This window comes from Engystomops pustulosus, chromosome 5 (genome assembly GCF_040894005.1).
Source record: "Engystomops pustulosus chromosome 5, aEngPut4.maternal, whole genome shotgun sequence".
NCBI lineage: Eukaryota > Metazoa > Chordata > Amphibia > Anura > Leptodactylidae > Engystomops > Engystomops pustulosus.
Window position 1 is genome coordinate 16,772,353 of NC_092415.1, and position 72,089 is coordinate 16,844,441.

The following is a 72,089-nucleotide window of genomic DNA, read 5'->3' on the forward strand; positions in this document are numbered from 1 at the left end:
TTGACAGGCTGTATTTTGTAAAGGTGCCATTTGACTATTTATTTAAAAGTATCACGCAAAAACTAATAGTTATTACTAACGATAACAAAAAAAGGGCTTTTTTTAATAACTTTACAACTTACTAAAAACTTATAATCAATACAATAAACAGCTGTAACAGTTATCACAGGCGTCTGTAATGAAGCTTTATTGATAATCCTGGATCTCATGACAACCCAACATTTTTAAAATCCAATTGTCACAGAGACCAAAAAAGTTCTGGCTGGGATTACAATGATAAAATATACAGTTCCGACTTACATATAAATTCAACTTAAGAACAAACCTACAGACCCTATCTTGTATGTAACTCGGGGACTGCCTGTATTAGATTTTTAAGAGGTCAATCTGTCTTTCCTACAGATCGCAGGATGTTGTTCAGGTCTGTAGTGTCCACTCCAACAGGATAACAGGACAGAAGTTTAGTAATAGCCCCAACATGGATCATTACCTATACAGACAGAAATTGGTTAAATGTGAGATACAATTGAAGGTGCAGATGTGTATGTTACTGGTTCCAGTTGTTGTTTGCTTATTTAGCCCTGGTGTAATATTTTTGTCATTATTTTTTGGGGGGATTACTTTGCTGTTTTTAGCAGGAAATTGTTGCAAATTAGCTGCAGACCTTGTATTATTTTTATATCGAATGCTTCACGATGAAATTAGGTGCAGCCTCTGAATAAATACCAGCCCATTCCCTGGAAAATGTATCACACGGCTGATCCATAACATTGTTTCCCAAAGAAACATCTTTTTGGTTGCATTTAATTAAAATTTTTATGTTATCTCAATTTGAATGCTACAAAAACAAACTTTTTTTTGGAATTTTTAGTTCTTTATTGATATCAATAAAGTTCATTTCAGCGAATAATTCAGTTAAATGTTCCACTTCATGTGACTGCATGGATAATACTCATATTATTACTAGAATAATACTATAAGTAGTAATAATAACAATGACGGTGGACCTCGAGATCACATATAAAGGCGGTCCCCTACTTAAGAACACCTGACTTACAGACGACCCCTAGTTACAAACGGACCTCTGGATATTGGTAAGTTACTGTACTTTAGCCCTAAGCTACAATGATCAGCTGTAACAGGTATCACAGGTGTCTGTAATGAAGCTTTAGTGATAATCCTGGTTCTTATGACAATCCAACATTTTTAAAATCCAATTGTCACAGAGAACAAAAAAAAATTTGGTTGGGGTTACAATTATAAAATATACAGTTCCGACTTACATACAAATTCAACTTAAGAACAAAGCTACAGACCCTATCTTGTACGTAAACCTGGTACTCAGAGAATGGACCAAAAAGAAGAAAGCGCCATTCTCTGTGTAGTGGCTAAACCCAGTTACTACAGCTTAGCTTACAGTCAAAATTTTACCCATTGATAGAGGCAGAATTGGAAGAGGCTGTCAAGAGGAAGGTAAGTTTATCCTTTTTTTTAAATTTTAATTAAAAATGTATAATTTATTTTTTTAAATTTAAATTTACATTTAAATTTACATTTTTTTATTTAAATTGTCATTTAAATTTGGTAAATTTTAATTTACATTTGGTAAATTTTAATAATTTTTATTTTTTAATTTCCACCAGCTATGCTTAGAGTATAATAACCTGGAAATTCATTGAAGGAAATCATGGGCTATCACCATGCAATTGAGTGAGAGTTGGCCTTGTACAAAGTAGTCTGAACAAGCAGAGCTGCAGTATACAATAAAGAGGAAAGGAAAAATTAAAAGATGGAAGTGCAGTTAAAATTGTTCTTATAGCATTATAGTTAACATGTAGGTAATATAGAGATAACATTCAGTATAGCATTTGCATTACATGTAGATGTTATTGATTAAAACCCCTTTAAAACCTCATAGTCCAAAGCGTTCTGGTTGACAGTAGGATGAGTTATGCATCTTCTTCATGAGCTCCCCCTAGTGGTGTATGAAACAACTACACTTTGTTCACTTTGCATCCAAGCAAGAAGAACAAAAAAATGGTAAAAAGTTATAAAAGATATAGTAATACAATACTGAGCACAAATGTTCGGCTCTATGGAAAGTGCAGACATTCCCTTTAAGAAAAAATGGTAAAAAGTTATAAAAGATATAGTAATACAATACCGAGCACAAATGTTTGACTCTATGGAAAGTGCAGACATTCCCTTTAAGTAGTGAAGTCAGTGCAGGTGTGTAGGCCATCTGCTCTTCATCTTCCATGAGATTGCCTTGCGACACATTAGGGGGTTAGCTTTTACATCACGGAGCGGGGTGCAGGCTATTAACCCCAACCTGCAGATTCAATGTTTCATCTCACGGTGTCCCTATAGGTTATAGCGGAGCGGCAAGGTAGGAACTTATGGGAATGTTTCCATTGATATTTGATAACTCAATTTCTGGACGTTTGACTCATAAGATTTTTATTATGTTCTGTAAAGTTCACCCCCTGATGTGAGAATGAACAGGCTGACGGGGGAATCGGATGTATCAGGGATCTTATCTGTCATATACATCATACATGGATATAGGTAGAGCTACATCATATCACATTTCATATCTGGCCAACAGGTGTCTTACTTTGGCAATCCTCATGCTTCATGCACAAGGATGTGTTGGGTTTGGTTTTTTGGCCGGGTGAAGAAGGGGGGGGGGGGGTTGGTCGCTCCTTCTCCAATCACCTTCCAGATGGAGAATATGGATTCTCAAATAAGCTCTTTGTGATCAGTACTTCTATGCCTGCTATAAAATTATGTGTTATAACTTACCTTGCACCCTGACAAAATCGTGGTTTAGTACCAGGGGTTGGGCTTTGGTTTGGATACATTTAAAAAAAAAAAACAACAACACATGGCTGTGTGCTACAGACTGCTCAGCTCTCAGCCCCCACCTCTGTGCTCCTGTACAGCTCCTCCCTCTCCCACTGATGTCAGCTCACCAGGCTGTGAGCTCTGTGAAGAAGCAGGAGTGAGGAACTTGTACAGGAGCACAAAGGTGGGGGCTGAGAGCCGAGGAGTCTGCAGCACACAGCCATGTGGTGTTTTTTGAAATGCATCCATTCCAAAGTCCAACCCCTGGGACCACACATAGGATTCTGTCAAGGTGCAAGGTAAGTTATAACACACAATCATATTGTAATGCAAATGCTTAGAGAAGGCAGAAAGGCAGATGTGTGATGCAGGTGTGAAGGGCTTCTACAACCTGTCCTTAGTGAAAATGATGTCCCTGGCGAAAGGTTCCCTTTAAAGGGGTTTAAGAACATGGCTACTTCTTCCATATACAGCTCCACATCTGACCATGGTTTGTATGTCAGCTGTGTAGAGATGAGAGGAGCTGATGGTCGATGGTCAGGAGAGGAGCTGCCAGGAAGAAAAGAGCCATGTAATTCAACTTCCGGACAACCCCTTTAACTCTTGAATCATAAACCAGTGTTCACAAAGTATAGAATCAGAGATGTAGTTAGGGTGTTTTATATGGAGTAAGCCAGGTCCGGGCATGAGCAGGGTAGATCAGTGCAGCCTGCAGTCTCGAAGAAGGTAGAAATAAACCATGGGAAGTAGAAAAAGTCTGGGGAAGACATTTCTAATGAGCAGGACACTGGAACAATACTCAAGTCATGTCTGTTTTTAATACATGTGGGCCAGAGCGTGCGACATGGGCCGACTGTGCACCAGAACTCCCCTCTCCGTGCAGGATTCTGTGTTGCGTCGGGTACAGTGCAACGCGGAAACTTTATAAATACAGGTGCAAGCAGTTTCACTGAAAAGAACGTGCAAAGTCAGACAGAAAACTGGTGCAGGGGCTTTGATAAATGTGCCCCAATGCCTTTTGATGTCTGCGATGCATTGCCCCACATTTATCAAAATCAGTGCAGTGTGTACTAGGTGCAGTTTGCCTGTGTAGTTTATAGAGGGCGCCAAATTCATGAACTGTGGCGCAAATTCCTCATGAATCCTGAGCCCCCTGCACTGCTCCGACAGAGTGCACCAACTTTTTTTTTTGGTTGCACCTTTATATTAATTAAAGCCAGTTCTCCACACAACCATATGTCCTGCAGTGTAGGGTGCAGGTTCTCTACCACACAACTATATGTTCTCTAATGTAAGGCGCAGGTTTTCCAGTGTAGAGTGCAGGCCCTCCAGTTAGAGCCCTGGGTACAGGTCCTTCAGCACAGTGACAGGTCCACCAGTTCAGTGTTAAGGTCCTCCAGTGGAAGATGCAGGTCCTCCAGCATAGGCTTAATCTCCCTCCTCCACAGTATGGACCCCATTAACCCATCATGACTCCTTAAGCCCATCAGGATTTCCCCCAGCACAGTCAATTACCTATTTTCTTGGGTTTGTCAGGAACTTTGACAAGTAATGGACCTTGGTGTTATCACATGACTGAAGACTGAAATCTACTTCTGCAAAGAGCTTGGATAATCTCAGATATGGAACGGAACCAATACTGTTTGTGAAGTTCCTCGCTTTGCATAGGGCCGTTTTATTGAGTAAATTTAATAGTTTCCCCATTTTTATTTGATTTTATGAACTTCCTGGCTTATGTTGTTTATGGTAGGATATAACGTCCTAGGATGATGGCAGATAATTCCATCAATTCAGATATTCTCCATAACCCTTGTATTAAAACCTCCATAAATAATATCATAATAGACAATGTACATGTGATATATGGAGGCCAGAACTGTATCACTGGATTGATAGTTGAGGAGATCCATGTGTCTCTTCCATAAATATTCCAGCATGGCTTTTTATATGAATTACTATGGCGGAAAAGTCTATGAATGTATTTCTCCATAATATAAACCATATCACAATGTATGAATATGGAAATATGCTGAGCCTAAAAGTCCTACTTCTTAATCAATTTTAAGAACGTGTGATTATCTTTTCGCCACTATAAACCCTAGATAGATAGGTAGATAGACACTGGTAGAGAGAGATATGAGATAGGCATGAAATAGATGGACAGATGCACAGATAGATATGATATGGGCAAGGATAGATTAAGATTGACATGGTCCCTGGGCTGACACAAGCTGGACACAAAATTTACCAGAACCAAAACTATTTCATAGATAAAAACAGATAAAGGGGGGGGGGGGGTTCCAGTTCTGTTCTCTAGTTTAAGGATCTTTAGGAGCTGCTGTATACTTGGGCAGGGCTGAAACCACTACTCCTATGTTATCTACTGACGCCAAGAGGCTTGGACCCTGGGTGGTCACCAAAACCGCCCATATTATAATCTGCTACTGGTACCAGGAGTCGAGTGCCAGTCCTCCTGGACCTGGCTGTTAACAGAACAGAAGCATGCTAGCAGGCACATGGGTAATATTTATATCTCAGGACATCTCATACCAAGACGAAAGGTAAGGACGAAAAACACATCTATCGATCATCAAAAAAATTCTAGTTCAGACTGTGGACCATGCTGAGGCTTCAGGGATCATGCAAAAAAAGCCCACCATAATTATCCACTTCCGAACCAATTTCTCTCCATCTCGGGGACTAGTGGTTATGCGCCAAAATATCTCTCAAATTACGTAAGTAATAGATGGACACCCTACAAGGCTCTGAACTAGATCCCTATCGGTCAATAGACTTGGCCAATGTTTGAATGTTTGTTCACTACTTCTGTTATCCACATCCACCGGGAATTGAAATTTGTAATATAACTCACTTGTCTGTGTGTTTCATTCTTGGTTTACTTACCAGTAGAGAACTGCGATTTTCATTCTTTGCTCGTTCGTAGTCACACATGATAGTTTATACCCTCTTTCATGAAACCTATTAGTAATGTCCCGCGCCTAATTTTGGAATACAAGGCCGCTAGAGCAGATGTGTATCACTCTCAAAAAGTGTTCAGCAGGAACTCCCTTTCATAATGGCGGATAGCGAGAGGATAAGGTGTGAAGTGTTTAGCTTCTGTTGTCTCCTTTCCATAAACATCAGTAGTAATACAAACCTTAAACATTGAGCCACATTTACTTACCAGTCCGGAGGAGTTTACCGAAAGTGCATTGTCCAGCGATAATGCACCCTGCCGCGATTCACTAAGATTGTGCGCCCGATATCCTGCATGTGTCGCTTCCCTGCTCAGGTCACCTTCTTCTTCCTGGTGCATGTAAGTGCATTGTCTTGCGACACAATTTGAAAGTTAAATCCCACGCTCAGTCCGAATCAGTCGGATCGTCCGACGGCCACGCCCCCTGATTTCTGTCGCATGAAAGCCGCACAGCTGCGCCAAAATCCGACCGCGTGCGACACAATCCCCAGTTAAATACCTGTCACAGTGGCGCAAATCCTGAAAATTTCGAAAATCCGACGAAAGTGCGATCTGCGGACCCTTAGTAAATAAGCTCCACTGTCCAGAAATTCTAGTCCGATTTTAGTCTGACTGTACTTCCAGATAAGAGACAATCTTTGTAACTGCACTACACAAGATGAGGACCTTGAATGGAGTATTTCCTCTCTATTTAAGGGTTGTTCCAAGTTTTCAATTTATCCCCTATCCAACTACTGGGACCTCCACGATCAGGAGAACAAAAATCTATGTGAACTGGACAACAATGGTCGAGTTCACACTAAAGGGTGGAGCAACAAGAGCCTACAAATTGATGAGCACTTGTGTATCTCCAATGCTCTATTCATACTATTGAATGGATCAGTAGGACACAAGCTCTTCCTGCCGCTCCACCCATTGGTGAGAACAGGAGCACTGCCGCTCCACCCATTGGTGAGAACAGGACCACTGCCGCTTCACCCATTGGTGAGAACAGGACCACTGCCGCTCCACCCATTGGTGAGAACAGGAGCACTATTCTTCGGATAACTAGAGGTCCTGTTCTCATGATTGGTGGGGGTCCCAGGAGTCAGACCTTCACCTATCACCTTCTTATCACCAATTCTGTTGATAACAAGAAATCCTGGGACAACCTTAATTGGGGGTCTAAACTGAAGAACCCATTAATGTCTGTCCCAGACATTCAGACTCTACCTCCAGTATTTTCGATATAAGTTTATGTGAAGATGAGAAGTTTTTCAGGATATTTCTTCCCTTTGAGGTGGATGGAAACTGGAGAAGATCCTGTAAATGAGACGTGGCGTGGTGGTGGTAAGGTGGAGGTGAGGTTTCTCCTCACAGGTCAAGGTGTGGATATCCGTCACCCGCGTCCTCTCTGCGCTCCGTCCGGGTTTTATAGTGTAAGGTTATAATTGGAAACACCAGCGGATTAAGCACATTCAGATTTATCACAGAATTTCTTCTCTCTTACTTTAGTCACAGCGTCCTGGACATGTTTCACATTAGAAAATCCACCAGAGACACAAATGTGAGGCTGCATTGTCATATTTCATAATGTGTAATCATCCCACTTTACATGAATCCGCTATGATTATGGTTTTTATAGAGTAGGGAAAGTTTTTGGTCATATTTTTTACCAAACATATGTCAAAAACATCAATGTCAAGGAACTGATGGAGTCCAGCTAATGGATGATATGGACATCTACAAGTCTTCTTACTTACAACCCACCAAACAGTAAGAGGTTACCACGGTGGTCCGAATGACACTGAAAATCTCTATCTGGTACCTCCAGTTTTTTTTATATCAGTACTTACCCAGATACCAGATAACATTTTATAATAGATAGATAGATATGAGATAGATAGATATTGACATGTGACATAAATCTGGGGGACGTGGCCGTCGGACAACCCAACTGATTCACACATACACACACATACACACACATACACACACATACACACACATACATACACATACATACACACATACATACACATACATACACATACATACACACATACATACACATACACACACATACATACACATATACACACATACATACGTACCATCAGCTTCATATATTAGATATATACATACAGATATATAAAATTACAACTTTTGAAGCATCATTCATAAACATTTGCGGCCCATGAAATTTATGAATAAATACAAAACCGGGTGTTCCTTTGTCAATAAACAGGAATGTTTTGTAACCTCCATATTGTTTGTTTTTCCTTTTGTTGTTTTTGATTGTGGGCATGTTATTCATACAGCTGTTTTGTATTCTGTGAGCCAATCAAAAGTATCTTGTTCTGGCTCCTCCCTTTACTAATTAACACACTGCAGCTGCATCTCCCCCATCTCCCCTCCTTACTGTCTTAAAGTGATATACAAGAGAAAAAAAAAAAATAAATAAAAAAAAAAAAAAATAAAAAAAAAAAAAATATATATATATATATATATATATATATATATATATTTAGTACTTCTATATACTCACATGTGCTATTGACTTATGCAAAAAGTGATGATAATAATAGGTATATTTTAAAGGGGTAGTAAGGCGACCCTTATCCACATGGATTTTTGGCAGTCCAATAAGGATAGAATTAAGCAGCTGGGATACAAGGTACCCTTATTCTTGTGACCAGTGAGACCCCGCCTATCAGCAAGTTGGACCCCCACATGGGAGGGGATACAGAACTTATATGTGAATATAATATCCCTTCAAGAGGAGAACTGACTTTTCCCTGATTTATGGCACTCACAAAAAAACAGGGGGCGCCAAGTATTCCCCCCATAGCCACCGCTCCACTGGCTATAATGGGACAAATACGTCACTATTCCAAAAGTTAGTGAAGTTAGTGTAGAGGTCCTCACACATGTGGCACGTAGGGCCTCCATTTTTCTGTGTCTTCTGGGAAGATCCCTTTAACTTACCCTTTAACAGCTACTAAATCTTCATTCTCATGAAAGAGAAGTTGTGCTGACAGCCCAGCGCCCGCAACCTCTTCATATTTACGTGTGTATTGCTGAAACGGCACCAAATATTCTGCAACTGAGACCAATTAACACAAAATCAAACTTTTTTTTTTTTGCAAAGTAAAATCTTGGCTTATGTGATTGAAGAAACGTACAAATGACTCAAAACCAGGAAACAATTTGTAGAAACAGATGTTTGTGCATTGGGCGCAGATGTTTCACGATAACAACTCTGAACGTGGTAACAGGACGTGCAAAGTACTGATCTATACACTGACATTACATGTAGTGACTGCCGATCCAGCACCGGACCACATCATACGCCATATACAGTCCTGACAATTGCTCTAGGATGGACATGTGTTATATTGGGGCACATGGTTATCACATGTATACATGCCTTTGCATATTTTGGGGCTCATTTACTAAGGGTCTGAATCGCTCACTTTCGTCGGGTTTCCCGACGATTTCCGATTTGCGGCGAATTGCCCCTGGATTTTGCTGCACGCGATTGGATTGTGGCACATCGGCACTAGCTTTCACGCGACAGAAATCAGGGGGGGAGGGCGTGGCCGTTGGACAACCGGACAGATTCGGAAAAAACGCGGAATTTAAAAAAGAGTTTGTGTCGCAAGATCAAGCACTCACATGCACCGGAAGAAGAAGGTGAACTCTGGCGGACCTCAGCGCAGCACCGACACCTGCTGGATATCGGGTGCATGGACCTTAGTGAATCCCAGCAGACCCAAATCCTTGCCCTACAACGCACCGCTGGATCGCGACTGGACCGGGTAAGTAAATGTGCCCCTTTTGTGCCGCCATATGGTTGAATGAGCACATAACATGCTAAGGCACCTACTTTTTTTAGACTACAGAGCAGTGGTCTCCTAACCAGGGACTGACTGCACACAAAAAATTTCAGTTTCCTTTTGAGCCTCACCCCTTACCCTGAAACCTATCCTACCCCTTGTGTGCCCAAAAAGTATAATACTCTCCCCTCCCCTTGCACACTGTATAGTGCTCCTTTTATTATGCCCCCCCTTTTCTGTACTGTATTGTGCCTCCCTTTTTCTGTGGCAAATTGTGTCGCATCCAATGCACTCACATGCCCCGGGAAGAAGAAGGTGAACTCCGACAGACCTGAGCCGGGAAGCGACACATGCAGGATATCGGGCGCATGATCTTAGTGAATCGCGGCACAAGGCATTGTTGTTCATAATTAGATTTAATTAGTCTAAGAGGGGACATGACTAATTTATATAACTATATAAATGGTCCATGCAAAAATGAAGGTGAAAAGTTGTTCCAGGTTAAATTAAATCAAAAGACTTTGGGGGCGCTGTCTGCGTCAGGAGAAAAACAAGGTTTTAACACCAAAGTAGACATGGCTACTGAGCTGTAAGAACTGTACATCTGTGGAATAGCCGAGCTCAGGCACAGAGCACAGCAGGGACAGCAGAGAGCTTCAAAAAAGGTCTAGATGCTTCCTGTTTTGTAGATGCTTCCATACAATACCCTGTTTTCTTTATCTCACCAACTCACAATGCCCCCTTTGTGTAGCATCTCATTAATAATCTCCCCTTTTCTGTATACCCCCTACCTAGTCTTACTTCTTGTCCCGTTTACCTGCAGAAGTCGTCTTTTCTACCACGGCTGTGCACAGAGGACTCCTATGGGGGAACAGGTAAAGGTGAAGATCTGATTATTAGAATTTTCTTTTGCAAAGTTCTGCGGTTATGCCACAAAGTGTCCACGGCCCAATCTATGGCCCTGGCCGACTGTTGCGCACCACTGCTGTTCTATAACAATCACTGTAAGATCTGTGATAGGTCTCTAGGGTTCAGGGAGTTTTCAGTTGTAACCAAATCTATAAATCTAGAGGCCCAGGAGCTCTTTTCACAGCACTTTGATCTCTGGCAGTTCAAATATCTTAAATCCCCCTTGCTCTGTGCCTTGTGATTTACAATACACCACCTCCAGACATGTCCTACCTGTTAAGAGTTCATTAACCTTAAATTTCCAGTAGGTTAGTAAATAGTCCAACACGGGAGGCTGTGGAGAAAACTGCAGGGGTTATATGGATGTAGGAGGCTTTGATGTAGTGGGTTTTACTCTATTCCCACCACTTAAATCAGAGAAGATGAGGCTTGAGCAGAGTCACCTATCACAGCGTACAACTGGTATCTTATCTATATTATATGATCAGACACCAAATAGCATCTGTCACAAAAAAAGCTGAAAATCCAGAGGAAGACCCCCCCCCCCCTCAACCATCTATAGTTTTTCCCATAAACCTCTTTGATTTCTATTTGGAAGCCCGAAACCTCCTCCAATACTGATGTGGATCTGATTGCCTCTGTATTATGTAAGGTGATACCCCGCTGCTACAGATCTGCGCTCTCTCTAATACTACAAATTATTCTCATTAGTGCAATGATTCGGAAAGTCTAATTATGAATCGATATTTAAAGTGTTTTGCTTGACTTCATATTTCATATGTTCCCACATGGTCCGTAGGGAGTACGAGGCCATAACATCACTGCACTCATCATATACAATATCCTAAAAGGACTATTGATGATTAGCAGCAGGATTGGAATGAGTTACCCAAGGACCTCAAAGTGGAGATCGGAACTGGGCCTCAGTCCATTACAAGCAGAAGAACATTCAGAACATGGATTGGAGTGTTTACAGGGGGGCATTTGCCCATTAAATAACCCAAGCCTTTGTTTAGGGAGTTTAGGGAGATCAGGGAACCCCAACACAGTGGTAACCCAGGGAGAAGTAGTGCGAAGCTCCATTTTCCCAATGTTCTTTGAATTGTATAAGTACCCACAGGACGTTGATACGGTCTATAGCTATGGCAGAGAATGAAGCAATAAACTCCCTGACCTGCCATTCAGATTGGAGCTGTACATTAGAACGATAGTATATATATATATACAGGCAGTCCCCGGGTTACATACAAGATGGGTTCTGCAGGTTTGTTCCCAAGTTGAATTTGTATGTAAGTCGGAACTGTATACTTTACAATTGTAAAGTTTTTTTGGTCTCCGTTGGATTTTAAAAATGTTGGGATGTCATAAGAACCAGGAGTAACAATAAAGCTTCATTACAGACGCCTGTGATAACTGTTACAGCTGATTATTGTAGCCTAGGACTAAAGTACAGGAAATTACCAACATCCAGTGGTCGTTTTGTAACTAAGGGTCGTCTGTAAGTCGGGTGTTCTTAACTAGAGGACCACCTGTAGCCTTAGAAATGCCAAATCTGACCCTGAATGTCTATGCATCAATGTTATCTAGAACTACATTCAAATGGGAAACATGGGGCCCTCTTCTTTTCTATGTGGATGTCCCAAAAGTTGGACCCAATCAGTCATTTCTGCTTCCATCAGATGTCAGTCGATTTACATAATACAGGTCCAAAGAAAAAAAACAAATAATGCATCAAGCTCCTTCTAGTGGTAACATCAAAATGAAAAATTCATTGGATTTAAAATTTGCTCAAAAATTTTATTTAGAAACATTTCTAGAAAATCCCTAACTTTGTGCAAAGTTTATCTACAGTTCATATCCAAAAAGTTGGGGTGCGGTGGAAGGACAAAGGGGTGTCTGCCTCTTTTTGTTATTCTGCTGGGGATTAGGTGCTGAGCTCCGGGTGCTGCTGCCTGGACACACCAAAATCTACGACCTCTCATAGAGTCACATACATTTCTTTCAGGATGAATTACTAAATATCTTTTTGTTTTCCCCTTTCCAAACTTTTACATTCTGCTTCAAAGCTCAAAAAACCTGTGAAGACCCCCAAAACCAAAATCTTTAACAGATTATCATGCTTGTCATTGACTTAGCAGATGCCGGGGTAAGCTGGAGGCTTGCCAGTGGTCTTAATAGCTCTCAGGTGAAGAGGCCTGGCACGGAGCCCAGTAGGGTCAATGCCATGTGTGACTGCGCTGGTCCTCCTAGAGGGAAGCCAATGTTCAGCTTCACATTACAGAGAAGACCCGAAGCATCACATTCATGTTTTGTGGCAAGAATGGATGAATTCCTGACACTTTTGCATCCACAACAGACAGATATCTCTGGAATAATTTTTTTGTCTCTATTGTTTAAGAGAAATCTCTATAAAATGTATATAATTAAAACAAGACAATCCATGTGTCTGGCAATGCTGAGGTCCTATGGTTGATACTAACCAAAGCTACAGTATATTATATACTATCACTGAGATGAAGCTGTGACCTCCAAGGTCCAAGTAAAAAAAAATCTTATATGAAGCACAAAATCCCCTGCATAGACATGAAATGGTCTCAAGGAAGCAAAGATGACTTCAGTACAGGCGGTCCCCTACTTAAGGTCACCCGACTTACAGACAACCCATAGTTACAGACGGACCCCTCTGCCCCATGTGACCTCTGGTGAAGCTCTCTGGATGCTTTACTATAGTCCCAGGCTGCAATGATCAGCTGTAAGGTGTCTGTAATGAAGCTTTATTGATAATTCTTGGTCCAATTACACCAAAAATTTTGAAACTCCAATTGTCACTGGGGCAAAAGAAAAAAAATTGTCTAGAACTTCCATTATAAAATATACAGTTTCGACTTACATACAAATTCAACTTAAGAACAAACCTCCAGACCCTATCTTGTATGTAACCCGGGGACTGCCTGTAGTGTGTACAACGATCAGCCACAACTTCAAAATCACCAATGTTCCATAGTTCCATCTTGCAACCAAAATATCTCTGATCCATCAACACCTGGACTCCACAAGATGTCAGAAGGTGACCTGTGGTGCCAGGCACCAAGATGCTACCAGGAGATCTCATAGTTCATTAAATATCTAAATACGACCGATATGGATTATCCCACAGTGGATCAATGAGATGAGATCTGGAGAATTTGGAGCTCAGACCTGCATATGTCTGGAGATGGAGGCAGTATTCTGCTGCAAAAGGCTACTATATTCAGGGGCTACTGCTACCATCAACGTGATACCATGGCAGAAAATTCCCAGCAGAACATCAGAAGACATCACTCTGCGTCCACCAGTATCTTCTTCACATAATCCATTCTGGTACACCCTCTCCTTTAGCTAAGTGACCCAAGTATCTGTAGAGACCTTCTAGACCAAGCTGTGAAATCCCAGGAACTTATCTAACAGTCCACAACTTTACTCCTTCTTCGACTCAGTAGCAGTCCAGTGGGGTGGACATTGGAATATTCTGTGTCAGACCATGCCAGAAGGGGCTCCAGGAGTTTGGATAGGGCTTCCACGACCTCCCAGTCTCACCATGGAGCCCCATTTATCTCACTAAGACAAGAGAGATAGGCTACCCTAAGCATAAACTTAACAGGAGCTATGGTGTGACTGGAAGGTTGTGGAAGCTATAGCCAATTTCCTGGAGCCCTTTCCGGCATGACCTGGGATCTGCCAAGGATGAGAGGTTCTCAAAAAGGAGCTTCCCTCCTGTAGCATCAACTTGGCCTGGGAGGACTGGACACTTCTGCTCCCGCATTTTGATGAAGAACATTATGGACGCTTCCAGGGAAGTGCAGCTCTGGTTATCCACCACTGAATCGACCCAGTGCTCCCAGTCAGGCAAGGCTCTAGTCCATGGTGGAAAAAAGCTCTAAAAGGTTGTATATGGTTTCCATGACCTCCCAGTTTCGATAAACGAGGGATCACTATGCTTCCCATCTAAAGAAAGTCCTCCCTATCTGTGTTATGAAAATCAGAGGTGTCAACAAATCACCAGGCCAGCTCTAATTTTTGTAGAGAAGGACAAAAGCTGAGCTGTGATTGGCTGTTTATATATGTAATGCTTCATCTGCCCTGTGGGGGAGCTGTAGGGAAGTTAAACACTTGTTGGAGCTTTCCATACATGTTATTCTTTGTCTTTTGGGACACTTTGTTATCAACCTAACTTCCGAAAACCCTTTAGATGAAATCAGATTGTGTACAAATCCTTCAAGAGACCATATAAAATGTATTTGTTTAAAGGGGAAACATTAGTGAACGATCCTCCTGGTAACTACTGAATAATACAGGAAGAAAGGGAATATGTCTAGAAATCTGGAGCTGGCAGCGCACAAAGCTGGAGAGTGAAAGACCTCCTTTATTGTAGCCCTCTGTAATCATTTCCAGGAGCGCCTCGTTTTTTGGAAGTGGCTGCTGTTTTGGGACCCCTTGCCTCAGAGTTGACTAATCTTTGTACGCACTTGGACCAAATGTAGCGAGACCTAGAGGAAGAAAGTTATTCATTCATAGATGTCAGCACATCTCCATACCTGAGTCATTCTTCTCATCCTGTGTCACCCCTCCCCCCCCACAATATGAGGGTAGGGGGCCTGAAGAAGGTTTGCCTTTTACAAGCGCACACTACATTTATTATACCACGTGTGCTTCATGCCATATGTTTGATTTAATGCGGTCCCTGGGAGAAAGCAAATATTGCAAGGGGTTAATGCGTTCTCTACTCTCAGTATATGATTCAAAGAAAAATCTGAAACTTCTTTAATACTATTGTAAAAAAATGTTTAGTTGTAATTTTTATTCCTTTTTTTTATGATTTTGCTGCATTCAACTACAGGGATGGATTAAAGAGATTGGGGGTCATTTACTAAGGGCCCGATTCGCGGTTTCCCGACGTGTTACCCGAATATTTCCGATTTGCGGCGATTGTACCTGAATTGCCCCGGGATTTTGGCGCACGCGATCGGATTGTGGCGCATCGGCGCCGGCATGCACGCGACGGAAATCGGGGGAGTGGCCGAACGAAAACCCGACGTATTCGGAAAAACCGCCGCATTTAAAAACCGAAAATGTGTCGCTTGGGAAGCGCTTACCTTCACCTGGTCCAGCTCGGCGTATTCCGGCGCGTTCAGATGATTTTCAGCGCAGCAGCGCCACTTGGTGGACGGCGGAGGAACTACCTTAATAAATCCCGTCCAGACCCGAATCCTGTTCAGAGAACGTGCCGCTGGATCGCGAATGGGCCGGGTAAGTAAATCTGCCCCATTGTCCATCGGTTTCTAGAAATAGCGCCACTCTTGTCCAATGGCTGTAACTGGTATTGTAGTTTACCCTCCATTCAAACAAATGGATAAGAGCCCAATGATGGGGGGGGGGGGGGGGGGGCAGGACAAGGGAGGAAAAATGATCACAACTAAAAATTGTCAAAATGTCTCGTTGTAGCCTCAAGACTAAATGAGTTAGTGTAAAAGATGGTAGAAGGTATTGGGTCCACCATAGTGGAGTAATAATTTCAAAGCGTTTTTTATGGTTTTATAGTCATTTTGCTATGGTACTTTGTGCTATGTAAGGTGAAACTAATGGTCTCCTGATACAGAGAATATAATGGAGCCCCTTATCTTATAACTAAGCCCCAATTTTTTTGTTAGAGGCTTTTATGACGGGAGGAAAGGAAGGGGAAGGGTGTGGGAGGAGGGGCCTAAGTATATGTTATTATTTGAAAAAAGAAAATGGAGTAACTCCAGTTCCATGATGGAAATTCAGTTATATGTTTTTCCAGAGTCGGTGATGCCACCTTATGTTAAAGGACATCTACCCCCAGATAACCGAATGGTAGAGATTTATTACTTACCTTTCCTGTCCCATCCCATCCCGTTTCTTATAACTTTGCATAAAATTTTTTCTAAGAAATGTAGTTATAAAAAAATAAAACTTGCTACACACAGGGATGGGACAGGGAGGTAATTATCCTCTACCATCAGGTTATCAGATTCATGAACATTTGAACTAACAAATCCCCCAATGTGGTTGACCATTCCCAAGCCGTAGAGTGTCCTGTCTAGTTGTAAAATTGAAAAATGTCCATGGTTAGTCGCAAATAGCCATGTGTCTGAGGGGTCATTCCCAATAGGAATCTTTGGGGCCACCACAGGAGAACATTCTAAGAGGTCATTTGCATAGGACTATTTAAGCCTACCAAAGGAGAAGATTCTAATGAGTGATTTTCTGTAGGATCGGTTGCCCACCACAGGAGAAGATTCTAATGAGTCATTCCTCATAGGACTCTTTAGATGCAACACGAGAGAAAATTCTAAGGGCTCATTCCTTATAAGACCATTTGAACCTAACACAGGAGAAAATTCTAATGGGTCATTCCCATAGGACCATTTGCGTCCACCACAGGAGATGTTTCTAAAGGGTCATTACTCATAGGACCATTCGGACCCACCATAGGAGAAGATTCTAAGTGGTTGGCCTTTCCCATAGCAGTAGACTGTCCTGTCTGGTTGGCAAATTGGAAAATCTCCATGGTTACTCACAAATAACCAACCATTATTTCTGTTATGACTTGGGGCCACCACAGGAGAAGATTCTTAGGCATCATTTCTGACTGGACTCCTTGAGCCCACCACGAGTAAAGATTCTAATTAACCATTTCCTGTAGGACCATTTGGGCCTGCTAGTAGTGTAGATTTGTACCGTGTTAGCCATGGAGAGCAGAAGAAGAGTGAAGAAATCAGGCAATACCTTTTTGAGGCTAACTGAGTATATTTGATGGTTTGGGCCTGCCACAGGAGAAGATTCTAATGAGTCATTCCTCATGAGACTCTTCGGGTTCACAGCAAGAGAAGATTTTAAGTGGTCATTCCCTATAGGACTCTTTAGGTCCACCACAGGAGAAAATCCCCATAGGACTCTTGAGACCCACGACAGGAGAAAATTGGGTAATTCCAAATAGGACCATTCAGACCTACCACAGGAGAAAATTCTGATGGGTCATACCCATAGGACCATTTGGACCTACCGTAGAGGAAGATTCTAATGGGTCATTCTTCATTGGACCATTTAGATAACATACTAGAATATTTTTATTATCCATTCCCCATAGGACTCGTTGGATCCTCCACAGGAGACCATTCTCCATAGGCAAACTTCCCAAGTCTCAGGATGTTACACATAAAAGCCTTATGGTAGTGACTAAATGCATATAAAATTCTTTATTTATGATCTATGTTTAATAATAACTGGAAATATCTTCAGATATAAATAGGATCCCAGCACCATATAGCGATCACACAATCTGCTCTCCCTCATTAGCAAAACTCATTATCACATTCCTAGCTGCCATATGGATTCATTATTTTTGGGAAATATATTTTTGGAAAAACATAGGAGTAGACGCACCGTATGTGATATTTGTTGCCGTAGGAATGGTCCCTGGGAACCTGTGACTTTTGATGACTGGTGGAGGGTTAGTGACATAGTGGGGCACATGTAGCCAACTTTTGGGTTGCCTTTTTCTTTACTTTTTGAGACTTTTCATGCTCCGTGTGCTCATTTGCAAATTCATTAAAGACCAAATGCCACATGTATCAAGTAGGAAAATACCGCTATGTTACATCTGACCAGCAGAGAAGCCAAGAAAAGTCCCAACTAACAGATGGACAAAGCCGGACTAATGATACATGTGCCACAATAGGGCCCTGGGAGCCCAATATATTCTTGCATAGGGACCTTCTACTGACTGTCTATATCTATTGTTTCATAGAAATAAGTACATCCTATACTGTTCTCCTAGTAAGTTCATAACACAGGGACAAATCTACTGTAAGGCGAGTTGAGCAACTTCCCTCAGGCGGAAGATTATGTGTTTCTGGGGGACTGAGCCAGCATTGGCACTAGCAGCCTCTGACAAAACAAATCAATTGGTTGAGTTTGAAAGGCATATTGTAAAGATCTCCTCCTCCCAAATACTTTACACCGGGCTCAGCCCCCCTCATATTCAGCTATAACATTTGGTGTCCGGAATGGAGACTAGCCAATGTATGAAGACAGCTTGTCAGCCTTATGTGCCTGGAGTCCTGGAGAAGGACCTCTGATGAAGATCTGTCTGGGCTATAATCGTCTTGCAACTAAAAAGCAAATCAGGTTGTTACAGGCTGAAGGCCTCTTCGGTAACATAATGAGGTGGCCGGGCTCTTTCGACTTGTGTGGCCTAAGTTCTAGACTAGAAGCCTGGACACAAGAGGCAGGAGCACGATTGCCCTTTATTATATTTTCCTGTGCCACAATTATGGGATGCTTTTTATAGCCTATGAGACGCCCTGTGCCACATAAGAATTAATGAGGGGTCCTGGTACTACATATACACTGTGTCTGGCACTGACCATCTCAGGTAATTGCCAGACACAGTGTAAATGTAGCACCAGGACCCCTCATTAATTCCTATGTCTCGGCCAGTCTCTGTCTGTTTCTGACTGTGTCGGTCTCTGACCGTTTCTGTCTCTGAGTGTCTCTGACTGTGTCTGTCTGTCTCCGACTATTTCTGTCTCCAACTCCAGGTTTCTCTGACCATCTCTGTCTCTCACTGTCTCTGTCTCTGACTTTTTCAGACTCTCTCTGTCTCTAATTGTCTCTGACTTTTTCAGACTCTCTCTGTCTCTGACTGTCCCTGTCAATGACTGTCTCTGTCTCTCATTGTCTCTGTCTATCACTGTCTCTGACACTATCTGTCTCTGACAATCTCTGTATTTGTCTCTGACTGTCACTTTGTCTATGGGGGGTATTTTTCAGAAGTCTCTGAGAGCAGAACTGTTCTAGTTGCCCACGGCAACCAATCAGATCTCAAGTTTCATTTTCCTGCAGCTGTTTATAGCAACCAATCACGGCTCAGCTTCTAACTGCTACAGCAGCAGCAGACAATGGCTCCTGTATATGGTGGGTAATACGTAGATTTTGGAAATAGCAAGGTTAAAATTTTAGTTCAAAAAAATTCTATGATGTTCCCTGAGTCAAAATTTGATGATTGTAAATGCGACGATGCTTATTCCTTTAGCGGACATACATACATACACACATAGGGGCATATTTATCAGGACCTCTGCGCCATGCCACGCTAACTTATTGCTAGCACTTGCGATTATTTGCCCCGATCCGCCACCTTCACGCGAGTGGAGGGCGCGGCTGGCAGGGAGTGGGCTGACATGGGGCGTTACTTTCCCCGCGCCGGCACACTCACTGCTGCCAGTGACTTTTCATATGTGAAAAGTCGATGGCTGCGTTTTTTTCTACGCCAGACCAGGCCCTACCCCAGGCCAGGAGGAAGCCTCTTGATGTATCGGGAAGCTGCGACTATGCAGCGGCGGGGCGCGGCACGAGCGCCAGCGTATGATAAATATGCCCCATACACTCAGCTTTATATCTTAGATATACAGTATATTCTTTGCTTGCATGAATGTATGTGTGTTATAGTCGCTGCTGGTATATATATGATTAATGTGTGTTATATTCCCTGCCAGTATTTACTTATGATTGAAAAATATTCATTACTGATATATATTTATCTGTACGACGCAGTCACTGCTAGTGTATATTTACATGTGCATAATATTCTCTCAATATATATTGATGTGTGCGTGGCGTAGTCACTGCTGGTATATATTCTCCAAAGGAAACAATAATCTCTAATAATCTACTTTGTTGCTCTGGGAGGTGGAGTCATTGGATTAAAAGGCAAAATATTATGTGTCAGGGATGAATCTAAACACGAGCTATAGAATGGCACCGCCTCCGCCCCGTCCAGAAGTAATAGTTCATGTTATTTTTTTAATAAGTCAGTTCTCACACACATGCTCACACCGGGTATCAAGAGACACTATTTTTAGGTGTCAGATTCTGCTTTATAGCCCTTCATGCTGCCCCCATCCTGCTGCATATGGTGCCGCCTAAGGCAAGAGGCTCAACTCGCCCCATGGATGGTACATCCCTGGTCCTAGGTCTTTAAAAGGCAGTCAGGATAAGTGTGCCCCATCACACATTTAGGGCTAGGACCCAAACCCCGCAGAAGAAATAAGTCTCCCGGAAGATGGTAACTGCATTTGTCAGTGGACAAGACATGGCGGCATTACAACAGTGTTTAATTAGCGTAGCAACATGTCATTCTGTAATCTGTAATCCTAGTCCTACAATTGTTCCTAGACCCTATGTACTGTGTCACCAGTGTTCTGTCCCCTAGTCCAGCGTATCGGGCCCTATAGCTGGAGGCTGGTGCTGCACGGTGTAATCTTCCCGATACTCTGACATCTGGATTTCATGTCATTTTTGGCATGTAGGAGCTTTGCAAGGGGGATGAGGAGACGCTTGTGTAATGTGCAGCCCAGGAACACAGCAGCGCAAGAACAAATATTAAATGTGGACATAAAAAGGTTATGGTCCTATTTATCTATAGAAAAAAGAGCAGTGAATAAGGTAAAACCTCCCACTGACTGAAATGACCAAAGATAGACACTTCACCCAATAAAACACATTTTTATTTTATTCATGTTTTATAGATCAGTGAAAACAGATGTAAATTCCTCCGACTCCTGAGCTGCAGCGTTTTATCTTGGTGCGATTTTGAACCAATATTTAATATCAAAAAGGTAGATACATAGGGCCACATTTATCACTTTTGTGCACCTAAGTGTGGTAGTTGCTATCTATCTATCTCATATCTATCTATCTCATATCTATCTCATATCTATCTATCTATCTATCTATCTATCTATCTCATATCTATCTATCTATCTCATATCTATCTATCTATCTATCTATCTATCTATCTCATATCTATCTATCTATCTATCTATCTATCTCATATCTATCTCTCTCATATCTATCCATCTATCTCATATCTATCTCTCTCATATCTATCCATCTATCTCCTATCTATCTATCTATCTATCTATCTATCTATCTATCTATCTATCTATCTATCTATCTCATATCTACCTATCTATCTCCTATCTATCTCCTATCTATCTATCTATCTATCTATCTATCTATCTATCTATCTATCTATCTATCTATCTCATATCTATCTTCTATCTATCTATCTATCTATCTCATATCTATCCATCTATCTCATATCTATCTATCTATCTATCTATCTATCTATCTATCTATCTATCTCATATCTATCTATCTATATATCTATCTCATATCTATCAATCTATCTATCTCATATCTATCAATCTATCTATCTCATATCTATCTATCTATCTCATATCTATCTATCTATCTATCTCATATCTATCTATCTATCTCATATCTATCTATCTATCTCATATCTATCTATCTATCTATCTATCTATCTATCTATCTCATATCTATCTTATATCTATCTATCTATCTATCTGTCTGTCTATCATCTATCTATTTATCTATCTCATTTATATCTATCTATCTATCTATCATCTATCTATCTATCTATCTATCTATCTATCTATCTATCTATCTATCTGTCTCATATCTATCTATCTATCTACAAAGCAATCTCCATTGACTTACATTCAATCCCCATAATATTCTATAGGAGAAAGGTTCTAAAGTGGTAAACAACTTTCCAGACAACTGTCATTCTAAAGGTCAGACTGTCTGTCTGCTTTTCTGGTAAACAAGTCAGTTTTTCTCCTGCAAAACAATTTCTTCTATAGCTCTGGAAAATTACTGACTCCCCTTTAGATAAACATACAAAGTCTCAGTGTTCATTATCACATTTGTATAGGACTATACAGATACAGTACCATTAAACAGGGTGTATATAACAAAACACTATAGATTAATGCAAGTTGACCCTTGATGTAAAATAAAGTAAGAAGTGCTGAGTTCATATGGGGGGAATATCCAATTGTCACCAAATGTCCAAAAGTCAGTGCTCCTCTGCTCCAGGGCACTGCACCGGTGCTCAACAAGGCTACTCTACGCCTCAGTAGACTTTAAAGGTAATTTGCATATAACTAAGATAAAGTTTTATAGGTTTTTGAGATTTTACCAGGACATGACACATAGGGGCTCATTTACTAAGGGTCCGAATCGCTCACTTTCATCGGGTTCCCCGACGATTTCCGATTTGCGCTGGGGGGGCGTGGCCGTCAGACAAGCCGACGGACTCGGAAAAAACACAAAATTTTAAAAATGTTTTGTGTCGCAAGATCAAGCACTCACATGCACCGGGAAGAGGGTGAACTCCGGCGGACCTCGGCACAGCAGCGACTCCTGGTGGATATCGGGCGCACGACCTTAGTGAATCCCGGCAGACCCGAATCAGCGTCGGACAACGCACCGCTGGATCGCAACTGTACCGGGTAAGTAAATGAGCCCCATACAGTTTAGGGATGAGGGTACAAGTAGGAATCTACCATCTGATTTTCTCGTTTATGTACATCCCTGATGGTAGATTTCCTTTAAAAAAGTTGCAATGCAAAATTAAAAATGGCCGACATGAATAATGAATGTTCTTCTTCTCGTTGTGTTACCGTATGACCACGAACCATGACAAATGACAAACTGAAGTCTGCTACACACATCTTGTAATTGGTTTATAAAACACCTTTAACCCCTTGACAACATTTGCTTATTCTCATCTGATTGATGATTTTTCGTATCTGCTGTAATCTAAGCCTAGTCTATCACTTCTGCAGATCTGTCTCCCACAGGGATCCCTCCGGCGCTGGTGGAACAGTCCGGCCTTAACATTGTATGGAGATTAGGTTACTCTGGAGATACCGATATTGTTTGGATTGTACAAGGAGTCAGTCTGTGCCGAAGCTCATTTACCAAACTATAAATTATTCCGGCGGCCGCGCCAAAATCCTAGACTCTAAAATAGAATTATCAAGTTAGTGAAAGCCAAGAGTTTTTAGATTTTGTTACTTTTTTTGAGGAGATTGAGTGTATCATCTCTCTGTGAGGTCCGTGCGTGATATCGGGGAGGATGATGAGTCGGTGACAAGAGGTCACAGGTTTAACACTTAACAAAATATAAAGCATAATTTGAAGCATAAATTGAGAGGCAGCGGAAAATCTCACAGCTATTAATGATAAAATATTCATAACCGTTATTTGGTAAAGCACTTTAAAACAACTCAAAGGGGTTTGCCCACGAGAGAAAGTTCTCAAATTTTTAATCCACTACTGATGTTCACACAATAAAGATAATTTTAACCCCTTACTTTACAATTTTACTCAGTTTTATTGCTGTTTTAGCTCCTATGAGATGCCATGTGCTGACAATGTGCTTAGATTATCAGGGTACAGGTTTATCTACACTTTTATTTAACTTCTGAACATTCACTAGTATCTGACACATAGAAAGAGAGATCAGACAGAGGAGAGAGGATGAGATCCATGAGATGCATATAACACACAATAACACTCTCAGCTCTGCTAGCTCCCCTATAGCACACACAGAGTCAGCTCTGCTTTACGCCTCCCTTAGGATAAAGACCTTATCCGTCTGTAGCTTGTAGACGCTGCTTGCCAACAGTAAGTGCCTGTGTCTTGTAATGCAGGGGGAAAGCAGGAGGCAGAGAGCAATGCAGTGTGCGGAATGGAAAAGCTATTCATGAGAAGAATCGGACCATAGTCAGAAGATTTATGGTCATATCCAGGGACAACCAAAAGCTGTAATACCAAAGACCATGGCCAGATGTGACACTTTATGGTCCACTACTCATGAACTGTCAAGAAGTCAGTGATCATTATCGATTTCCTCTGTGATGACCTCTTATACAAAATATTTCAGAATTTCATATATCTTTATATAATATATATGGTTGCTTTCTGACAGAAAGAATATACATCTATCAATTGGTTCGATCTTGTAAGTGCCCCTGGTTTATCTTGATGGAATTTGATGGTAGATTCCCTTTGAAGATGGTCTTCATGAATTTTGGAATACCCCCTTTTATGGGAGGCAAAACAAGAGAAAGTGTTCTTACCCTTCTCCAACTTCAAGTTTCCACGTGATTTATAAAAATAAAACAAACACATTTTTTGAGGAGTTAGTTATAAAACAAAGACCTTTTATCTTTTACTGCTACTACACATATAAACTGTATACATGTTTGTAGTGAGCTGCTGATATACCGGTTCATGTTATTCCTGATCTCTGTATTCTGGTATTTGACCTTCTATCTATAGTCAGACTTTCCTTCTGCCTTTGGGATTTTGTACTGCGGTTGCCCTTTTTGTTGTGTCTCTGCTTCTAGAGGCTTTTCATCTGCGTTTGCATTGTCTGGTCTTTATCTCTGTGTTTTGCACTTTGGTGCAGGAAGGGAATGTCTTCTAGTTGTCCCTTCCCGCCTAGGGTAACGGAGGCGAGTAGGCAGGGACTAATTCTCTGCGTTGCCAAATTTAATAGGACCTGGAATTACCTTGATCAATAATCTTTTAAATAAATATGGCTGTGAATGTTTAACTTCCCTGCAGCTCATCCACAAAACAAACAAACCATTACAAATTATTAATTGGCCTCAACTGATTGTTTGTGTGATACAGGACAGGTTCTCTGCAATGCTCTTTGTTAGCGCTCTCTACTCTGGCCATGGGATGATGATCCTAAACAGAGACCTCCCAGAGTTCCGTCATTGGTTTTATGAACATGAAAAACCTCTTAAAACTAAAAAGAAATGCATCTCAATTTTCATCGAAACCATGTGCCACCGTTGTGACGTTAACGTGATGAGTCATGGCTGGGATGGGAGCCTGAGTCAGCACTCGATGTTGGTATTTATTAGTTGTGTTTATAGAGGACAAAGTATCCTAAAATGTCTTTACGAGTAAGAGTTGACATCGCCCTAGTGGGACACCACGTGGCGGAGCAGATGGAGATCGGGACGAGGCTTCATACGAATGTGGACGTGTCTCACAATGACTTGCAGTTGCTCTCAGACGTCATGTAGAACATTGCTGGAACCTTGGATTCTACCTGTTCTTCTACGTACATTGCTTGAGATCCTGTTCATGTAGTACAGTACATTCTAGTATTTCTTACTTTATAGGGTTTTAGTGTGGATTTTATATGTAGAGTTATTCTCTAGGGGATCTGTGCAGCGACTTTGAATTTAGAAATTCTCCTGCAAACAATGTGAACTGAAAGAATAATCCTGACTCAATTTAAAGTTAATCTGTAAGTAGTTGTTAACATGGAGCAGTCACACTGCTGTGCTCTTAGTTCTCTGCATTGACCTGTGCCACAGTACTATACCTCTAATGGAAGATGCCAGCAGCACTCCAAGAAGAGCCAAGAACTCAATGGTTTTTCTTATTCAATATAGGTATGAAACAATGTTTCGACCACAAGGTCTTAATCAAGCATGCTGGACAAAGACCTTGGGGTCGAAACGTTGCTGCATGATACCTCTGATGAAATAAATATTGATTTATTGGGGCACTTTACTTACGTGGTCCTTTGAGTTCCCCGAAAGTGCATTGTCCTACCGGAATGCACTGTGCCGTAAATCACTAAGATCGTGCGCCCGATATCCTGCATGTGTCGCTTCCCCGCTCAGGTCCACCGGAGTTCACCTTCTTCTTCCTGGTGCATGTAAGTGCCTGATCTTGCGACACAATTTGAAAGTTTTATCCCGCGCTCAGTCTGAATCAGACGCATCGTCCAATGGCCCATCCCTGATTTCTGTCACATGGAAGCAGCGCAGCTGCGCCAAAATCCAATTGTGTGTGACACAATCCCCTGTTAAATACCTGTCACAGCGGCGGAAATCCCAAAAACATCAGAAAATCAGACAAAAATCAGATGAAAGTGCGATCCACGCCCCTGGTAAATAAGCCCCATTGAGTCTTCATGGAGTCCTGCTGTATCTTCCATTATTTTGAATATATCTGAATTGGATTCTGGCAACTGAGATCTACAAGTGAGTTCACACACTGTTTAGGCTTATTTGGATGCTGTCATACATGAAGAGCTTTTAGTCAGAGAAGAGGGCAGTAGAATAGCAATGCAGAGCACTAAGAACACAGCAGTGTGAGGACACCCATTGCACTCGGAGCTGCAATGCAGGAAAATAAATGCATTCTTCACAGTCCTGCTGCTACTAACACCACACACAATGGTCTAATTAAACATCTCTCCAGAGACAATGCCAAACACTGTCTGCAATACTGAATAGTCAAAGCTGCTGATAAATCCAATATACATATACTAACCACCCCTTAAAATATATTTATTCTATATCTTACATCTTACAAAATTTAAGATCTAATAGTTTACTCCACATAGTCCTAAAGGTGATTGATAACAATCTATCTAATAGGTGGAGCTCTAAAGGTTCCTACATACTGTACATTTATTAAACTCAGCTCAATAGCTCCCCCGCCTGGTGGCAGCGGGCAGACAGAATTTTAAATGGATTGATTGGGTATAGTGGGGCAAGAAATAATTCCAACTCTATAGAAATGAGTGGAGCATAACCAATTAAAAGAAATGATTTGGAAAGATTGAGGAAAAATCCACTTTAGAGATCAAACTATTACTTGTGGCTGTATGACATGTATATTTGCTGTCCTTGTGGACATGATCAGTGAAATCTACAGCGGTCATTGTACAGAGGGAGGAGGGAGCAGAGCTGGTTCTATCACTTATCAATTTTGTGATCCTGTGTTACCTGCTGTAATATTTTTATACAATGGGGGTCATTTACTAAGGGCCCGATTCACGTTTTTTCCGTCACGTTACCCGAATATTTCCGATTTGCACCGATTTTCCCTGAATTACTCCGGGTTTTTTGGCGCACGCAATCGGATTGTGGCGCATTGGCGCCGGCATGAACGGGATGGAAATCGGGGGGCGTGGTCGTAAGAAAACCTGACGGATTCGGAAAAACAACGTATTTTTTTAAAAAAAAGTGTTGCTTGACACGTGCTTACCTGCACCCAGCGTAGCTTGGTGAACTTCAGGGAACTCCGGCGGAATTCAGCGCAGCAGCGACACCTGGTGGACATCGGGTGCACTACCTTAGTGAATCGCCGGAAGACTCGAATCCTCCACTGAGAACGCACCGCTGGATCGCCACAGGATCGGGTAAGTAAATCTGCCCCAATGTGTCACCTTTTATTGAAACCATTCCTACTGATGTTAAAGGGAACCAGTCAGTAGCTTTAGGACCACTAAACTGCCATCTTGCAACTGTTGGTCACAGTTTTGTAGGGGAAACACAGTCAGGGTCTGGTGACTTGAATCCGATTAGACCTCCTGCCTCAAGTCACCTCAGTTCAGGGCACATGTGCCCACGGTCCAGAGCATGCGCAGTGAAGCATGATGTTCTGCCCTTGATTTCACTGTATGAAGTGCGCGGGTCCACAGCGGACTTAAAGGGGTATTCCGGGAATATGAACTTCTGAGACAAAAACCCACAATGCTATAAATAAATGAATACAACAAAACTTAATGTCATTAATCACAAAATGGAACTTAAATCGTTTGCTTTTATGATTTATCACAATTTTATGGGCTTTCTAAAGTATCGTAACAAAGAAGAGGAAACAAAAACCGAAATGTAGAAAGCATAAAATAACACTTTATTAGATCAATTAAAACAAATACATTTAAAAAGACAACATACACAGAAAAAGTCCACCGATGGTCAAATAGCTAAATATACAAAATAAATAGATCACAATAAGCCTGTATAGAGGTCTGGCAGGTCTGACAAATAAGTATTGCACATTACCCAGAGGAATACCAGAGGACAAGGGATACATACACAGGTATATACAGACCAAGGTTGGACACCACCCGACATGTGTTTTGCCTCACTTTGTCTAAAGTTTGCAGCCTTTATCTCTAAGACGTTCGCCATCTTCAACTACAACTCCCATGACCCCTCAGTTCTCAGTAACAGCTTCTCCCTCTCATGCTCTGCTCCCAGTGATGATGTAATAGACTGTCCTCCTCTGTTTCCATAGTAATGATGTGTGTAACTGCCATCACTGCACATTACCTCACTGAGATGGGTCTCACCACAACACCGGTCATACTGGCTGCACTGCAACCAACCGACTACAGCCAAACATAGTGGTGATCACATGACCTGCCCAGGCAGCTGCAGGACATGTGATGAGGACATGTGATCAGCGGCAGCTTCTGTCGGGACACAGTCACAGGACTGATTAAAGGACCAGCAGCATTTTAATTCTTCATTACAGTGTATATCCAAAGCATTTTTTAATTTTTTTTTTTAAATAACAACTAATTACATATAAGCTTATATTTTAATGACCCATTTGTATATGAACTATGCTTATTCCTGGAATACCCCTTTAAGTTACCGGACATCCATTGTTATTTCCCTCTGGAAATTCTGGAACACTATAAGCAACAGTTGTGCAGTACAAAGATTTCGGATCCTAAACCCCGTCTGCATAAAACATGTTTGTAGTTGTATGGACCCCAAACCCTCTGACAGGGGCCTTGCCCCCAGTGTACACAGAGCAAACAGTTTCATCCATGAACTTTTTGACACCACTATAAAAAATGGTTGAGGTTTCTCTATTTTAGGCTAGTGCAATAATTAAAAAAAAAAATTCTGAAAAAACCGGGACCGCATTACATCATATCTTCTTTTTTTTGTGAGATGTGGAATTTCAGGTTATAAATCCGAGCTGGGTAAATACGACCCCTCGCTGAGATTCAAGACGCACAAAAAAGTGAGTTTTCCAGGACTTGTAAGAGCGAAGGATCTAAGAGGAGACGGTGAATGTTTTATAAATGTCCCTGGGAAGGGTCTGTCCTGTTTGTCTTGGCTTCCGTGGAGCGTTCTTACAGGATGATGTTTCCCTCATTCAAGACATTTTTTTGGTTTTTAAAGATGATTTCTATTTTAAAAGCAGATTTAAGATTTTCTACAACTTGAAATTGGAATTTTAATAACATGTAAATGATTTCTAAAAAGAGGCAATTTTAAAGGGACCTTTCATTCAATTTATAGACACTTTAACTTGAGGGCCCGACCATTGTTTCGCATGCTGACATCTAGTGGACAGCACTGCAGATGGAGCTCTGAAAAAAAAAACTTGTTTTACAACCCACAGTAAAATTTTATGTTAAGACTTATCTCCAGTAGGTAAAGAATTAAGAGGATTGATTAAGAAGTATACACTCACCGGCCACTTTATTAGGTACACCATGCTAGTAACGGGTTGGACCCCCTTTTGGCTTCAGAACTGCCTCAATTCTTCGTGGAATAGATACAACAAGGTGCTGGAAGCTCCTCAGAGATTTTGGTCCATATTGACATGATGGCATCACACAGTTGCCGCAGATTTGTCGGCTGCACATCCATGATGCGAATCTCCCGTTCCACCACATCCCAAAGATGCTCTATTGGATTGAGATCTGGTGACTGTGGAGGCCATTTGAGTACAGTGACCTCATTGTCATGTTCAAGAAACCAGTCTGAGATGATTCCAGCTTTATGACATGGCGCATTATCCTGCTGAAAGTAGCCATCAGATGTTACAGGGTACATTGTGCTCATAAAGGGATGGACATGGTCAGCAACAATACTCAGGTAGGCTGTGGCGTTGTACCAAGGGGCCCAAAGAGTGCCAAGAAAATATTCCCCACACCATGACACCACCACCACCAGCCTGAACCGTTGATACAAGGCAGGATGGATCCGTGCTTTCATGTTGTTGACGCCAAATTCTGACCCTACCATCCGAATGTCGCAGCAGAAATCGAGACTCATCAGACCAGGCAACGTTTTTCCAATCTTCTACTGTCCAATTTCGATGAACTTGTGCAAATTGTAGCCTCAGTTTCCTGTTCTTAGCTGAAAGGAGTGGCACCCGGTGTGGTCTTCTGCTGCTGTAGCCCATCTGCCTCAAAGTTGGACGTACTGTGCGTTCAGAGATGCTCTTCTGCCTACCTTGGTTGTACCGGGTGGCGATTTGAGTCACTGTTGCCTTTCTATCAGCTCGAACCAGTCTGCCCATTCTCCTCTGACCTCTGGCATCAACAAGGCATTTCCGCCCACAGAACTGCCGCTCACTGGATGTTTTTTCTTTTTCGGACCATTCTCTGTAAACCCTAGAGATGGTTGTGCGTGAAAATCCCAGTAGATCAGCAGTTTCTGAAATACTCAGACCAGCCCTTCTGGCACCAACAACCATGCCACGTTCAAAGGCCACAAATCACCTTTCTTCCCCAGACTGATGCTCGGTTTGAACTGCAGGAGATTGTCTTGACCATGTCTACATGCCTAAATGCACTGAGTTGCCACCATGTGATTGGCTGATTAGAAATTTAGTGTTAACGAGCAGTTGGACAGGTGTACCTAATAAAGTGGCCGGTGAGTGTATATCATTCCTGGTTCCAGTATTCTGGCTGGGCTAGAAGTGTTGTATTCAGTGGCCTCAGCGTGCACTGGTGAAATAAGAAAGGTATGTCGCTGGGGCCTCCTTGGGTCAAAGTGTGTCCAATGACTGTGTGTAGTCAGTGTTGAAGACCCTCCTCAAAATTCTGATTTTTGGATATCCATTTTAGTCAGTGTTGAAGACCCTCCTCAGGTTTATGGTTATTGGATTTCCAGTTCAGTCAGTCTTGAAGACCCTTCTCAGGTTTCTGCTGATTGGATATTCAGTTTAGTCAGTGTTGAAGACCCTCATCAGGTTTTTAGTTCTTATAGATCCATTTGGCCATTTCGGTAGGCCCCTATCACACTGCTATTCTTATCATTAGCTGACCTTGCAGTCCAGTAGGTCTCAATGAGATTTAGTAGAAAGAATCAAGGTTCTATGAAATCTTTAGCTGGTCTGTGTCCAGCATGAAGTGCCGATTCCAACACATGGGCCACCTTGGATGGCAGATAACTCGGGAACTCAACTAATCTCATCATCAAGTCATACCTTTGCTTTTGAGAGCCAAAGCAGGGTAAGTTAAAGTTATTTGTACTTATGTCTGCCGGCCCCCATGGGGGTCTCTGGAATTCCTGGAGAACCTTATTTGTTTAGGCTGGTGATGCCACACAATGAGAAGAAAAGACTATTGAGGAAAGATGATCCTATTGGTTGAGTCTATCTTTTCTGTTTCTGTCACCCCGTTCCCATTCCCATTCCCGGGGAAGGGGATTATATCTTTCTTTTCAATTCTGCTTAACGCAATATTTTACGTTTCAGCGATGCCTCGTTTGTTTGCTGACTCATATTCTTGGTATGTTTTTGGATTTACCTGTTCTTGTCTTACTAGACTCTCTTTGTATTTACCATCTTCTGAGCATCATATTAGTCAGGGCCAAGCTTAGTTTTCTCCAATCTTTGGTACTTTAGTACTGCCTTGGTCTACCCTTACAGCCTTACATTTTCCAATGTTCCAACCTGGGCCCGTTTGTAACCAAGCCCAACCCTTCCAACGTCTCAAAGACATCCTTAAGGCTTCAACTTCTGAAAAAAAAAATTATTCCTTTGTATGTTTTTTATGGCCTTCAAAGAATTTTTTTCTAAATAAATGGTTTATAAAACATGAAATATATTATGCTAATTATTCCACATTTTTCTGGCCTCGTTTCTCCGGCTCCTTCTACTTGTCGACCCCCCTCATCCATCCACCTCACACTCCTTAGCTGTACATGTGAGCCTCTCTGTTATGCATGGGATTAAGATTAATGGGAGAACATCTTGGACATTGGCCAAACACCAGCACAATCCAGCGTAGGGTCATTTTACACAGCCTTAAGTGTCTCATTACCTCTCCACTTCCCTCCTCAGCCAGATGAATCTCCCAGAAGTCTCTGGTGGTGGCCGGCCGGTGATGAGTTCAGGTTTCTGGCTGGATACCTGTATAGTAACTCAGCATGGGTGAAGGGGAAGATTTATGACTGGTCACAGCTCGGAATGGAAACTTTTCGAGAAACAGAAGGTTGTGCGAAATTTTACGTTGCTGTATGTGAGATTGTTCGCGTCAAGTGGGGCGGTGATAGAACGTAATTGACTTTTATGATAGTATTTTTATGATATGTTTTGACAGTAAACAGTGGGTTTATAATAATAGATATCATGTTATAGATTTATCATAATGTATTGGATCTATACATCAGCTACACGTCGTGCAGTCAGGCACAGGATGAAACTTTACTGTTACTCCGAACTTTTCTTAAGATTTAAGTTGAATCTATTCAGTGTGAACCGATGTCGCTTTGGTTGTACTTTCTCGTTTCGTAACTTTTTTACAATTTTATTTTATTTTCGGTAAATAATGGAAACCTAGCGGACGTGGCGCAAACAGATAATAACGGAAACCATGAAAAGTTCATTGAAATCGATTGGACAATCTAGCAGATCCATCACACTGCTGATATAGTCGCATTTATAAGATTGTTCCAAAGCAAATCAAAAATTCGTACCAAATCTATTAATCGGTGAATAGATCATCTTTAATGCTATTACTATATGTTTCTATAAGGTTCATTTATACACCATTGTGGAAGGGGATTATAGAGTAGGCGGAGACAGTCCGGGGCCAAGGCCTTCTAAGGGGTCCATGGCCACCCAAACCACCCAACAAATTTTTCACTGAGAAGGACCTTCATCCATGAAATCCTTGTACATCTGTTCCTGCTATCAATACACTTGTACACAACAGCCATTTCATGACCTTTAAAGGTCCTCCAAAGGTCCTGAAACCGCAGATTAAAAGCAGACAGAAGGGGCACATTCTCCATTCCCCAGATGTAGGAAGTGATTCCAGATTGTAGGGGCTATAATATTCATACAGCCCAGGGACCATGGTGGTCTTATCTGCCCCTGTTCTGAAGACTCATTGATGTGGCATTTTAGCAAAAATAAATACAGTTCCTGGTAGTCTGGCCCTTGTTATCTGCGGAGTGTGGGCATTAGGGTCAAGTGGTATAAACGTAGGAAGTAACACTGAAGTTGTATCCTTTACTGATTTAGTAGGGCTCATGGTTTATCGATCTAAAGGTATTTCCCACCATAAAAAGAGGTTAAAGGGAACCTGTCATCAGACACTGATCTAATAAACTTCTACCAATATGTTGTCAAGTAGTTTAACAGCTTCTAGATCATGTAGATTTCATGGCCTAGCTCGGTGGCATCATTCAGAAAAATCAACTCTGAAGTGAGATGTATAAAGTCAGGGAGGTGGAGAGTTATACACTGAAGTCAAGCTCTCCCCACCTCTGATCACCCCTCCTCCCTTGTGATTAACATCATGCAACGGACTTCAGGAGATCTGATAAACCTTGTCTCTAGACTCAGGAGCATCGATTACTGTGAGACAGGGAGAACTTGACTTCAGTGTTAAACTCTCCGCCTCCAGGACTTCATAAAACCAATTTACATCTCACTTCAATGTTGATATTCTGGATGATGCCACCACATTGGATCATGAAAGAAACATCTAGAAGCTGCTCAACTGCTTTACAACATACAGCTAGTGGTTTATTACGGCAATTTCCGATGACAGGTTCCCTTTAATGGAGGTCCAACTGCCTCACATGACCCTTTTTGGAGGCTACCGGAGGTCTATTTCCTAAGAGTTCATGGAGGGCAATGATTTCATGTGGTGGGTCCGAATAATCCCAACCAACGCTGATCCCCTGGTTGGACATGTGTCTGTGTCTGCACTTTTATTTCATAAGAATCTTAGACCTTATTATCTGTATTACTATAATATTTATATGCAGTTTTATATATTTGAATGTCTCTTTTTTTTCCATTTCCTTACCCCCCCCCCCCCCCATTTTATTCCCAGGCTTTTAGAGAAGGTTTCCTCTCAATGATAGATCTGGATCGGCCTAAAAACAACAAACGGAATTGAAGAATGAATCTCCCCGACGCTTCAGGTTAAGGACTTTACCAACATTTACAGAAGGGTCGGGGACGGCCATATTTTATCGTTATGTATTACCTTTCCTAACACTGAGAAAATATTGTGGTTTGTGATGGAGAAGGAATAAAGATATCACATTCAGCCTCATCCACTGCAGTCATAAAGATTCTCAAGAATTTTCACATATAAAAATAACAAACTCAGCTTTTCTTGCCCCCAAAATGGGTTCAGTAAGGGAAGGTCTTGCCTAAAAGTCCTAGTGAACATATACACAAAGTTATATCATGTGCTGTGTCGTATCATGGAAAAGATCTTCCTCAAGGAGTGTTCATCTGATATTTAACTTTCAGCTCTTAAAGGATTTCAACTATAACAAATGTAAAGCTGAGCAGATTGTACATAGTGTCCTATCTGCAGGCAGCATGTTATAGAGCAGGAGGAGCTGAGCAGATTGTACATAGTGTCCTATATAGAGGCAGCATGTTATAGAGCCGGAGGAGCTGAGCGGATTGTACATAGTGTCCTATCTGCAGGCAGCATGTTATAGAGCAGGAGGAGATGAGCAGATTGTACATAGTGTCCTATCTGCAGGCAGCATGTTATAGAGCAGGAGGAGCTGAGCAGATTGTACATAGTGTCCTATCTGCAGGCAGCATGTTATAGAGCAGGAGGAGCTGAGCAGATTGTACATAGTGTCCTATCTGCAGGCAGCATGTTATAGAGCAGGAGGAGTTGAGCAGATTGTACATAGTGTCCTATCTGCAGGCAGCATGTTATAGAGCAGGATGAGCTGAGTAGATTGTACATAGTGTCCTATCTGCAGGCAGCATGTTATAGAGCAGGAGGGGCTGAGCAGATTGTACATAGTGTCCTATCTGCAGGCAGCATGTTATAAAGCAGGAGGAGCTGAGAAGATTCTACATAGTGTCCTATCTGCAGGCAGCATGTTATAGAGCAGGATGAGCTGAGTAGATTGTACATAGTGTCCTATCTGCAGGCAGCATGTTATAGAGCAGGAGGGGCTGAGCAGATTGTACATAGTGTCCTATCTGCAGACAGCATGTTATACAGCAGGAGGAGCTGAGCAGATTGTACATAGTGTTCTATCTGCAGACAGCCTGGTATAGAGCAGGAGGAGCTGAGCAGATTGTACATAGTGTCCTGTCTACAGGTAGCATGTTATAGAGCAGGAGGAGCTGAGCAGATTGTACATGGTGTCCTATCTGCAGGCATCATGTTATAGAGCAGGAGGAGCTGAGCAGATTGTACATAGTGTCCTATCTGCAGGCAGCATATTATAGAGCAGGAGGAGCTGAGCAGATTGTACATAGTGTCCTGTCTGCAGGCAGCATGCTATAGAGCATGGGGAGCTGAGCAGATTGTACATAGTGTCCTATCTGCAGGCAGCATGATATAGAGCAGGAGGAGCTGAGCAGATTGTACATAGTGTCCTATCTGCAGGCAGCATGTTATAGAGCAGGAGGAGCTGAGCAGATTGTACATAGTGTCCTATCTGCAGGCAGCATGTTATAGAGCAGGAGGAGCTGAGCAGATTGTACATAGTGTCCTATCTGCAGGCAGCAGATCTTAATCTTTTGATCTTTTCCTTCAATGAATTTTCCTAAATGAATTTATTGAATCCCTTTCCCTTGTAATGATTTGGATGAGGTGGTTTCTTATTTCCTGTATATACGATTTGGCTTCAGTCTTAGCGTTTAGCCCTTGGCTCTCTAGAGATCAGTGTGTGCAGTGCGTTACCTTGTTGCTTGCCCTGTTTAGTTCCTCCACATCTGCTCTCCAACATCTGGAGGAGGTTTCTTTATTAAACTCTGGTTAAGAGATGAGTGACCCCCAAATAAAACATTTAGGAAGTTCACGGGACGTAGAAACGTCAACATCTGCTCACACAGGGAAAGAGGTGACCGTGAGCGTCCCCTTAATGTAACAACAGGAACAGATCAGAATAAATTTCCATCTAAATGTGACTCAAAGTTTCCTGAAACTGAGAAACTGAGATAGAAACGCTACATAATAATTCAGAGGACCCTCAAAGAGTTAACAGCGGCCGGAGGAAGCGACATACAGCGCCGCTAAGATCCGGTGTCACACGGACAAGATGGGGAGGAATAGACTTCACACTCCTTTTCTTTTCATCTCTCTTGCACTTTCAGCTTAGCTATGGTCTGAAAACCTTCATGTGATGCTGAGACATAATGGGATTGATAGCAGAGCAGAGGAGGGTGGCTTGTTATATCCCTGGTCATGTGATGTCACACAGGTGCATGGCTTGTTATATCCCTGGTCATGTGATGTCACACAGGTGCACGGCTTGTTATATCCCCGGTCATGTGATGTCACACAGGTGCATGGCTCGTTATATCCCTGGTCATGTGATGTCACACAGGTGCACGGCTCGTTATATCCCCGGTCATGTGATGTCACACAGGTGCACGGCTTGTTATATCCCTGGTCATGTGATGTCACACAGGTGCATGGCTTGTTATATCCCTGGTCATGTGATGTCACACAGGTGCACGGCTTGTTATATCCCCGGTCATGTGATGTCACACAGGTGCATGGCTCGTTATATCCCTGGTCATGTGATGTCACACAGGTGCACGGCTCGTTATATCCCCGGTCATGTGATGTCACACAGGTGCACGGCTTGTTATATCCCTGGTCATGTGATGTCACACAGGTGCACGGCTTGTTACTCTATATCCCTGGTCATGTAATATCACACAGGTGCACGGCTCGTTATATCCCTGGTCATGTAATATCACACAGGTGCATGGCTAGTTATATACCTGGTCATGTAATATCACACAGGTGCATGGCTAGTTATATACCTGGTCATGTAATATCACACAGGTGCATGGCTAGTTATATCCCTGGTCATGTGATGTCACACAGGTGCACGGCTCGTTATATCCCTGATCAAAATGTTAAGAGTTGATTTTAGAAGGCAGGTGGCCATGGACAACGTTCTACAACACCCTACAGGCTCTCTGCAGCCAGGAAATGCCTGTTTTTTAACGTGATTCATTTTGATTCGATTCGGGTCGAATCAATTTTTTCCGAAAAATTCGGCGAATCGGGTCGAAGCGAATTTTAACAAATTCTCTCATCTCTATTGATAGATTTCCATTTAAGTTTTGAAATTAATGGTTTAGTTTTCTTTTATATAAAGTGTTGCTGTACTTTATTCATTTTGGTGAAGTCCTGCAGCTGAACATCCAGTATATGTGAGATCCTGTCTAGAGGAGAATACAATTCCTGTTATCCGGGCAGTAGATGGTGATGATCTTTAAGTGTTGCTGTAATTGACTAAAAATTATGTTTTTAAAATTAACTATAATGAACTAACATTTATTTTTTATTGTACTTTTCTATATTTTTTGGAATTGCTTTCAGATGACGATTCATTAATTTCATTTTTGGGCGCTGACTGGTGTTGACTTTGTCTAAAAGTTAATGTGACCATAATTGGCTGAAAATTCTTATTTTTTATTTTCTTTACAATTAATTTTTAAAATAAACCATTTTTTAAAAAAATTATTAATAGTTTTTACTGTATTTGCTTCTTGTACAGTAATGACTTCCAGCTGATCACACAGCATTTCCTGGAGATGGATTGTGTTGGTGCTTTGGTGTAAGTTTTTTTGTGATTGAGTTCTATTGCACTCAATGGGAGACATGTATCATAGTTTTTTTTTCCTTTGGTGTATAATTCAGACATTTGGAAGGTATTTTTTGCGTCTTATGTATGATATTGGGGCTCATTTACTTACCCGGTCCTGTTGCGATCCCGCGGTGTGTTGTCTGACGAGGATTCGGGCTCTGCTGGGGTCCGTGCGCCCGATATCCAGTAGGTGTCCTTGCTGATCTTGCGACACATTTAGTTTTTTAAATTCCGGGGTTTTTCCGAATCCGTCGGGTTGTCCGACAGCCACGCCCCCGATTTCTGTCGCTTGAAACCCGGCGCGAATGTGCCAAAATGCGATCGCGTGCACCAAAATAACGGCAGAATTCGGTGCAAAACGGAAAAATTCGGGAAACCCGACGAAAGTGCGGCCGCAGAGCCCTTAGTAAATGAGCCCCTATGTCTTTTTTCTTGTGATACATGTTCAGTTTTTCTGGCAGGCGCAACTATCTATCTATCTTCCTTCTCCATATCATAAGTATACAGTCAGGGAGGCTGAACTTTGAGCTCCTTATTTATAACTGTGTGACAAGAACCTGTCTATTTTTATTGCTATGGATGAATTTCCCTGTGTGGTACAGTCCATCTTATATGAATATCTGATGCCTGTGATGGATGACAAATAGAACTTCATAGACTCCATAATGGAGAACACAGGAAAATTTCCTCACCCTTCATGTTGGGCCGGGTAATCTGAAGCAAACAATGTCTTCCTCCACCAGCTACGTGACTACCATCAACCTCTGACAATCTACAGGGAATGGACCCAATCCATCATGTCTCCATTACAGCAATTCCTGCTCCTTTTAAGTCAAATCATTATCTTGGGAACAATTTTTTTCCCAAATTCTCTGGAAGAATCTACAGGGCTTTCCGCGAACTCATCTGTGATTGCTAACAGCCCCGGCTCCGCATATTCTATCTCATGGTGCACATGTGTCACACTGTGGACAGAGCCGTCAACGGTCACTTCACAGTTATAGCATTTTTTGGATTTATTACACTTGGGCTCTTATTATTTGCAACAATTTTTTAGAAATTCACCTGTAGAAATGATATTTGTAGTTATGATATATTTCTACATATTGGACAAGAAATTGAGGAAAACTGTATATTTATCCCTGGTCATGGGCTCGGAGGTGCAGAGGCAAGTTTGTTTTTACCCTTTTAAGTTTTTCACTTTTCCAAAAGCTGCATTTTAAGGTTCCAAATATTGAGACACCCTGGGACCTTTTCCACCTCTAGGAAAGGCAAATGTCCATGTGTGCTGTCACTGTATTCATTATTGTTGTATTATTTCCATGACCTCATACTCATGGTTAAAAGAGTAGGTCAGCAATATTATATTATTAGGACCCATTGAATTCGGGCTTCGGGCCAAGTTTAGCCAAACTAGAATTTAAAAAAAACTGTCCTGGCCTAACCAATAACACCTGTTCCAGCACCATTCACGAGCAGTATATGAAATCTACCACTCAGTAGACATGAATTGAACTCAGAACACTTACAGGTGGGCCTTTTCTTCATCGTTCTGGAATTTCATTTCATTAGTCGTGAAACACCTGTATAAGGATAAAATTACACTTTGTAGAATATGCTAATTTGTTTGGGTGCTCCTGTGGACGTCACACAGGCGGCCTGGAGCTCCTTCGGTTTCTTATTATGCACGCCTACAGCTTGTGCTATTGTACCATCCCACTCCTTTTCCCCTTTCTGAGAGCCGATGAAGTCACCCAGCTCCTGGGAAGTCTCGCGGATTCCTGAGAGCTGGGTGACGTCAGTACAGATCCAAACTTTACGATTCGAGTCTGCTCATCACTAATTATCAGACGTCCACCACCTCCCACCACAACCAATACACTGGAAACAGAAGAGGCCAATGAGTGTCTCCCCATCCCCATCTCCCCATCCAGTCAGGTCTATCCATCACAAAGTCTGTTTTACGACTCCATCTCATTCAACCGAAATGAAAAACTTTAATTTCCAGACGATGATGATATATCTTCGTTGACCAGTGATGGTTGATATTGGACCACCTGATACCCTAAGGATTGGTCTTCAAATATCCAAGTCCTACATTCGAAGGTCTGGTAGTATGCACTGGAGTCAATTCAAAAGAATTGGAGCTTTGATCTCTCATTGCTATGTAGACAAGCTAAAAACAAAATTTGCACAGAATTTTCGATCTTTAAAGACAAAAATAGTAGAAATGTTAGGGATTTCCATGGGTTTCCAGAGTCTAGCAATGCTACCCCTAGAAGTAGGGAGAATTTGAAATGGGAGGCTCCCAAGACTCAGAGGTCTACCCCAATGACACTTAGTTTTTCAGATTTCTGTAAAATTTTGTGTAAAATCAATAAAGGCTTTCAAGGGGGCATTTACTTAATTGTTCTCCTGTACGTGCGTTTCTTCACATACTCAAGAACCAAGGGAGAAAAAAAAATGCTTTTCCAGCAGATAATTCAGAACAGATTTTTTTCAGGGATTTGGAGATTCCAGTAACTTGGCTTTTTAGCAATGGAGACAAAAATTGAGATATTCCTGAGCTCTGGGGGCGGTGGGCTGTACGTGCACTGGGTAGCAGTAGATATATTCCAGGTGAGTGACACACTCTTCATTGGAATCGACTGATATCTCACAGCAGATGACGGATGGGGGTCTCTATGTCGGGACCTCCAGGTCGGGCAACTTTACTGTAACTTGAACTTTTTGATTTTTTTTTTTTTTGGTGGTAAAACTGTTCTGTAATTGCAAACCGGTTTAATGATGTCAGTTTTAGTCAGCGGGTCGCCTGATAACTGCTGACGGGCGAGAGGAAACGGGAAGGTGATTGACAGCCACTGATTATTTGATCTGTTTGTCCTGACATAAACATTTGAGCTGAGCTGCTGACAAGTGGAAGGGTTTTTAAACAAGCAGATTACAGCTCGGCAGCCACCGAGGATCAGGATTCTCTGCTGCCGAATCCATGTGAAGAAACGTCAAAGGAGGCATTCTATAAGGAAAAAAAATGGAAAATAGGAAATATCTATCTCATATCTATCTGTCTCCTATCTATTTATCTATCTACCTATTTATCTCATATCATCTATTTATCTTGTATCTATCTATCAGCAGTCCAAAGCAGCAATGTGGTGTAATAAGACATATCAGTGTGAATAGTCATCCACAAAATGCAGTTGGTCTCCTATTCTTCATTCTTCTCATGAAGTGAGACTGTGGGACTTGCTGCCATGGGATGAGACAAGATCCTGGATAACTTTCCTGAAGAACATGGAGCACATTTACGAAGGGCCGTGCGCCAGTTTTCTTTTGGACTTTGCACGTTCTTTTAGGTGTAAACTGCTTGCACAGGTATTTAAGAAGTGTTTGAGACTAAGGGGCTTATTTACTAAGGGTCCGAATCGCTCACTTTCATCAGGTTTCCCAACGATTTCCAATTTGCGCCGAATTGCCCCGGGATTTTGGTGCACGCGATCGGATTGTGGTGCATCGGCGCCAGCTTTCACGCAACAGAAATCGGGGTGGGGGGGGGGGCCTGGCCGTCAGACAACCCGACGGATTCGGAAAAACCAAGGAATTTAAAAAAGAATTTGTGTCGCAAGATCAGCACTTACATACACCAGGAAGAAGAAGGTGAACTCCGGCGGACCTCAGCGCAGCAGCGACACGGACGCACGGACCTTAGTGAATCCCGGCAGACCCGAATCAGCGCGTCGGACAACGCGCCGCAGGATCGCAACAGGACCGGGTAAGTAAATGAGCCCCTAAGTGTCTAAGAAGATGAAGAGTGGTGATGCATGTGCGGCATTCTCTGCATTCAGCTCAGCTACAGGAAGAAGTGGGACCCACATCTATCATCTATTCAAGACCTACGGTATAGGTCAGTGGACCTCCATTCCTGAGATAAGTGCTGGCCCCAGCAGTGGGAGAATATCCTGTGGATATGTCACAAATAGTTAAGATGGGAATGCCCCTTTAAGTGTTTTGTTTGCCTTCCTCTAGATCAGTAACATCGATTTACAGGCTAGACTTGATGAACCTCCATCTTTATTCAACTTTTTCTACTATAATTATACTATTGTACGATATTTGCCCAACCATCCTATTTAGCTATTGTCCTGTCCACCACATTCCTACGTCTACATCTTTTCTATCAAACGTTGAGTAAAACCTAATGCGCTGTGTTTTCCTTTCACGTCACAGTAGACCCCCATAGGATGGAAATTTAGACACGTTTAAAGACTTGACCTACTTATTTGTATATATTAAGCCTCCAAAATGCCACCCATGTCCTTCCAGTGAATGTTGCTCTTGGCCCAAAGTCAACTTTCATCTATCGGAGACCATTCAGTAGCCTAAACAAAATGACAAATGAGCCCAAGCTGTAATCTTACATATCATGAGGGAGAATGAAATCCATGATTTGTATCAAGAATATTAGATTGTGTTGTTGCTTTATTACGTCTTGTGACTTGAGTTCCATTGAAGAGGGTTTAGAACGTTGACTAATCCTTGAATCTTCTCGTTTACACCTTGGAAGTTGATTGCGTTTTAAGTAGGTCTAATTTCTCCGAGCGGACACACATGTTCCTCGCTGGGCACGGCTCGGATTTCACAAAATGTTGTAGGGGGCTCCTCTTAACTAATGTATGTTATTATTTTGCCTCTATTTAATCTCTCATTTTGGACTACTTTCCGCCTCTCAAAGCAAAATAAAATTACTCTACTGCCTCGAGAAGAACAAAGGCCACAGTCAGCTCGGTTGGCTCCGTGCCCGATGGTCGGTGCCATTTATTAGCACTCCCGAGACTGAAGACCTTTAGTCTCTGCTGTTGTTGTAGGGAAGGGAGATTTTTTCTTTCTTACGCTCAGGAAATGAGCTAACTCTGTAGTGGCTTTTACTTATTTCTCAGGGGCAATGGCTGCTGCCTGCTGCACTCTATAGATCTGCTGTTCGGTGCTTTCTATTCCTCTTATGTGACATGAAAGAAAAACCTGAAAATGCGGCTTCACGTGATTTATTCTCAATGGAGGGCGAGCTACAATGAGGAGAGTGATACCGATGTAACATAAGTACTTACAGATGCAGCAGAGCTACTATCTCCGTAATTATGGTTTTACATAAAGACTGCAAAGAAACTTACTCTATTGTCTTAGCTATTAGCTATTGTCTATTTTATGCTTCTCTAGAAACCTTTGGGGTGAATAGAAAACTCTATACTCAATCCTCTGAATGGCATCCCTGGCGATCATCCACTCCCCAGCACTTCCGCTCCCAAGGGGCCGCCACCTATGACGTCAGAGGCTGGTGAATGGCACAGAAGACCCATTTACCCTTTAAGCTTTATCATGTTGCAAGGCAAACACAGCAGAAGGTAGGCAACTCAAATCCAGGTCAAATAGAAGAAACACACAATTAGGCTAACCAAATCACTGGCAGAGAAATCCAGCCTCAAGAAAGCTTTATTGTTGGCTAATGAAAGCCAAAACTGAAGGATTTACCCATCATCTGCACTGCAAATGGGAAATGTGACAGCTGTGTAGACTGAAAAAGATAATGAAATCAAATAATAGCATGTCTACGACACAAGGGTGACACAAGGTTACCCACAATTCTTTGTTATTGTAAATTTCCAATAGACCAAATCCCTGATGGCAGCTTCTGTACATTAAAGCTGGCCATAAATCTTAAGCAGGTGTCTGCTGTCTGCTAATTCTGGAGCTGTCTCCAACATCGGAGCAACACAGAGCATGGAGCGAGGAGGACAGCGCCGGTCTCTGTGTAGTGGCCATGAGCTTAACCCTGTTTCAAATAAATGGGATCTAATCAAGATTTTACCTATGGGAGAACTTAGCTGCTAAAGTAAGTTATAAGGATATTACATATTAAAGAGTAGTCACAAAATATAGAGAATGTAGCGAAATAGGACTGATGAAGGTGCCCCTTGTTTTTTACCCTTAAATTCTTCCCTCACACGTCCATTTATTTAGCCCTTGTTTCTATGACCAGTGCATGGCCCCAGTCTCTCCTGTGGGATCATATACAGAACAATTGTTTCCAAAGCTCCGTCCATGAGCCCGTGCCAAAAACTGAGAGCAGGTCCTCTTCCTGTCCAATTCTGTGGCTCAGGCAACCTTTTATTATTGCTCAAACTTTTATGACTGTCAGGTCACAAACAATGGACCACAGGACCTGCGCATGAACTATACTGGGATCTGGACTTCAGTGCTGGGAAACTACTTGGTTGCCACCTGATAAAGGGGGTTTTGTTAAGTTGGATTGTTGTTACATATATACAGGAAGTGAATGTGACTGTGGAAGTGCCAATAAGGTTCCTTCTCGTTGATGGAGCGTCAGGTCCAGGATACATCCTGCTGCTCCATTTACTATTACTGGAGAAATGGAATTGCCGACTACAGCATTTCATTCCGTGTCTTTGAAAGTATCGGAGATACTGCTGTACTTTACAATTTCCAGTTCTCTCATAGTATTGAATGAATCCGTAAGATGCCTGATGGACCTGCTGCTCCACCAATTGGTTAGGATGGTATCTCTGTTCTCATGGTCAGTGGGGTCCCACCAATCAGATTGTTATCCCCCGTTCCGGATGGGGGATGACGCATTTATTGCCACAATCAAACATGGAACAACATTTTTATAGCGCTCCTGACGTTACGATATGTAGCACCCAGTAGCTGAACAGTCACCACTACATAGACGCCAAGAGACCACCAGGACAGGGAGCTCATCTCCGACCAGGTTTAATCTTTACAGCTAGACCCATGTTCCTGCATTTCAATTTTTTTTTTGCAAATGAGCCCAAAAAGTGGTACATGCCGTATTTGGCAATTTTTTTAAGCCAAAATTCTGAGCTTGATAAATGTCCCGTTTTTTATTTATTTTATTTTTTATATTTTTGGGACCTTGGGGGACACATTTATAGAAACCAATGTTTTACAGTTTACTCTTTACCGGTCCATGTAACTTTTTTGAAAATCCACGTCAGTTTGTAGTTAGCGAAAATTTTAATCATCATAGAGCTAATGTTACATTATTATAACTTGTATGTATGTATGTATGTATGCAAATGTATAGATGTATAAATGTACATGTATGTATGTATATGTTTGTATGTGTGTTCATGTATAGATGTATATGTATGTATGTTCATGTATAGATGTTTATGTATGTATATGTATGTGTGTACGTGTAGATATGTATATATGCACCTGTATGTATGTATATGTATATGTATGTACATGCATGTATGTATGTACATGTTAAGATGTATATGTATGTATGTACATGTTTATATGTATGTATGTACCAGAAAATGTATGTATGTACATGTGTGTATGTATGCATATGTGTTTGTGGACATGTATATATATGTATGTATGTATGTGTGTGTGGACATGTATGTGCTGTAGATCCAGGTCCATGACTTTGCAGATAATATAAGATATAAAGATCAGACAACACTAGATGGCAGAAGGAGATTAGAGGCGCGGGGTATATTCCCTATACACAGGAACGCCCCGTGTCCTGCCCCCACTTCACGTACCCCCGGGTCTATGCGGAGCTCGACAGGCAGTTAAACGCCTTCCTACAGTTCAACAAATGAGACTGGTTGAAAGTCCGTAGCTTTATTAAACTGATGTAGGATTAGGGTGAAACTGAAGAAAAACAGGAATGTACAATCTATTAGAATAGTACAATAATATAACAGGAGCATGTTACATACATTACATTAGCATATAACAAGAAACAAGCTGATACATATACAGTCTGGGACCAAACATGGCGGACCATGAGGTTGGGCCTATCTGTGCAATTACAGTGCAATTACAGATCTATACATTACATCATATAAGAGACTTTATACATAGTGGTCCTATAACTGCTAGTAGCTAGAGATTCCTATAGACAGTCTCCTTACCGGCTATACTACAACAAGGGTTAAGATGGTTGAATATAGGTCTTCTCTCTGTGTAGACATGAAGGGAACTGCCCTTCTCCTACCCACAATCCTTTGTATCTGCTAGTGGGTGGGGAAAACAGAATGTAAGTAGTTATTAACTTTGGCCATTAGATGGCGCCTGCAAATAAACATCTGTTACATAATAGACAAATTAAGAACATCATTTAACCTGCATAACATTTGCCAGTGGGCAGCACACTCCCCGCCTGGCGTCAATCGATGCCACCACAAGAGTCCTCAGATGACAGCAATAAGATTAGTTCAGTTACTGGTCTGAAGAACATTTTGGTTTCATTCTGATCATGGACCTTGACTTCAACTTTGCGGACGTTCCCATCCTCCCCTGGGAAACTTTTAGTAACAAGAGCTAAAGGCCACGCGTTTCTGTGTGACTGGCAGTCTTTCATCAGCACAACATCACCGACTTTGAGGTTGGGTTTAGTTTTCTGCCATTTATTTCTTGGTTGTAGTGTGGAGATGTATTGCTTTTTCCACTTATCCCAAAAGGTATTGGCAAGACTTTGTACTTGCCTCCATTGGCATTTATAGAGATCTTTGGTAGTAAATTCTCCAGCTGGAGAACAGGTTGTCTTAGTCTTCTGAGTAAGCAACATTGCAGGGGTAAGTATCATCGGATCATCAGGATCGCTGGTAACTGGAATTAGTGGTCTGGCATTAATGATGGCTGATACTTCTGCCATGAAAGTAGTTAGGCACTCATGGGTTAGTCTGGCCATACCCACTTGTAAGAAGATAGAGTCCAGAATTCTACGGGCTATGCCTATCATTCTCTCCCAAGCTCCACCCATATGGGAGGAATGTGGCGGATTGAAAGTCCAAGTGCAACCCTGTTCACTTAGGTATCTGTTTACACTGACAGTATCCAGGTTTGTAGGAATCTGTAACTCCTTGGCTGCTCCCACAAAATTGGTGCCTCGGTCAGAGCGAATGTGTTTCACAGGCCCCCTAATGGCAATAAAGCGTCTGAGAGCATTTATGAAGCTCGAGGTGTCCATTGATTCAATTACCTCTATGTGCACGGCCCGGACAGACATACAGGTGAACAAGACTGCCCAGCGCTTACTGTTTGCTTGACCTCCTCTGGTTTGTCGGGTAACCACAAACCATGGACCAAATACATCAAGCCCGACATTAGTGAAAGGAGGTTCTGTACTCAGTCTGTCAGATGGAAGATTGGCCATCTTCTGTGTTTTGAAAACACCCCGAAGTTTGCGGCATGTGACACATTTGAAAATGAACTTGCTAACACATCTTTTTGCTCCAACAATCCACAGTCCAGCAGCTCGTAAAGCCCCTTCTGTGAACAGCCGGCCCTGATGTTTTACCTGTTCATGGTAATGTCGGACAAGCAAATAGGAAATGTGATGATGCCCAGGAATTAATATCGGATGTTTTCCTTCAAAGTCTATTTTTGCTTCCTTGAGGCGGCCTCCAACCCTTAATAGGCCATCTACATCAATGAAGGGATCAAGTTTCTTTAAGACACTATCTTTAGGAATAGGTCTGTGATTAATGATACTGTCAATTTCTTTAGCATAAACTTCATGTTGGACAGTCCGAATGATTACATTCTTTGACTGATCTAGTTCAGTCACTGCATGAACATTTTTGCAGAGGTGCCAGCCTTTACAATCCTTCACATTAGCAAGCTTGGTATTTTTGAAAGAACGAGCTATGTGGATTAAGAAAGTGATGGCACGAACAAGTGATTTCCAGGTTGAGAACCTGCTGAATCGGTGAGACTTAAGGTAATTGTCTGAAGTCACTGTGTGTAGTGTCGATACCTTGGGACGGATTTCTGCATCCTTGTCAGCATCCACAAGTTTAAATGTTTCAAGATCCGTAGTGCCGTGTTCTGAGCTGTATAGAAAGGCAGGACCTGTAAACCATGTAGTGTCTTTAAGGCGGTTGGCAGCAACAGATCTAGTTGCTTGGTCTGCAGGATTTTGATCAGTAGGAACAAAATTCCACTGTTTTGGCAAAGTTGACCTCCTGATTCGTAGAACCCTGTTGTTGACATACACGTAGAAGCGTCGGCTTTCGTTGTAGATATATCCCAAGACTACCTTGCTGTCTGTGTAAAACACAGCATCTTTGATCTCCAAATGCATCTCTGTTGCGATCATCTCAGCAAGCTCAACTGCTAATACTGCAGCACAAAGTTCTAGTCTCGGTATAGTGTGCTCAGGGAGTGGTGCAAGTTTTGCTTTGCCCATGACGAATCCTATATGACATTGTCCTTTAATGTCTACTGTTTTAAGATAGGCCACAGCAGCAATGGCTTTGATAGAAGCATCAGAAAACACATAAAGTCTTTGTAGCTGAACCTCTGTAGATGGCACAGGGGCATATGAGCGTGCAACATGTAGATGAGAGAGATTTGTTAGAGAATCCTTCCACTCTACCCACAGTGCTTTCTTTTCATTGGGAAGTTGTTCATCCCAGTCAGAGGCATCATGAGTCAAATCTCTAAGTATTGCTTTACCTTGGATGGTAACAGGAGCTGCAAACCCTAAAGGATCATACAAGCTGTTTATAGCAGATAGTACTCCTCTCCGAGTAAAGGGTTTCTCTTCCTCGCTGACTTGGAAGGTAAAGGTGTCAGACTTTAAGTCCCAGAGCAGTCCAAGACTACGTTGCATTGGAAAAGTGTCAGTACTTAAGTCCTTTAAGTCATTGCTGTAATCATGAGAGGGAAATGCTTCCATTAATTTTTTGCTGTTGGAGGCAATTTTATGGAGCCTCGGGTTTGAATTAGCAAGCAATTCTTGAGCTCTCTTAAGAAGACTGATTGCAGACTCATTTGTAGGTAGCGATTTTAAACAGTCATCCACATAAAAGTCCTTTTTGACAAACTGTGTAACGTCTGAACCATATTCTTTCTCACCCTCCCTGGCTGAATGTTTAAGTCCATATATAGCCACTGATGGGGAAGGGCTGTTACCAAAGATGTGCACACGCATGCGATACTCGATGGGTTCCTCCAAGGGGTTGTTGTCCTTGAACCAAAAGAACCTAAGGAAATTTCGGTGTTCCTCTTTAACAAGAAAGCAGTGGAACATTTGTTGGATGTCAGCCATAAATGCAACAGAGTCCCTGCGAAATCTGAGAAGCACTCCAAGGAGTCGGTTGTTGAGGTCTGGACCTGGCAGTAGGACATCATTTAAGGAAACACCCTCAAATTTGGCACTAGAGTCGAATACTACTCTTATCTGTCCTGGTTTCTTTGGGTGGTAAACTCCAAATATAGGTAGATACCAGCATTCCTCTGAATCCTTTAAGGTTGGAGCTATCTCTGCATGGGAGTTCTCAAACACTCTTTCCATAAATTTAAAGAAGTGGTCTTTCATATCAGGCTTTTTCTGAAGATTCCTTCTAAGGGAAGCAAAGCGTTTACAAACTTGTTCTCGATTGTTAGGCAAACACTGCCTTTTGGGTCTGAAGGGAAGAGGTGCTATCCAACTATTTGATTCATCTTTAACTATTCCTTGCTCCATTATTTCTAAGAACAGTCTATCCTCAAAGGACATTGCCAGTTGATTGTCTTCCTTTGTTCTCTGGAAGACTGTGCATCCTAAGTGGTCATGGTCACTAGTACAAGTATGGTTGTCACAAAGGTTGCTAGTGATATGACAGGGTAGAGGAATGCTGTGTGGAAGCTCTTTTATGAAGATGTTACTGTAACATGGTTGAAAGAGAGAAGGGCGTCCATTCTCTAATGTGCTGGTAAGCATGTTGTTCACCGAAGTGGGTCTGTGCACACCACCTATACAAACATCACCTACAATCACCCACCCTAGGTCAAGTTTCTGGGCAAATGGAGCATTGTGAGGACCATTAATTTGATGTCTAGGCTTGTGAACTTGCAAGATATCTCTTCCAAGGAGCAGAATTATCTGAGCTTGAGGATCTAACTTGGGTATGAGATGAGCTATATGCTTCAAATGGGGTTGGTGTTTTGCAACATCTGGTGTAGGGATTTCAGACCTGTTATCAGGGATCTGGTTACACTCGATTATGGTTGGTAAAGTCAGGCAGGTGCGACCATCTAAAGACTCTATTGTGTACCCAGTAGCTCTTCTCCCCGCCGTCTCAACAGTGCCTGCACAAGTCTTTAGGGAGTAGGGAGAGCCGGGTCCCTTAATGTTGAAAATCTCAAAGAAAGTAGATCTAGCCAGAGATTTATTACTTTGGTCATCAAGAATGGCATATACTTTGAAGGCTTTGTCTTTGCAGTCCGTTGGGTAAACTCTGACAAGACAGATTTTTGAGCAGGACCTGCCACCTACAAGTCCTTTGCAGACCTCAGTGCATTGAGAAGTAACATCTGGTGTCTCTGTTTCAGTATTTCCCTCCTCTCCACCTTGTTCCTGGCCACTTTCTATATGAGACGAGGCCCACGGTGGTGGCCCAGGGTGTAAAGCTGAGTTGTGATCTGTGCTGTCACATTCTGTACATTTAACACTGACCTTACAGTCCTTTGCGAAGTGTGATGTTGCTAGGCAGCACTTGTAGCAGATTTTGTTGTCCCTGAGGAAAGCTTTGCGGTCCTCCATGGACTTCTCTCTAAAGCCTCTGCATTTCAGTAGGGAATGTGGCTTCTGGTGCAGGGGACACTGCTTACTTGGATCCGTGGATCTTCCATCCTGGTGGGAGGAGCTTGAAGGCCTGTAAGAATTACTTTTAGAAGAAACATTAGTTTTGTGAACTGCTACCGGAGTTTTATGTTGTTTAAGACCAGATGGAGTGGCACAGGATAGAGTAAAATCAAAACTGGGATCATTTCTGATTTTTGCTTGCTGAGTAATAAATTCCACAAATACACTGAAGGGTGGAAACTGTACATCATGGATTTCCTTATACTTAAAACCATGATTGACCCACTTCTCTTGTAGGTTGTGAGGAAGTTTTTGCACTATAGGGTTGACACCTCTGGCTGTGTCAAGAAATGCAAGTCCCTTTAAATCTCCTTCTGCTTTGGCAACCTGTAGTTCAGTTAACAGATCACTTAGTTCCCTAAGTTTTTGGTAGCCCTTACTAGCTATTCTAGGGAAGTCATCAATTCTTTTGAATAATGAATTTTCTATAACCTCTGCTGAGCCATAACACTCATCGAGTCTATCCCAGATCATCTTTAAGCCTGTTTCTGGATAGTTTATGTTAATGGCTCTGATCCTCTTAGCATGCTCAGCAGATTCATCCCCAAGCCATTTCACCAGTAGATCTAGCTCTTCCCTAGAAGACAGATCTAAGTCTCTTATAAGACTCTGGAATGAGGATCGCCAAGCCCTATAGTTCTCGGGGCGATCATTGAACTTTACAAGTCCTTTGGTGACAAGCTCACGTCTAGCAAAGAACTTAGCAAAGTCTATAGTGGCTTGGTTTGTGCTGAGACAGGTTGGCAAGTGGTTGCCTTGGTGAGAGTGTGGTGTGTAGCCATACCTGTCAGAAGTCTCTTCTTTAGGTTTCACAGTGCCACATTGTCTGGGAGTGTAGTAACTTCCTGGATGTTGGGGTGAAGCTTGGGTTCTCTGGTAGGCAGGGAAGTTGACTTGAGCTGTGTCATTCTCTTGTTTGCAGAAATGTGGTCTGAGGTCCGCTTCTTGACATAAAATATGATGCCTTGGACTTGACTCGCAGTTGGTAACCTTTGTTTCATGTGTAGTCTGAGGATTACACGCAGGATGCTGAAGGACATATTCTGAAGTGCGTTCTAGTGTATCCTGGGGTTCTTGTTCCAGATCAGGCATGCTACTGTGTCTGCTGGGCTCGCTGTGAGAGAACGCGGCTGCCTCTAAGATTTCTGCTTCCGCCATGGCAGCTGCGGCTTCCCTCTCAATTGTCAGCTTCTCGAGTGTAGCTTCCAGGCGTGCTCTTTCTAAGTCTAGAGAAGCCTGTTCTGCTTCTAAGGAAGCCTGTTGTCGTGCCCTCTCTGCTTCTAAGGAAGCCTGTTGTAATTTCAACTGCATCTCTTGTTCAGCAAAGGTAGCCCGTGTCCTCGCTGCTTCCGCTTTTGCGCGGGCGATGGCGGCTGCATTGCTAGTGGTAGATGCTTTTGAGGAACTGGCCCGTGATCTTGTCTTGATAGAAGACACTTGGCTTTGTGACATGCTTTGACCGTTTAGAGATTGCTGTGTTGCCTGTTTGCAGGTGACTGCGTAGACAGTAGCAGACCTCTGTGTAGTCTAAATCTTTCCCGCTTGTTTCCAGGAGCCGTTTCACTGTCCTGCCCCCACTTCACGTACCCCCGGGTCTATGCGGAGCTCGACAGGCAGTTAAACGCCTTCCTACAGTTCAACAAATGAGACTGGTTGAAAGTCCGTAGCTTTATTAAACTGATGTAGGATTAGGGTGAAACTGAAGAAAAACAGGAATGTACAATCTATTAGAATAGTACAATAATATAACAGGAGCATGTTACATACATTACATTAGCATATAACAAGAAACAAGCTGATACATATACAGTCTGGGACCAAACATGGCGGACCATGAGGTTGGGCCTATCTGTGCAATTACAGTGCAATTACAGATCTATACATTACATCATATAAGAGACTTTATACATAGTGGTCCTATAACTGCTAGTAGCTAGAGATTCCTATAGACAGTCTCCTTACCGGCTATACTACAACAAGGGTTAAGATGGTTGAATATAGGTCTTCTCTCTGTGTAGACATGAAGGGAACTGCCCTTCTCCTACCCACAATCCTTTGTATCTGCTAGTGGGTGGGGAAAACAGAATGTAAGTAGTTATTAACTTTGGCCATTAGATGGCGCCTGCAAATAAACATCTGTTACATAATAGACAAATTAAGAACATCATTTAACCTGCATAACATTTGCCAGTGGGCAGCACACCCCGTAACATCACCTACCCAGTAATAGACCCCTGAGATGTAAAGAAGCTGTAATGTGGGTGACAGGATGGCATTACCATGATTGCAGCGTGCTACTGAGCGCGGGACAATTGCAGGTGATTGCAGGTAGTGATTTGTTCTTATTTTAGCAGAATGTGTACGGTTACTGTATATGTGTATAATCAGACATCATGAATACAGATCCGGCTGCATAGTAATCTGCACACTCCATTTCTTAAAGGAAAATACCACTTTCAGAGGATAATTGGAAGCTGTAAATGATGGCTTGAAAATGAGATGGGAAATTTTCTGTTGTGTTTGTTGAGTTTGCAGACGATTAACATAAAAACTTTTAGGAATCTGTGACGACATTTGATCTCTGATTCTGGATGAAATAGTAAAGTTACCGGAGCTTGTGGTCCAGCTGGATGTTATCCAATTATGAAAAAAATATCAGAATAAATTGTAAATTCAGAAGAATTACAAAATTTGGATCCCAGCAGAAGGAGGTTCCAGGAGAAGGGAGTCCTAGCATCATGTACAAGCAATAGAGATCCTAAGTGCTTGTGCCTCCCTTAGCATTAGGGATCACAGTAGGGATCCAAACAGTCCCAGCAACAAGGGTTTTCAGCAGCATAGGGTCCTATGAACAGGGGATCAAAGTAGCTGCCGATTCTCAGAAATATGTTATCCAAGTGCAGGGAGTCCCAGCAGCAAGGGAACCTAACAGCAGTAAATTGAAGCAGAAGATCTGCCAGCAGAAGGGGACTCTATCAGTAGGGAGTCTTGGCATTATGGGAGCTTTCCAGAAGAAAGTCACAGCACAGCAGCATGGGTTTCCAGAAGCCTAGGAGTCTAGAAGCTGGTTAATCAAGCAGCCTATGATTCCAGCAGGATAGGATTCAATCAGCCTGTGATTCCAGGAACCTGGATTTCCAGGAGACAGTGATTCCAGAAGCCCGTGCTTTCAGCAGCCTGGGATACAAGCAAGATGTGATTCCAGCAGCCTGTGATTCCAGGAGCCTGTGATTCCAGGAGCCTGTGATTCCAGCAGCCTGTGATTCCAGCAGCCTGTGATTCCAGCAGCCTGTGATTCCAGCAGGATAGGATTGCATCAGCCTGTGATTCCAGCAGGATAGGATTCCAGCAGGATAGGATTGCAGCAGCCTGTGATTCCGGCAGGATAGGATTGCAGCAGCCTGTGATTCCAGCAGGATAGGATTCCAGCAGGATAGGATTGCATCAGCCTGTGATTCCAGCAGGATAGGATTCCAGCAGGATATGATTGCATCAGCCTGTGATTCCAGCAGGATAGGATTCCAGCAGGATAGGATTGCAGCAGCCTGTGATTCCGGCAGGATAGGATTGCATCAGCCTGTGATTCCAGCAGGATAGGATTGCATCAGCCTGTGATTCCAGCAGGATAGGATTGCATCAGCCTGTGATTCCAGCAGGATAGGATTGCATCAGCCTGTGATTCCAGCAGGATAGGATTCCAGCAGGATAGGATTCCAGGAACCTGGGGTTCCAGCAGGAATCCCAGGAGGAAGTGTCAGCAACATGGGATTTCGCTGCATTCACACGACCGCAAGGGCCGATATATACGCCCCCCATAGACGGCAATGGGCGCGCAGAGCCCTACGGGAGCTGTACGGTGCCGCACGTGTCCTATTTTTTCAGGGCATACGGCGCCGTGCACCATGTATCCATATGGAGAGGGGCGGAGGTGAGCAGCGGTCTCCCCCTCCTCCTCTCCCCGCGCCCTGCCGTGTGCCCACCGTGCTACGGTACGGCGGGCACCGGTCGTGTGAATCCAGCCTAAGGGGGTTCCATCCGCATGGAGTCCCGGTAGTTTGGCAAACAGTAGAGGCATTTTCCATAACTCAAACTTGGGTGAAAAGCAATGAGGCTCAAATGTAGACCAAGGCTGGACAATAAGGTAACTATGGGCTGACTGCACATCTGCCTTGATCCATTTTCTCTGCCACTGATGTAGAGTTAAAACATCCCTCATACAAATGACATGTACGGTGACACGGCCAGGTCATAGGAATGATGTGGCTTTGGAAGAACCAATGATGCTCCACTTGTTCTAGACATTGGTATATATCCCCCTCCACTGATATTTTATATAAATGTCCTATCCCATTTTGTTAATTTTCTACAATTTTTTAAATTTGGGTTATGGATAGCATTACGGTTAGGCTAGGGCTAGCATTAGGGTTAATCATAACCATAACCTAATTGTAACCCTAATGCTAGCCCTTCCCCTGACCTTAACCCTAAGGAAATCATTTGTAGACAATGAATGAAAAAAAAAAAATCATAGAAAAAAAATCTGTGTTTTAAGATTCCAAAACATTTGGAGCCACATCGGTTTGGATCCAAAACTTTAAAAGAGTTTTGTGAAGCTTCAGTGAATCAAATCTGGAATAATTGACTCATCTCTAATTCTTTGGAATACTCCTTTAATAAGTTGTGAATCAGCTGTTTTGGTGCCCATTGCATAGCCTAGATTTTAGATAACTTACCTTGCTTCCTAACTAACATGGATATCTCTTCCATAGATACTGGGGTGCACCTGCCATGAGGCGAGTTGAGCCTCTCACCTCAGGGCGGCACCAAATTCAAAAAGCATCAGTACTGCAGTCAAACACTGTGCACCTCTGCAAATATGCCCTTTGCACTCACTGCCGTCTCTTTATACCTGATATGAGCAAGAATGGGAAACACTACTTGAAAAACACCTATAATATATCACTTTGTGTGTGAGGTTGTGGGGTACGCTTTTAAAGGTCGTCTTGCACCAGGATGAAGGATAGTAAACCCAGAACGCTGACATACTGGTGTGTGCCCCCTCTAGCAAGATACACACTTCTTTTAACTTCTTAGGACCTTGTTTTTATGAATAAAAGTTTTTAACAATTATGCAACTGAGCCTTTAGGGGCTCTGGGTTCCATAGATGTCAAAAGAGCCTGGAGCCCCTGAGGCTCATTTTCATAATTTGTAAAATATTTTTTTTGTAAAAACAAGGGCATAAAAAGTCAAAAGAAGAGCGGATACCACCAGAGGGGGCACACACCAGTATGTCAGTGTACTTGGTTTACTATCCTTCATCCTGGTGGTAAATGGTCTTTAAATAGTTTGCCTCAGGCAGTGGACAGGAGAGATCGCTCCTGTATAGATATGGTGAGTTGTAGCTGCAGGAAACTTCTAGATAAATCTCTTCAATCTTTCTGAGGAACAAAACTGCAAGTAACAAGCAAATTAAATAGGAATTACAGTCTGTGCAAAGGTCTGCGAGATACAAAGCCTGGTCTGTCAGCCGCAGATGCTCCCAGGTTAATGACTTAGTAAATGGGAATTTTCAGGGTCACGTCTTTACATGATAATAGCGGGTGCTGGGAATTTTGTCTTAACCTGTCATAAACTACACGGAGGTTGTATAATGATTCCAAAATTACAAGCAAATGTCAAGACCGCAGAACCTTCTTCTCCATCTTAAGTAACGGGAAGGACCAGATGATGGATAACTCGGCCAGGATTATTTTGTTCTGTATTATTGTGAATTCTGGTTTATATCTCAGTTTCTTAAACTATATGTATTGTGGATACAGCCAGACTGCAAGTGGAATTCATGTATTAACTTCTCTCCTGCTTCTCACTTTCAATAATGAAATGGCACAGATAGTACTGCCTTTACTTGCCTGTAGTATAAGCACAGATAGTACTGCCTTTACTTGCCTGTAGTATAAGCACAGATAGTACTGCCTTTACTTGCCTGTAGTATAAGCACAGATAGTACTGCCTTTACTTGCCTGTAGTATAAGCACAGATAGTACTGCCTTTACTTGCCTGTAATATAAGCACAGATAGTACTGCCTTTACTTGCCTGTAGTATAAGCACAGATAGTACTGCCTTTACTTGCCTGTAGTATAAGCACAGATAGTACTGCCTTTACTTGCCTGTAATATAAGCACAGATAGTACTGCCTTTACTTGCCTGTAGTATAAGCACAGATAGTACTGTGTTTACTTGCCTGTAGTATAAAAACAGATAGTACTGCCTTTACTTGCCTGTAGTATGAGCACAGATAGTACTGCCTTTACTTGCCTGTAGTATAAGTACAGATAGTACTGCCTTTACTTGCCTGTAGTATGAGCACAGATAGTACTGCCTTTACTTGCCTGTAGTAGAAGAATAGATAGTACTGCCTTTACTTACCTGTAGTATAAGCACAGATAGTACTGCCTTTACTTGCCTGTAGTATAAGCACAGATAGTACTGCCTTTACTTGCCTGTAGTATGAGCACAGATAGTACTGCCTTTACTTGCCTGTAGTATAAGTACAGATAGTACTGCCTTTACTTTCCCAGTAGTATAAGCACAGATAGTACTGCCTTTACTTACCTGTAGTATAAAAACAGATAGTACTGCCTTTACTTGCCTGTACTATAAGCACAGATACTACTGTCTTTACTATAAGCACAGATAGTACTGCCTGTACTGGCCTGTAGTACAAAAACAGATAGTATTGCCTTTACTTTCCTGTAGTATAAGCACAGAAAGTACTGCCTTTACTTGCTTGTAGTATAAGCACAGATAGTACTGCCTTTACTTGCCTGTAGTATAAGCACAGATAGCACTGCCTTTACTTGTCTGTAGTATAAGCACAGATAGTACTGCCTTTACTTGCCTGTAGTATAAGCACAGATAGTACTGGCTTTACTTGCCTGTAGTATAAGCACAGATAGTACTGCCTTTACTTACCTGTAGTATAAGCACAGATAGTACTGCCTTTACTTGCCTGTAGTATAAGCACAGATAGTACTTCATTTACTTGCCTGTAGTATAAAAACAGATAGTACTGCCTTTACTTGCCTGTAGTATGAGCACAGATAGTACTGCCTTTACTTGCCTGTAGTATAAGTACAGATAGTACTGCCTTTACTTGCCTGTAGTATAAGCACAGGTAGTACTGCCTTTACTTGCCTGTAGTATAAGCACATATAGTACTGCCTTTACTTACCTGTAGTATAAGCACAGATAGTACTGCCTTTACTTGCCTGTAGTATAAGCACAGATAGTACTGCCTTTACTTGCCTGTAGTATGAGCACAGATAGTACTGCCTTTACTTGCCTGTAGTATAAGTACATATAGTACTGCCTTTACTTTCCCAGTAGTATAAGCACAGATAGTACTGCCTTTACTTTCCCAGTAGTATAAGCACATATAGCACTGCCTTTACTTACCTGTAGTATAAAAACAGATAGTACTGCCTTTACTTGCCTGTACTATAAGCACAGATAGTACTGCCTTTACTTGCCTGTAGTATAAGCACAGATAGTACTTCGTTTACTTGCCTGTAGTATAAAAACAGATAGTACTGCCTTTACTTGCCTGTAGTATGAGCACAGATAGTACTGCCTTTACTTGCCTGTAGTATGAGCACAGATAGTACTGCCTTTACTTGCCTGTAGTATAAGTACAGATAGTACTGCCTTTACTTGCCTGTAGTATAAGCACAGATAGTACTGCCTTTACTTGCCTGTAGTATAAGCACAGATAGTACTGCCTTTACTTACCTGTAGTATAAGCACAGATAGTACTGCCTTTACTTGCCTGTAGTATAAGCACAGATAGTACTGCCTTTACTTGCCTGTAGTATGAGCACAGATAGTACTGCCTTTACTTTCCCAGTAGTATAAGCACAGATAGTACTGCCTTTACTTTCCCAGTAGTATAAGCACAGATAGTACTGCCTTTACTTACCTGTAGTATAAAAACAGATAGTACTGCCTTTACTTGCCTGTACTATAAGCACAGATACTACTGTCTTTACTATAAGCACAGATAGTACTGCCTGTACTGGCCTGTAGTACAAAAACAGATAGTACTGCCTTTACTTTCCTGTAGTATAAGCACAGAAAGTACTGCCTTTACTTGCTTGTAGTATAAGCACAGATAGTACTGCCTTTACTTGCCTGTAGTATAAGCACAGATAGCACTGCCTTTACTTGTCTGTAGTATAAGCACAGATAGTACTGCCTTTACTTGCCTGTAGTATAAGCGCATATAGTACTGGCTTTACTTGCCTGTAGTATAAGTACAGATAGTACTGCCTTTACTTGCCTGTAGTATAAGTACAGATAGTACTGCCTTTACTTGCCTGTAGTATAAGCACAGGTAGTACTGCCTTTACTTGTCTGTATTATAACCACAGATAGTACTGCCTCTACTTGTCTGTAGTATAAGTACAGATAGTACTGCCTTTACTTGCCTGTAGTATAAGCACAGATAGTACTGCCTTTACTTGCCTGTAGTGCAAGTACAGATAGTACTGCCTTTACTTGCCTGTAGTATAAGCACAGATAGTACTGCCTTTACTTGCCTGTAGTATAAGCATAGATAGTACTGCCTTTACTTGCTTGAAGTATAAGCACAGATAGTACTGCCTTTACTTGCCTGTAGTGCAAGCACAGATAGTACTGCCTTTACTTGCCTGTAGTGCAAGCACAGATAGTACTGCCTTTACTTGCCTGTAGTGTAAGTACAGATAGTACTGCCTTTACTTGCCTGTAGTATAAGCACAGATAGTACTGCCTCTATTTGCTTGTAGTATAAGCACAGGTAGTACTGCCTTTACTAGCCTTTAGTATAGGCAATGATTGTAATACCATCCTTTCTGTCCTTGTTACTGATGTAAACACTGAAGTAAATGTTTAAGGCCATGTAGTACTTCTACCTACATCCCATAGATAAATGCTGCAGACACAGATAGTACTTCTACCTTCATTCTATAGGTAAATATTTCAGGCACAGATAATACTTTTACCTCCATACCATAGGTAAATGTTGCAGGAACACAAAGTTATAATACCTACTTCTCCAGGTGAATGTTGTAGACACTGATTGTGATACTACTTTCATCTTTCAAGTAAATATTGCAGGCACAGATAGAACTACTACCTCCACCCCTAAGGTAAACATTGCAGGCACAAATACTACTACTACTATTATGTCCTCCATGTCAATGTTGCAGGCCTACATGCTAGTACTACCTTCTCCCCAGGTGAATGTTGTAGGCACAGATGCTACTTCGTCCCCCCTATAAATGTGGCAGGCATAAATGGAACTACTGCCTACACCCCCAGGTAAATGTTGCAGTTACAGATACTACTACTACCTCCACCCCCAGATAAATGTTGCAATCACAGATTCTACTACTACTACCTCCACCCCCAGGTAAATGTTTCAGACACAGATACTACTACCACCTAATCTCAGGTAAATATTGATGATACCACTATCTCCATCTCTGATGTAAATGTTACAGACACACATAGTACTACTACCTCCATCCTCCAGGTAAATGTTGCAGGCACAGATAGTACTTTCACATTTTTTATTGTAAATGATGTAATATTAGCACAAATTACATCACCTTCCTCATGCACATCAATATGTTCCTCTAATTGATGTAGGTAAAGATAGTACTGTCTCCTTGCCTCTACCATAGATGGTTGAGCAGATAGCAGATAGCTGGTGGATGGTCTCGCGGTTCCTTCATGCTGTTTCTGCCTCTGGTTTTTTCACATGTCACTAAGCAATAAAAGCAAAAACTGGTGATAAAGTATGGAAAAATTTATGATAATAAGTACATTTTACTAAAAATATAAACTAGAATTGTGTGTTTTATTGCCATAGGAGCCACAGGATCTTCTATAGTGTTATATCCCTATACTAACACTCCAGCTGTTACTTATGTTACCTCTAGACCCGACTGAGAATCAATGTCATATATCACAGCAGATACAATGTGGCGACCCAATACGTTTTCTTAAAAATCACACACATGGAGCCCTTCCAACCATCTGTGACCGGGTGACATAATGATACATGAGTGGAGCGGGAGGAATGGTTTTCTCTCCACATCGCACCATTAGCCCCTAATCCTGACCTCGGTGTCACCTTCAGTGTAATGGTCGTCGCTCAGGTGTAGAATATGGAGTATGGATTTCTCATTAGTGACTGCCTGGATCTTACATTCACACACTGAAGACACGTACAGGTATCATTAACGCATGCCTTGGTGATTTCTCTTTCAGAATGAAACTTTTTTTTCCCAAAAATGTGATTATTTCACATAATTTATTGAAAATTGGCCTAGATTTAGCCCTATAGGGGGCAGTGTTGTTGCAGAAAGATTCAACAAATGATTTTTGTTAGGAACAATGGTCACATCCATGTATCTCTCAGCGGCTGGTGGTACTATTGAGATACCTTGTCGACTAATCGTTGAGAAGACTATGGGGCTCATTTACTAAGGGCTCCGCGGCCGCACTTTCGTCGGGTTACCCGACTTTTTCCGTTTTGCGCTGAATTCTGCCAGGATTTTGGCACACGCAATCGGATTTCCGCGCAAACACGACGTATTTCACACGACAGAAATCGGGGGCGTGGCCGTCAGAAAACCTGACGGATTCAGAAAGAACGCAGAATTTAAAAACCGAATTGTTTCGCAAAATCTATCACTCACATACACCGGGGATAGGTTGGTGAACTCCGGCGGACCTCGGCGCAGCAGCAACACCTGGTGGACATTGGGCGCACGACCTTAGTGAATCGACAGAAGACCCGAATCCTCGTCTGAGAACGCGCCGCTGGATCGCGACAGGACCAGGTAAGTAAATGAGCCCCTATCTCTCTTGAGCACTACATTAGCTTCTTTATTTCATCATAGGACAGAAAAATTCCGACATTTGGCGGGATAGAGATAGGAGCAGGGGGTTGCAGGCAACAGCCGTTTTGTACCATCTGGCGCTTTTTCTAGCCTCAGAATTTGTCGGAATATTTTTATCCTATGATGAAATAAAGAAGAAAGTTTTAAGGGCGAGTGTTGAGTTCAGTACATGCTGAGCACCAGCAATCTGCTTCCTGTATATTGCCGTCACCGATGATAATCTGCAAAATGAACCATAAGGATATTGGATAGTGCCCCCTTCTTTCTAATCTTTTTGGATTGAGCACTGCATTAGCTCATGTCAATTTTTAGGATGATAATTGGCTCATACTTCCATCTTTCCACGTATGTCCATTTTGGCGTTGTCAGGTCAGGAGGGGGGAGCTTTGACACATGAAATCATAATCAAAAGAGTAGTCAGAGAACAAACCAAGGTCACGACCAGATGGCAACACGGTACAGAAACAGGAGGCAAGGGGTAGTCAGAAAACAAAGCAGAAAAAGATAGATAGAATCCAGGTCCAGTGTCTTACCATGGCACAACACCGCCAGTGATGCCAAGTGTTTGATAAAAACTATTATAGTCAAAATGTCACACATATTTTTTGTCGCGATAAAGATGGTCCCAGTTTGCATACTTTGAATTGAGAGCTGGAATTTTGTCTTATATGTGTTGGAGTGGAAACCCCACCAAGCACCAAGCATCAAGAAGGAGTGTGATCAGAAATTATTTCTAGAATCCAGGTCAGGCAGAACAAATTCGCAGGTAGGTAAACTAAATCACTGGCAGAGAAATAGTGTCCCAATTAAGCTTTTTAATGGGCTAATGAGCTTATTAAGAGGCAGCAAAGCAAAACTGATGTGATAGCTGTGACGGCTGGAAAAGAATCAAAAGGGTGTGGTGGTTATCATGGAGGGTGGTCAAAATTGGAAGAGACCTGTCAATTATTTTCTATATGCAAAATTGTCCCTTTATTGTGGGTCAGATTTCTAAAATGAAGGGGGGACAGAGATTACAGTATATACTGGAGTATAAGCTGACCCAAGTATAAGCCGAGGCCCCTAATTTTACCACAAAAACCTGGGAAAACCGATTGACTCGAGTATAAGCCGAGGGTGGGAAATGCATTGGTCACAGCCCCCCCATTATATAGCCTGCCGCACCCTACCCCATAGTATACAGCCAGTACCTGCCCCCCAGTATATAGCCTGGCAGCCCATATCCCCCAGTATATAGCCAGCCCCCTGCCCCATAGTATATAGCCAGCCCCCTGCCCCAGTATATAGCCAGCCCCCTGCCCCAGTATATAGCCAGCAGTGGGGGAAGCCAGAAAGGTGAGGTTTGATATATTTTTTGACCCGAGTATAAGCTGAGTTTGGGTTTTCAGCACATTTTTTGTGCTGAAAAACTAGGCTTATACACGAGTATATATGGTACTTAGTTCTTCAGGTTCTAGCACCCCAACCTCTTAGACCCCGCTCCTCCATGTCCCCTCATGGGTGGTGTTTTGGGGCTTGACTGCTTTCCTGGAGGCCCAGTTATTGTACACACAGATGACCATCAAGGTCCACCTACAGACTGAAATCTAATAACAGTAAAATTACATAAAAGGGACAGACTGGGCTTATTCCAACCTTTCCGATTTCGCCAAAACAAATCTGACATTTAGGAATTCTTGTAATGCACCAACATCTCAGAGCCCCCCAATATCATTAACCCCTCTATTCCCCCATGTATAGAGCACATAGGTTTCTCCTATACAATCTTACCATTGACATTTAAACCTCATCCTCTCATATCAGGAACAATATGATCTTGTCAGGTCAACATTGAGGTCAGGACCTGTGAACACGGCAGCAATTTATGTTCATGCAGTGACATTTACCAAAATACTAATGACAAAAAGTGAAAGTAAACGGAGAAATTATTGGTGATATCCTCGAAAGATCAAGTGTAAGCCTCACCATGTAATATATATACTGTAGAAGATAGAATCATAGATGAGGGGACACATCGGGCACATTTACTAAGGGTCTGCAGACCGCATTCCCGTCAGGCTTCCTGACTATTTCCGATTTGTGCCGCATTTAACAGGGGTTTTTGGCGCATGCGATCTGATTTTGGTGCAATCACGTCCAACTTTCATGCAACTCAAATTGGGGGGCGTAGCCATCGGACAACCAGACTGATTCGGACTGAGCGCGGGATTTTAAATTCAAATTGTGTCACAAGACAAGCACCCACATACACCAGGAAGAAGAAGGTGAACTCCGGCGGACCTGATCGGGAAAGCGACACATGCAGGATATCGGGCGCACAATCTTGGTGAATCGCGTAGGACTTCATCCTCGTCGGACCGTCCGGATCAGGGATCGCGACAGGACCGGGTGGGTAAATGTGCCCCATCATGTAGAAATCTATAGAACAGAACCACAAACCATGAGAAATGTACTAAAGAAAACAAAAATATTGTGATAATGTTCTTGACCAAATTCCAATTAAAATTGGTTTCGTCAGTCTTCAACCTATGGACAATTTTACCATGTGGTAAATTTTTGGACGACTGGGACAGATTCCGGTGTAAAAAGTAGTACATTTCTTTTTGTCTCCTTAACTCTACCAACATTTAAAAAAATGGACAAATATATTTCATGCGAGAAGTCTAGAAATGTCCTCCGTTTTCTTATATAAGTCAGTGGTTGACATTGCTACTGTATGTCTTTGTCTTTGCTGTGTCTTACATTTGAGTCATCCATCAGACATTTGGGGAATTCCACCTCTGGCAGCTAAGTGTGAGCGGTGACAATGGTGTCGGAGCTCATGCAATACATCTAGTAAATGTCATCAAGAACTGTCTGCTGCACAAAGGAGAAATGATGATATGGCACATACAGAGCTCTGACCTCATCATCAACATCCAGCCTGCCCAGGTTTGCATGATTGCATGTTCTCCAAGATGTCTGGAACAACCTCTCTGCTGGGTTTCTTGTCAACAGGCCTTACCCTACTAAGCTACTATTGTGGGTATGATAAGTGGTGATATGGCCCATACAGAGCTCTTATCTCATCATCATCCTCCAGTCTGTACATAAAGAGCAAGACTACATCCTTCTTAATGATTATCTTGATACAGAGAAGATCTGTGTTAGTTCTGTAAGATGTCTGGAACAACCTCCCCGCTAAGTTCCTAAATCAAAAGAATATCTGACATTAATTCTCAAAGATGCCTTGTTCCTAGATCCACAGAAGATCTGTGATACATTGTTTATCCAAGATGTCTGGAACAACCTATGTGCTGAGGTTCTTTAAAGAGGATTTTTCAACAGGCTTTACCCCACTGTAGACATGTCTTTTCTAGAGTTGTGGAAAATATGCAAATACGTTTTCCAGAATAAGGGAAACCACGTCTCTTTTAGCTACCTTGTAAGGCAGCTCCATTGACATCAAGCATGACCATGAGGAAGCCCTGAGGATTGAAAACAAACCAGTATATCGATTCCAGAAGGAACAGACTCCCAACTGTAGAGTTTCCTCTTTCAAGTGAACTCACCCATTTGCCCAAACTTAGGCAAATATGGCTTTTTTCATCCTATTTTCACATGAGATGAGTTAAGTTTAGTGGTTACATGATGGGACACATTTCACATGGGCTGCGATTCACTAAGATCGACAAAGTTCACCTTCTTCTTCCTGGACACAATCCCCAGTTAAAGACCTGTCCCGAAAACCACGTAAAAACCAGTGAAAGTGCGGCTGCGGAACCTTAGTAAATAAGCCCCGATATTTCTATATGGTTTCCGGAGAGCTGCCTTACAAGGTTAGTAAATGAGGCGTGGTTTTCCTTATCCCATCCTGAACAACTCATTTGCATATTTTCCAAGCATCCATGATACTTCCATTCCAGTTGTCCAGTTTTTTTCTTACACCTTCCCTGGCCTTTCCTGGCCCCTCTAATATTGGGCATACCCCCAATGTGACATTTTAAAATCACGAGCAATGAATGTTACTAATTTCATTTCATGAATGTTACTGTCTTCATCTGGAGGCATCTAATAGTGGAGAGACTGAATTTACTAAAACATAGAACCATTAAAAAAGAGGTGATGGACCTTCCAATTTCTAAAATTTCTATCAGCTTCCCCTGCTTATCTACTCAATGGATTTTCTATAGAGGTTTCCAAATACATCGCTATGGAAATTATTGCCTAGCAACCACTGTGTTTTCTACTTGTGAAAATAGAAAATAAAATTTCTAGAAAAATGTTAAAATATCAGAGCTGTTGTGCTTTCCTCTGTTGGGTGGCATGTTGGCTTTCTATAGCCATAGCATTACAATTGGTCACCTCTACTTACTAAGTATTCTAGAAAAGTGATGGCTAACCTGTGACAAACTAATTAGAGGTAACACTCCGAGACATTTTTGAAGACAGGCAGAAGCTGGCAACATCCGGAGGCGAGCCAATTCTCCTGTTGGGAGCATGGTGGAGTGTTCTTCACGTTCGGAGATAAGATGGCCGCTGTTCACACTGCGCTCTCTGCAGGAGAATTGCCCTGGATGGTAACACTGTCTGCTTGCTGCTGTGGCTTCACTACCTGACAGCGTCAGCATCTGGAGGTGAGGCAATGCTACTGATGAGAGTGCGGCACAAATGGCGACCATCTTACCCACGATATTGAAGGCAGTGAAGCCAAAGCTCTTATTCACACTAAATTTATTGCAGACTTTCAATTTTCAGATAGCTGGGAACGCTAGAAATGTATCCCACAGTTGCCCGGTCAAGCGGCAAACGGCTAGATGAAGGTCCATTCCAGTGACTACAGGGTGGGCAGGAGATTCATCCTCCTTACAACCCGGTCATTATCGTAGCAGCTACCGAGATCCTACGCTGCTGCCAGTGCATCACCACTTACCACTCAGCAATACATTACTACAAGTTGGGCCAACCCATAAGGCTCCTAAAGCAGCTCCGTGATGACTTTCTTCCAAGTCTGATGACTTGACCAAGGTGGTCCTGAAAATAATTCATAAAATTGGGTCTATGTTGTATTTAGGCATGCACTGGAAGAAAACAAGTGACAGACATCAGAATCAGTACAATTAGGGCACCAGTAGCACCTCAAAATTTTAGCTTGATGTAGCGTTGGATATTTGACTTGTATGCCCTAAGATGTACGCTAGTAGCTGTTCAATACTATGTACTTACCTTATTGTACTGGAATTTATGCTTTTATTCTGTTAAAACCAAAAAAACTATTGAAACAGAAAATTTTTAGCTTGAAACTTATGAACCCCAATGTAAAATCTGTCATAGGCACACAGGATTGGCCCCATTTATAAGATTGGTATCTTCTCATGTCGTAAGGAGCCTTGGGGCCTGGTTTAGGCTGCTGTCAATCCCTATATCTAAGCCATTACAAAATTAGCCTCATGCAGGGTGCACCAGCCATGGGGTGAGTTGAGCCTCTTGCCTCAGGCGGCACCACATGCAGCAAGAGGGGCGGCAGCATAAGGGGAGCAGTCACCTGCTAGAAAGCAGAACTCGACACTTAAGATTAGTGTTTTTTCACACCAGATGTCACCATGGGCGTGTGTCACTGCATGGAGAATCCACATACTAAAATAATAACTTGACCTATTACTACTGGACGGGGTGGAAATGGCGTTGTCCTATAGCTCGCCCAAAAGTCCAGGTTCACCCCTGGCCGGACGACCCAGATTTCTCCTTAGAACCAACGGCCGATCCGTCCTTTCTAGCTGTGATACCCCTAACCTAAAAACCTGCCCCCACATCCCCAGCCTCCAGTAACCTACTAACAATCTGCATCCCGGCTGGACTGTAACATGGCGGCCCATCCACGTACACGTCAGGGGAGGGTCATTGGTCGCAGGTTATTTCCCTGTCACTGATATAAACATTACTGGAAACTTTACTAGTGAAATAAAGTAGAATGGAGGAAATTGAAACACATTTCCTCTCATCTGTTTCTATTCCGATCCCTCCGTACATGGAGGATGGTCGCCATGAGGGGGGAGTCACGGAGGGGTCCGTTATATATACGACTTCAAATGGTAGTCAAATTCACAGCAGATGACGGCAGGGGGAGAGAGATTGCAGATTTTCTCTCTCCATGTTTACAAGGCAATCAAACAGTGAAGCCAGATGTGCAGCTCCATAAAAGCCCCATTCTGCAACACGGCACATATGGAGGCGCTACAGATGTTACCGCACGGAAACCGGGGAGGGATAATGGAGAGATAACGAAGGTAACACATCCTCACTGCCACTAATCACCTTCATAATGGATGACCGGAAGCACTTGGCTCCACATATAACATATAACATGCGGCTTGTGATATTAATGTTCATAAAAAGTGACTGAACAACCATGAACGTCCCAGTCCTCTAAGGTGTTACCTATCTATATAAGAAGGGGCTACAGAAAAGAGGACTCTATAATCCACCTTTACTATAGCGACACTCACCAAAGCTCCTAATTTTACCCCCCAAAAAACGGAGAAAACTCGGCAATCTCTCGAGGGCCTCGTTTTCGCGATCTGCGGGGGTCTTAGCACTGAGGCCCCCACTTATTAGCAAGTTAGGCCCTATCCCTTGGATAGGGCCTAAATTTCCCTCGTGGAAAAACCCCTTTAAGGAAATGTTCACAGTAGAACCCACCTTTTTAGGAAATGTTCACAGCAGAGGCCCCCTCACATGAAATGTCCACAGCAGAGCCCCCCCTGTACAGAAAAGTCCACAGCAGAGACCCTTCTCCCATTAATGAAATGTCCACATTAGAGCCCCCAGAAAAAAAAAACAGAGCCGCCGGGAGAAGAAGCCAGAGGTAAGTAGGTCCCCTGTTCCTGAGTGGACATCTTCATATAGGGTCCGCCTTAGCCCCCGCCCGCCCATACCGCCTATGTGAAGATCCGCCATTGCCATTACAAAATGGTCTTTTGATTGTTGGAAAAACCTCTAGAATCTTGTGAATTTGGTTCACACTAGGTTCTGGCCTGTGGACCCAAATTTAACTTTCAAATTGTGTCGCAAGACAATGGGGGTCAATTACTAAGGGCCCGAATCGTGAATGGACCCTGTAAGTAAATCTGCCCCAATGCACTTACATGCACCAGGAAGAAAAAGGTGAACTCCGGGGACCTGAGCGGGGAAGCGACACATGCAGGATATCGGGCGCACAAGCTTAGTGAATCGCGGCACAGGGCGTTATACACGGACAATGCACTTTCTGTGAACTCCACAGAACGGGTAAGTAAATGTGCCCCATTGTGTTTTCCTACTTTGGTGTACGGAGCTGTGTGATGTGTCATTTTGAGATGAGCCGATGTTTTCATTGCTATCATTTTGAGGACTGCTCGACCTTTTGATCACTTTTTATTACACTCTTTATGTGATGTAAAATGGTGTAAAAGTAGCCCACGCTCCACCGGTGGCATCGGAAGTGTTAAGGGTGGTGTCACACGTGACGTTTTGAACCCGTTTTTAGTCCATTTTTAGTAATGTGTTTTTTTTAAACGCATCCGGTTTGAATTAAGATATTGGGGAAACCAGACAAAAATGCATGCGTTTTTTAAGGTACTGAAAACGCATGACCAAAAATGGGTTCAAAATGGGACTCCAACCGGACACAGAGGCAAAACGGAAGAAACAACGGAGACAAAATGGAAGAAACAACGGAGACAAAATGGAAGAAACAACGGAGACAAAATGGAAGAAACAACGGAGACAAAACGGAAGAAACAACGGAGACAAAACGGAAGAAACAACGGAGACAAAATGGAAGAAACAACGGAGACAAAATGGAAGAAACAACGGAGACAAAACGCAACGGATGCACAAGGGAAGCGAAACACACACGACAATGTGAAAGATCGCATAGATTTTACGTCACAACCATCCACCAACCATTCCAAAAATTATCCTTTGCTCTGTCTCCATGGAGAAGCTCAATAAAAGACACGACCGGCGAGTATCACTGGGACTGATAAGAGGACGCATTTTATAACTTATCTATTCAGAAATCCCGATTCCCGAGTGACTTAGATCTAGAGAAGGTCATTAGTTTGTGGTGCGCTCACTCTCCTGCTCCAATGCATTCATTTCACTCCAAGCTGATTTGGAACAATTTCCGGATATAAAGAGAATCCTTGTTTCCGAAATATTCCAATTTGTATCCATGTAAAATGTTGCTTTGAGAATGATGAGGCACATTATGGAGCGCAGTTATGTGATTGCTGCCTGTCATGAACCCGTGCCTGCGCTTCTTGTGATCTGTCATGAGACATAGTTAAATAATTTCTTACTTTTCAGGGGGAATCCGGATAATGAAGATTTTGTGGTTACGTGGGCACAGCAGGAACAGTTTTTCTGCCTCATTTTGTTCTCGGAAACCAAGGGACATAGCAGGTGTCCTCAACCTTCAATAGCAAATATCCTCGAAACAGCTCAGACTTTGATGTGAATGATCTGTCGCTTGTGTCCTTCTCCATATGTGTTTTATCACTTTGTCTTAGAGTGAAAATCTTGCCTTGAAATAGATTTTTTTAACATAATTTTCTAAAATTCTGTGATTATTACTTGCATTATAAACATTTATTGCAGTTAAGGCTCTGAATACTAAATTATAACACAGCCATAGCGTTAGTGATAAAATTTTGTCTGCCAGCGGATACCACTAGGGGGAGCTGAAGAGCCCTACATACTGTTTTAAGATTGTGTTACAGTTTTTTCATAAGCACCCGCTAGGCATAGCCTACAGATGGATTTTTATTCTTCAAGGGGAGGCCCAGGAGCAGAAAAACATGGCTCCTTTTACAGGATACATGTACAGCGCTGTCAATGTATTGGGCAAAGTATTGCACTACTTAAGTTAACTGAATTGAGCTACGATATCAAGCTTTTTAACTGTCTGAGATGTCTGCTAGTATTATACTTGCTCTTCTTCTCCTTTGGTTCCTTCTTTCTTTGTGAATTCGGTGGGCAGCAGGGTCCCTCTACTGCATTACACAGCTTTGGAGAACATATACCAGTACTCAGACCCGAACTCCCTCTTTCCATCCATCTGAGAATTTCTGCTGCTAGACACAGATTTTCTTTAAAAACAGGTAGGAGACCGGAAATTAGGAAAGTGTAAGAGTCCGAGTGGATGGAACTTCGGAGCAATTTGTTTCAGAAGAAACATTTTGTAAACTTGGGTTGGTGACATGTTGCTACATCTAAGAGTGTCGTGTATGGGAACTCTCTGGTTTTCACCCTTTAACCCCTTTACAGGTATGAGAACTCCACATGCAGAGAAGTTACCAGGTTACTTCCTCTTGAAGTAGTCGCTGGGGTAGGTGACCAATTGCCTAGGGCTGAGAGATACTAAAACAAAGTTGCTGCCAAAATTATTATCAGGTCCAAACCAGGGTCGGAGGGGATTGAGTCAAAGGTCAGACATTAGGTTGGTGTTGGGATCCATAGTCAATGGGAATCCAGGATCAACTCTAAAGAACATCAAAGAACATTAGCAGGTGACCGTCGGAAAACAAGCTAAAATAAGAAGGGGAAGGGGCAGTAAGTGACAACAAAGAACACCAGTGGAGGAAGGAGCAAGCTAGGAACCTATTTCTCAGGCACCTCACCTGTAAAGGAAGATGCCCTGTATATCCAGAGGTCAGTAGGGATTTCTTGAGTTCACAATAATGACTAGCAGATAGGTAGTAGATCCACAGTATACAACCCAAGGAGCAGAAGTGTATATGGCCGGCACAGACCCAGAGTTAGGGGCTGTGCTTGCTGGAGGTGGTAACAAGCCAACCAGTATGGACCTCCAAGAAGGGATCATTCAAGTAGAGATCAGAGGAACCTATGGTGGGTTAGGTTTCGGCACTCGATTTGCCAAGTTGGCCACTAATCCGGCAATATGTCCGGGTCTCTGTGTTAGGTGGCCGAACTCGAACCCGACCATCGGGTCTGCTCATTTCTACATACAAGCATAATGGTCATAGTGACCATTTGACCTTTATGACTATGCAGCCTGTGTCATTCATTTAAAGTTTGTGGAAACCTAACCCAATAATTTTGGAAACGATTGGGCACATTCATGACAAAGGGAATCTGAGGTGTTAAGAAGTAGCTGGTAGAACTGAATTAGGAGTCAGGAAGATTCATACAAAAACTACCATCTCCGTATTTCTAAGAATTTTTAAGACAAACACGACATGAGTCATCAGTGAATGTTTTTGCGTTGTACACGGGTGAGGAATATCTGATGTACATCCTACGAGGATGGTTTCAGCTGCTGAACTGAGAATGTTCTTAATGGACAGGAACATTT

At 42.3% G+C, this 72,089-nt stretch overlaps 1 protein-coding gene across 2 annotated transcripts; it reads right to left on the reverse strand.

Annotated features, from left to right (window-relative positions):
- Positions 1-45,775: 45,775 nt before the first annotated feature.
- Positions 45,776-52,981, reverse strand: LOC140132455 (uncharacterized). Of its 2 annotated transcripts, none has more exons than XR_011855657.1 (2): positions 46,085-52,981; positions 45,776-45,821 (listed from the first exon to the last, which is right to left on the reverse strand). XR_011855657.1 is itself a non-coding variant. In XM_072151242.1 (2 exons), exon 2 carries the CDS (start codon positions 52,255-52,257, stop codon positions 46,339-46,341), a length of 5,919 nt encoding a protein of 1,972 aa, XP_072007343.1. In that variant the 5' UTR covers positions 52,258-52,504; positions 52,768-52,981; the 3' UTR covers positions 45,776-46,338. The 2 variants fall into 2 exon arrangements, 1 of the variants encoding a protein (XP_072007343.1); XM_072151242.1 differs by having other exon boundaries at positions 45,776-52,504; positions 52,768-52,981.
- Positions 52,982-72,089: the final 19,108 nt, after the last annotated feature.

Bases quoted from the DNA above. Each gene is read 5' to 3' on its own strand.
- LOC140132455 (XM_072151242.1), bottom strand. From the start codon at position 52,257: ATGTCACAAAGCCAAGTGTCTTCTATCAAGACAAGATCACGGGCCAGT.